Source organism: Cherax quadricarinatus, chromosome 42, assembly GCF_038502225.1.
Source record: "Cherax quadricarinatus isolate ZL_2023a chromosome 42, ASM3850222v1, whole genome shotgun sequence".
Classification (NCBI taxonomy): domain Eukaryota; kingdom Metazoa; phylum Arthropoda; class Malacostraca; order Decapoda; family Parastacidae; genus Cherax; species Cherax quadricarinatus.
In genome coordinates this window covers 32,686,112-32,758,200 of record NC_091333.1, presented here as the reverse complement: position 1 = coordinate 32,758,200, position 72,089 = coordinate 32,686,112, and positions in this window count along the sequence as shown.

The following is a 72,089-nucleotide window of genomic DNA, read 5'->3' as shown; positions in this document are numbered from 1 at the left end:
AAGGAAAATCCTGCTCCCACTTTATTACCATGGTAAAGATAGTGAACATTGTTGTCTGTGCTTAAGACAGCAAGAATCAAGCATTCTGCTTTGCTTCTTGGAGGAATTGGCAAGGAAGCAAAAGTACTAGGTCAGCTTTTCCTTTATGTGCTAGGGAGAGTGACGTTGTATGAGGCTGTGGCGTCTTCAGATTACTTTTGACTCTACTGAGAGTCACACTGATGCCAGGATAACCAACAAAGAACACTGATCTGTGCGTTAGTGTGAACAAAGTGTCTCACAAAACACAATAAACACTTAAGAGAAGTGTGATCAGCTTCTTCAGAGATAAGACTGTGAACAATAAAGACAAATCTTGTGGAACATAGTGTACCAGTGTGTGTATTCCTAGACTATGGAAGACGTGGACATCCAAGGACACATCAGCTTCTATCAAGTCACTGATACCTGTCAAAGGTGTGAAGAACACCATAGCTCACGCTACAAGAGCAAGGTGGGTTATAGATTTCTTGTAGTACGGGGGACAGCGCAGTTCTTGAGTCACAAGGAGTTTGTAATCAACCTATAGTCGGCAGTGAGGTGCGGACTTTTGAGTCCACCCAAGTACGTAAGTCAGCCATCAGTGAATGAAATATGCTGACATAACACCCCCTAGGGGTAATTTATAATCTTACAAAATATAATTCATTTCAACCCGTTGAGAAATGATCAAGACAGCTACTCAAGACCTCATCTGCAGGGGCGGCTGTGTGGACGAGAGCTGTCTTTCTAAGCTAAGTTTCACTATATTTAAACTATAAACTTAGCTGTTAAACCATTTCTCAATAACAGTGATACTTGTGTGATACACATATATAGATATTCCTAACTGCATTACAGTAAGAATCCCTTACTAGCCATGACGTCACTTCACTCCGTGAACCTGCGAGTCAGCCTAGAGGTCTCTGTCTCATTCCTTGGCTAGGCATAGAAGACAGTGGACGAGCAGGCCTGTGACCTCTCTTTCTCGAGTATCTGTAATATACGCCTTCAGAACGACCAATAACTGTTTCCTTTCCATCCATTTATCCCCACAACACTCACTGTAACACACACCTACACACACACACACACGTGGCGAGGTGTCAGAGTGGGCACCTGTGACCAGCGGGGTCCCACAGGGGTCAGTTCTAGGACCAGTGCTGTTTCTGGTATTTGTGAACGACATGACGAAAGTAATGGACTCCGAAGTGTCCCTGTTTGCAGATGACGTGAAGTTGATGAGAAGAATTCACTCGATCGAAGACCAGGCAGAACTACAAAGGGATCTGGACAGGCTGCAGACCTGGTCCAGCAATTGGCTCCTGGAATTCAACCCCACAAAGTGCAAAGCCATGAAGATTGGGGAAGGGCAAAGAAGACCGCAGACGGAGTACAGTCTAGGGGGCCAGAGACTACAAACCTCACTCAAGGAAAAAGATCTTGGTGTGTGTATAACACCAGGCACATCTCCTGAAGCGCACATCAACCAAATAACTGCTGCAGCATATGGGCGCCTAGCAAACCTCAGAACAGCATTCCGACATCTTAATAAGGAATCATTCAGGACCCTGTACACCGTGTACGTTAGGCCCATATTGGAGTATGCGGCACCAGTTTGGAACCCACACCTAGCCAAGCACGTAAAGAAACTAGAGAAAGTGCAAAGGTTTGCAACAAGACTAGTTCCAGAGCTCAGAGGTATGTCCTACGAGGAGAGGTTAAGGGAAATCAACCTGACGACACTGGAGGACAGTAGAGATAGGGGGACATGATAACGACATACAAAATACTGAGAGGAATTGACAAGGTGGACAAAGACAGGATGTTCCAGAGATGGGACACAGTAACAAGGGGACACAGTTGGAAGCTGAAGACACAGATGAATCACAGGGATGTTAGGAAGTATTTCTTCAGCCACAGAGTAGTCAGAAGTGGAATAGTTTGGGAAGTGATGTACTGGAGGCAGGATCCATACATAGCTTTCAGCAGAGGTATGATAAAGCTCACGGTTCAGGGAGAGTGACCTAGTAGCGACCAGTGAAGAGGCGGATCCAGGAGCTTGGACTCGGCCCCTGCAACCTTAACTAGGTGAGTACACACACACACACACACACACACACACACACACACACACACACACACACACACACACACACACACACACACACACACACACTCACACACACACACAGCAACTCGTGAAGAGGCATGAACAAGAACCGTGACTCGACCCCTGCAACCACATACGGGTGAGTAAACACACACATCTTACACACAACACAACAACAATAAAAAAAATCCAGAAACAAATCAATAACTAATAACAAAACTCAATAAACAATATCCAACCACAACAAAATCAACATTCAAAATAACAACAACAGCAGCAGCTACAATGACAACAATAACAAAAACAACAATAACAAAATAACAAAAACAAAAACAAACGAAAAAATCCTCACATTATGTTTAGTATTTTTTAAAGCCTTGAGGCTGCAGGTGGTGCGGGAGTCGTGCAGACGGAGATGTGTGTTGATTCTTCCTGAGCTGACAGAAAGACGCTGCATCTGGTGTTGCAGAAGTGCTGTGTGGCTCCTCATCTCCGCCAGACGTGTTGCTGCTTCCTGGTTGTCTTGCTGTAAGAGGTTCGCTCTACGTCTCTCTTTCTCTGTGTGAAGATTCACCTCAACTTCAACACTAACTATTGAAAAAAAAATGTATTACAGTCCCCTCCTTTCCATTTAACCTCTCTTAACCCACTGATAGCTTAAGATAAACTATTTTAAAAGCTAAGAGCCTACCTTCCTCAGCTAATTTAAAAGTTATTCCTAATATTAGCTATCTAGTGGCTATAAGTATAATTAATCTTCAACCCATATAACAATATAACATAGAAAAAACAAAATAATTTCTTCCAGTAATGAATGTTTTCTATCCAACATTGAAAGATCAATAATTAAAAGTGGCAGATTTAAGTACAAGTTCGCATTTTTTTTAACTACCGTGTAAGAATGACCAGAAAATAGAAGCAACACTTTGACCATTATTCACTCCATTACTGTCTCTGCAGAGGTGTTGCAACATTGCAGCTTAGATGCCCTTTCAAGCTGCAGGATCCCCACCCCTCCTTCAAGCTGCAGTATCCCCACCCCTCCTTCAAGCTTCAGTATCCCCTGTTGAGAAATGGGATTACCAGTTAAGCTTAAAGAGTTTGTACTTAACTTAGAAAGACAGCTCATCACCTGCACAGCCGCCCCTGCAGACGAGGTCTTGAGAAGCTGTCGAAGTCATCTGTCAACGGGCTGTAAATGAGTTATAATTTGTAAGATTATAAATTACCCCAAGGGGGTGTTATGTCAGCATATTTCATTCACTGATGGCTGACAAACTTACTTGTGTGAACTCAAAAGTCCGCCCCTTACTGCCGACTATAGGTTGATTACAAACTCCTTGCGACTCAAGAACTGTGCAGTCCCCTGATCTACAAGAAATTCGTAACCTACCTTGCTCTTGTAAAGTAAAAGGACACAAGTGCAACTTTACATATTGTCGGTAATTCTACCAACTTTATTACTACCTTGCTCTTGTAGCGTGAGCTATGGTGTTCTTCACACCTTCGACAGATATCGGTGACTTGATAGAAGCTGAAGTGTCCTTGGATGTCCACGTCTTCCATAGTCTAGGAAAACGCACACTGGTACACTATGTTCCACAAGATTTGTCTTTATTGTTCACAATCTTATCACTAAAGAAGCTGATCACACTTCTCTTAAGTGTTTATTGTGTTTTATGAGACACTTTGTTCACACTAACGCACAGATCGTTCTTTGCTGGTTATCCTGGCGTCAGTGTCACTCTCAGTAGAGTCAAAAGTAATCTGAAGACGCCACAGCGCCCCACGCCATCACTGCCCCTTGCACAAAAGAAAAGCTGACATAGTACTTTTGCTTCCTTGCCACTTCCTCGATGAAGCAAAGCAGAATGTTTGATTCTTGCTGTCTTAAGCATAGACAACAATGTCCACCATCTTTACTATGGTAATAAAGTGGGAGCAGGATTTTCCTTAATTGTCTTGCTAAGGTAAGAGATGAATTGTCTTTTATTAAGCTACACTTTGCAACACAGGACCGCACGGGGCGCCGAGGCACGTCACATACTGGTACTGCATCTGGGGTCAATTACTCGCTGTAGCAGTAAACAAGATATTTGCCCCTTCTGAGAAGGCTGGGCCCTTCAGGGCTGAAAGGGGCTGAAAGGGGCTGAAGGGGGCTGATACCCCCCTCCTGGAGAAAATTTCTCCACACTGGGGGGCGGCAGAGGTTCGCTGCAGGTGAACTATTCATCACTTAACATTAATTTAATTTTCTCACTCGCCACCACTGCTGCTTGTCTTTTCTGAACAGCTTTAGTCTGTGTGGTTTCTGGAGAATCACTAATTTTGTTTTCAACACTGTGTAATTCTAACGGCACTAGTTTATTTATTGTCCGCTTATTCACTACACCTTTGCTTAAAACATCAACTGTCCTGATGATTCCATTTGCATCAGGATATATGGTCACAATTTTTCCAAGTGGCCATTGGGACCTCGGACCATCATTGTCGATAATCACTATGCCACCAGGTCTTAAGGACTTATGATTTTCAGGAACACCAGCTCCATAGAAGTGTTCTCTCAATGAGGTGAGATAGTCTTCTCGCCAAATTTTCTCCCAACGTTCAATCACTTTATTAAGGTGTTTGAATTTACGTCTGAGTTGCTCAGGTTCGAAATAAGTAGGATCCTCTATGATTTCTTTATCATTCATGGGAGGAACAGGTTCGAGCCTTCTGCCATGGAGTAAATGAGATGGACTTAACTCTTCTAAATTGTCCAGATCATCGGTAACATAAGTTAGAGGTCTGTTGTTGACTCTATTTTCTATTTCAGTCACAACTGTACGAAATTCTTCTAAGTCTATTCTCTGACGATGAAGAGTCTTCCTTAAACAACGTTTTACAATGCCGATCATTCTTTCATAAAATCCGCCGTGCCATGGAGATTTAGGAGGAATGTATCTCCAACGACATCTGCGTTGATTCAGCATCTGTTGTACTTCTGGTTGATCAAAGATCTTGCTTATATAAGCAGCACCAGCAACAAAGTTCGTTGCATTATCTGAAATCATCAGTCTGGGACATGCCCTTCTGGCTGCAAACCTTCTGAATAATTTGATAAAGGTTTCAGCAGACATGTCAGTGGCTACTTCTAGATGTACTGCTCTAGTTGTAGCACAAGTGAACAAACAGATGTACACCTTGATGGGAAATTTGTCAACTGTTTTGGTTAAAATTATTGGTCCAGTGTAATCTACACCTGTCACCTGAAATGGAGTGACATGACAAACTCTTTCAGAGGGATATGAAGGTGGACCTGGATACTGACATACTCGCATATCGTAGTGACGACAAGTAATACAGTCCTTTATTTGTTTTTTCACACTTTGTCGACCTTGAGGTATCCAGTAGGATTGTCGTATATGACAAAGTGTGTCAGCTACCCCACCATGTAACACGTTACTGTGGGCGTTTTGCACAATCGGTTTTGTTAGCCAATGATTCTCGGGGATCAATATTGGATGTATGGCTTCTTCAGGTAGTGAAGAATTATGAATTCTTCCTCGACATCTTATAATCCTTTCTGAGTCGAGATAAAGTCCTAAAGAATTAATCATGACAGATTTCTTTGGGGATTTATCTTGTGTTTCCAGAAATTTATATTCTGTAGAGAAAACATCTTTCTGTATTAGTTTCACCCAGTATTTAATGGGTTCAAGACATTCATAATCAGGTTTTATTCCTTTAATGAATTTATGGACAAGAGCTGTAACTCTTAAGAGTTTACCCAAAGATGAGTATTTAGATCCATCAATGACTATTTCTGTTGTGTCTGCAGTATTTACACAACTTATTTCTGCTGTGTTCAAGCAGACTGTTTCTTTTGGCATAATGTGAGCTTTTTGCTGAGGCCAGTTATTTTCATTAGAGTGTCAGTGCGGTCCGTGGAGCCATAATTTATTATCCACAAATTTCTTGAGTGGGACACCACGTGACAACATGTCAGCTGGATTCACTTAGGTAGAGACTTGGAGAAAGAGATAATCTCACTCCATCTCTATTATTTCTGCTACTCTGTTCTGTACACAGACCAACTTACTCTTATTATTTCATAACCACTGGAGAACTGCTTCATTATCACTCCAGATCACGGTTTTCTGAATAGTGAGATGATCATGTACTATGTTGAAATAGACAGCTTATTTTGTACCTACATAGAGTGCTGACAGTTCCAATTGTGGTACTGTTCTGACCTTCAAGGGTGCTACCCTGGCCTTTGAAGTAATTAGTGTACTTCCTTCAGCATTACTCATGTAAGCTACAGCGCCATAACCTCTGGTTGACGCATCACAGAACACATGTAATGTGCAATTGTTTCCCTCTTGACCTATTTGTCTGGGAAATGTAATTTGATGATGTTGCTTAAACTCCTTGGATATTTCATCCCTTGCTTGACTCATTTCTAGAGGCAAGTTCTCATACCATCCAATTTTGAGCTTCCATGCATCTTGCATAAGGATTTTACCCTGTATGGTAATTGGTGAGACGAGTCCTAGAGGATCAAAACATTGTGATACCTCTGACAGTAAACTACGTTTAGTGAGTGTACTGCATGATTTATTGTTTATCCTTTTGAGACTCAAAGTATCTTCCTGTGTGTTGCAATTAAGTCCCAGCATATTGTTGCAATCAGGAATTTCAGCTTCAGCGAAATCTTCTTTGATAAGTTCCCTTAATTGCTTTGAATTTGTATTCCACATCCTTAGAGGCATATTTGCTTCTTTCATCTCCTTGTTTGCTTCTCTGTATAAGGATTTCAAATCCTCCTCTTTATTCACAGTACCTTGAAGATTGTCCACATAGAAACTTTTCTTTAAGATTTCTTTGAAGGGACTTTCAGATTTCTTCAAATGTATATTTAGAGTAGCTTCTAGTAAGAATGGAGAGGATGTTGCACCAAATAATACTGATTTGAAACAATCAGTTTTCACAGGACTTTGAGGATCATGTGGATTTTCAGGCCACAAGAATCGAGTATAATCTCTATCTATTTCTTGTAGTCCTACTCTTAAGAAAGCTTTGGAAATATCAGCCGTGTAGGCATATGTGTTTGTGCGAAATTTCATAAGCACGTCTCCAAGCTTCTCAGTTAGTGAGGGTCCGGTCATCAGACAGTCATTAAGACTTGCTACATCTTTATTTGCACGTGCGCTGCAATTATGTACAACACGTAGTGGAGTGGTTTCAGAATCTTTTCTGACTCCATGGTGCGGGAGATAATGAGTGTTTGTCTTCAACTTATCTTTGACTATTTCCTCAATGAATTTATTGTCCAACTGTTCTTGTATGATATTATCATAGACAGTCAGCAGCTCTGGATTCTTCCTGAGCTCATGTATTTGTGCTTTCATTTGTCCGAAAGCCATGCGATAATTGCTAGGCAGATGTGGTGGATTTAATTTCCATGGTAACCTAACCCAATTCTGTCCATCTTTATACTTGACAGTGTCCAAATATTGGCTATAAGTCTGAGACTCTTGTGGGCTTGGTTTATTTACATCAATACCTATCGCATCTAAATCCCACAACTTATCAACTGGTTCATTCATTTCTTCCAGTAATGATAATTTTTGTTGTGGTACATGATCAGCGGTTATTCTCGTAACTAGTACATTTTCCACTGAATCAATATCAGCTTCTTTCCCACTTTGAGAGGGAATGGGTCCACATATCATGTGGCCTCCTGCTGTTTTCAGCAAGTGAACATCATCTTTACTTACTATATTTTGCACAAAACAGTGATAATAATCACTTCCAATGATTAAATCGATTGGACTAATTGTGTCCGTCTGTATGTCAGGACAGGCTAACTTGATCTTAGCTGCTTTCAGTGCTGCAACTGTTTCTTTTAATCCCTGGATCTGCACAGACTTAGGCAAATCATCTACTACCACAGTTTCTACTGTCTTTTTCCTGTTTCCTAGACCAACAGTGATTCTGGCTAGGTCATATGTCTGTTTACCAGAATTATGGAAAAAACCAGCTATATCTAACTGTATTTTGGCATAGGGTTGTTTATTCAGTTTCTGCAACACTGTTCTTCTTATGAAGGATCTTTGTGAGCCTTGATCAAATAGTGTTAGCACATTGGTTTTGTGTAATTTATTAGATAACTCAACTCGAGCTATAGGGAGAGCAGTTGCTTTAAACTTATCTCTCACATTTAATGCTGTTGCTTGTTGACTTCCTGATTCTGTGGAAGTCTTCTGTTGTTCAGCAAAAGTATTTGGGCATAATGCTGTATGATGCATACCCTTGCATTTAAAACACTTCTTCAGTGAGCATTTTCCTCCCTTGTGTTCACCTAAACACTTGATGCACCTTTTCAGCTGATGAACACGTTGTTTACGTGCCTCCATTGATGTGTATTGAATACAATACTGTGCCCAATATGTTCCATCACAAAGTACACATTTTGGAGTACGTTTATGTATGACAGTCTGTTTACTGTTTGTTGTATTCACAGCTTGATAAATGCCTATATGGGATTTCCCATTCTGTGGTTTAGTGGGAGTAGGTATACTCTTTTTATACTGAGTTGAAGGTTTATTATCCACTGGATTTGTGGATTTTTCATCTTGTCTCGTTGCTTGCATGCATGAAACTATTGTTTGTAAACCATTGCTAATTTCCTCGCAAGTGAAATAGCGTTTATTGAACATAATATTTAATCGTTCAATAGTTTGTGGTGACAACTTATCTTGTACAATACCACTGATAAACCAATCACATTGTCTTAGGTCATATTTAGCATCTAGAGACCTGAGACTATTGTCTAATGTGATTCTAAATGCCTGTAAGTCTGAAAAACAATGTTTGGGTGGCTTCAAGCTTGATATTAAGACTGCATGTCTAACTCTAGCCTTGTCATCATCAAAGTAATTGTCTGCTAAGACACGTAAGGCTATTTGATAATTACCTTTAACCACCGGAAATGACTTAATCAGTTCATAGGGTTCTCCCTTCACAAGATATTTAAGATAATTAAACTTAGCAATCTCATCTATGTCAGTTCGTGAATTTACTATGGATTGAAAGCCACTAATGAATTCTTCATAATTATGACCTTGGAAAATAGGTAATGACAATGTAGGTAAGCTTGGTAATTGGACACGTGTTGTTGTTACAGGTGTAACAGGTGTTTGACCACTAGTTACAGTAGGTCTTTGTGACAGAGTTTTGCGGCAGATAGCCTGTACTCCTGTCCACCTTAATTGTTGATTACTAAAAGTATCCAAACATTTTTAATTTTATCCTCAGATGGATCTGATTCAAGAAATTTATTTTCATAATGTGTATAGTCTGAATTAATTATTTCCAGATGTTGTGTAAGTAATTCAAATTTGACCTCAAGATCATCAAAATCTATGTTTGTATCTTGAGTTAATCCTATACAGACTGAAATTAGATTTTCTAATTGTGTAATCTTAGTCTGTAAAGACTGAAACTGAGTTTTCAAACAAGCCATTTTAATGGTATATCGAAAATTCTAGCACCACACTTAGAGTGTTTAAAAAACACTGTACTTCTATAAACAGCTGAGTTTTTGTTATGCTTAAGTCAGCAATAATCGAGTCAGACACTACTGACCCACTAAGCTTAACCTCAGGGTCAATGACCATGAAGGGTACACCGTACATATGGCTGGTGTTTATGGCTTGAGTTTGCTGTGTCAACCTGACCACGATGATTAATCGTAAATAATGTTATACACTTCATTCACTATACACTATAAATGTCACTGTATAACTGTAAATCACACGTGAATATTACTTACACATATATAAATGTCACTGTTAATATGTATTTGAAAGCTTACACTGTATATATAAGTTCCTTTAATATAACAGGTATATCTATAAGAAACAAACTTTAACACAATCTTGTCTCTTAATTTCTGTCTATAAACATTATAAACACTATGTGTATATACACTCAGACCAACCGAACATCAGTTGGGTTGTTGTTGTCTTAGTCAGCGCTTCTTCGAGTTTGGAGCAGTGGATGCCGGGTGCCATCCCCCGTTCTCTTGTTGGGTGAGTCACCCAGCTCCCGTTTTCTTTGGGTGAACGCTGGGTGAGCGCCCGTTTTCTTTTGGCTGCCCATTCTCTGTGATTGAGTCTGGAGGGACTCATTTATACTGATTTAAATTGTAAAAACACTAGTTTTACAGCTTTTTTCGAAGGACCTTGGCTCGTAGGTTATTTGTACACTGTAGTACAACATATTTGGACCCCAGTGTGGCCTTTATCCGGTTCGAGCACGACCAATATGTTGAGAAATGGCATTACCAGCTAAGTTTAAAGAGTTTGTACTTAACTTAGAAAGACAGCTCATCGCCTGCACAGCCACCCCTGCAGACGAGGTCTTGAGAAGCTGTCGAAGTCATCTCTCAACGGGCTGTAAATGAGTTATAATTTGTAAGATTATAAATTACCCCTAGGGGGTGTTATGTCAGCATTTTTCATTCACTGATGGCTGACAAACTTACTTGTGTGGACTCAAAAGTCCGCCCCTTACTGCCGACTATAGGTTGATTACAAACTCCTTGCGACTCAAGAACTGCGCAGTCCCCCGATCTACAAGAAATTCGTAACCTACCTTGCTCTTGTAGCGTGACCTATGGTGTTCTTCACACCTTCGACAGATATTGGTGACTTGATAGAAGCTGAAGTGTCCTTGGATGTCCACGTCTTCCATAGTCTAGGGAAACGCACACTGGTACACTATGTTCCACAAGATTTGTCTTTATTGTTCACAATCTTATCACTAAAGAAGCTGATCACACTTCTCTTAAGTGTTTATTGTGTTTTATGAGACACTTTGTTCACACTAACGCACAGATCGTTCTTTGTTGGTTATCCTGGCGTCAGTGTCACTCTCAGTAGAGTCAAAAGTAATCTGAAGACGCCACAGCGCCCCACGCTGTCACTGCCCCTTGCACAAAAGAAAAGCTGACATAGTACTTTTGCTTCCTTGCCACTTCCTCGATGAAGCAAAGCAGAATGTTTGATTCTTGCTGTCTTAAGCATAGACAACAATGTCCACTATCTTTACTATGGTAATAAAGTGGGAGCAGGATTTTACTTAATTGTCTTGCTAAGGTAAGAGATGAACTGTCTTTCATTAAGCTACACTTTGCAACACAGGACCGCACGGAGCGTCGAGCCACGTATCCCCACCCCTCCTTCAAGCTTCAGTATCCCCACCCCCTTCTTCAAGCTGCAGTATCCCCACCCATCCTTCAAGCTTCAGTACCCCCATCCCTCCTTCAAGCTGCAGTATCCCCACCCCTCCTTCAAGCTGCAGTATTCCCACCCATCCTTCAAGCTGCAGCATCCCCACCCCTCCTTCAAGCTGCAGTATCCCCACCTCCCATTCAAGCTGCAGTATCCCCACCCCTCCTTCAACCGGCAGTATCCCCACCCCTCCTTCAAGCTGCAGTATCCCCACCCCATCTTCAAGCTGCAGTATCCCCACCCCTCCTTCAGGCTACAGTATCCCCACCCCTCCTTCAAGCTACAGTATCCCCATCCCTCCTTCAGGCTACAGTATCCCCACCCCTCCTTCAGGCTACAGTATCCCCACCCCTCCTTCAGGCTACAGTATCCCCACCCCTCCTTCAAGCTGCAGTATCCCCACTCCCCCTTCAAGATGCAGTATCCACACCCCTCCTTCAAGCTGCAGTATCCCCCACCCCTCCTTCAGGCTGCTGTATCCCCCACCCCTCCTTCAGGCTGCAGTATCCCCCACCCCTCCTTCAGGCTGCACTGTACTTCGTACCTCCAGAACTCAAGTCCGGCTTCATGCCATTATCCTGACTCCATAAGTTCCCGTGCTCAGAGTCTAACTGCACAAGTCAAGAAATCACTTGCCTCCTCTCACTCCTCTCCTATTGGATGCCCAAGCCCCTCGGATACAAAACCTCCTACATCCCCTTCCCTTCAACCATTCCGAGGATGATCCCTAACTTGCCTTCCCATCACTACAGTTTTCTTCTCCTTCGTAATTTTACTTTCCTTCACCCTCTCTAAATATCCACACTATCTCAACAACCCCTCTACAGTTCTCTGGATAATTAACCTTTAGTTGCCCCGGACCTACTGATCTTTAAACTATGAATTCTTTGTATAATATTTTCGCTAAACATTGCCGTCAACGTCACATCTCCAGAGCCTCCAAACATTGCCCTCAACGTCACATCTCCAGAGCCTCCAAACATTGCCCTCAACGTCACATCTCCAGAGCCTCCAAACATTGCCCTCAACGTCACATCTCCAGAGCCTCCAAACATTGCCCTCAACGTCACATCTCCAGAGCCTCCAAACATTGCCCTCAACGTCACATCTCCAGAGCCTCCAAACATTGCCCTCAACGTCACATCTCCAGAGCCTCCAAACATTGCCCTCAACATCACATCTCCAGAGCCTCCAAACATTGCCCTCAACGTCACATCTCCAGAGCCTCCAAACATTGCCCTCAACGTCACATCTCCAGAGCCTCCAAACATTGCCCTCAACGTCACATCTCCAGAGCCTCCAAACATTGCCCTCAACGTCACATCTCCAGAGCCTCCAAACATTGCCCTCAACGTCACATCTCCAGAGCCTCCAAACATTGCCCTCAACGTCACATCTCCAGAGCCTCCAAACATTGCCCTCAACGTCACATCTCCAGAGCCTCCAAACATTGCCCTCAACGTCACATCTCCAGAGCCTCCAAACATTGCCCTCAACGTCACATCTCCAGAGCCTCCAAACATTGCCCTCAACGTCACATCTCCAGAGCCTCCAAACATTGCCCTCAACGTCACATCTCCAGAGCCTCCAAACATTGCCGTCAACGTCTCATCTCCAGAGCCTCCAAACATTGCCCTCAACGTCACATCTCCAGAGCCTCCAAACATTGCCCTCAACGTCACATCTCCAGAGCCTTCAAACATTGCCGTCAACGTCTCATCTCCAGAGCCTCCAAACATTGCCCTCAACGTCACATCTCCAGAGCCTCCAAACATTGCCCTCAACGTCACATCTCCAGAGCCTCCAAACATTGCCGTCAACGTCTCATCTCCAGAGCCTCCAAACATTGCCCTCAACGTCACATCTCCAGAGCCTCCAAACATTGCCCTCAACGTCACATCTCCAGAGCCTCCAAACTCTCCTCGCTGCACCGTTTAAAACAAATGCCTTACTACTTTATCTAACATACTACTTTAAGCATCTTACTAACTGTTCCATACACTTGCAACATCCGCATCATTGCTTCCGTATCCACCCTATCATGTTCCTTTTTTAAATCCATATATGCAAAGAAAATTTCCTTAATTTTATCTAAATATTCTTTACTAATATGCTTCGATTTAAACACTTGGTTTACACGTCCTCAACTGTTTGTTAAACTTCCCTGTTCATTTACGATCTTGCACTCAGGTTTACCCTAAATTCTTTCAATAATAACTTGATCATTCACCTCTCCAGGTATACTTAATGGCTAATTTCCTCTCTCTACCAACTCATTCTACCAATCACTCCTCTTCCCTCCTGCACCCACCCACCTACATCCACTACCTTCTGCTGCACACTCTAACACTGTATTCTTAAATCTACCCAATACTACTTCCTCCTCCTCCTCCTCCTCCTCCTCCTCCTCCTCCTCCTCCTCCTCCTCCTCCTCCTCCTCCTCCTCCTCATCCTCCTCATCCATACTCTCTCTCTAGCACAATTTTCTCTTAGCTGCTTCTTCCTTTAAAGTATAAACTTTCACTTCTTACTCATTGCTAACATTCTCCTTCTACCACATCTGCCTCTTACTGTCACTGTAGCTGCAACTAAGTAATGGTTTGATATATCTGTTGTCCCTCTATGAACATTTACGTCCATGTCATATGTCAAGTATTTATTTAATTCTCTATACAAAGTTCATTTAAGTACCCATACTGTTATTTTCCCCTGGCACTCCAAACTTACATTCTTCACCTCTACAACACTGTTATTTTCCCCTGGCACTCCAAACTTACATTCTCCACCTCTACAACACTGTTATTTTCCCCTGGCACTCCAAACTTACATTCTTCACCACTACAACACTGTTATTTTCCCCTGGCACTCCAAACTTACATTCTCCACCTCTACAACACTGTTATTTTCCCCTGGCACTCCAAACTTACATTCTTCACCTCTACAATACTGACTGTTATTTTCCCCTGGAACTCCAAACTTACATTCTACACCTCTACAACACTGTTATTTTCCCCTGGCACTCCAAACTTACATTCTTCACCTCTACAACACTGTTATTTTCCCCTGGCACTCCAAACTTACATTCTCCACCTCTACAACACTGTTATTTTCCCCTGGCACTCCAAACTTACATTCTTCACCACTACAACACTGTTATTTTCCCCTGGCACTCCAAACTTACATTCTCCACCTCTACAACACTGTTATTTTCCCCTGGCACTCCAAACTTACATTCTTCACCTCTACAATACTGACTGTTATTTTCCCCTGGAACTCCAAACTTACATTCTACACCTCTACAACACTGTTATTTTCCCCTGGCACTCCAAACTTACATTCTCCACCTCTACAACACTGTTATTTTCCCCTGGCACTCCAAACTTACATTCTTCACCACTACAACACTGTTATTTTCCCCTGGCACTCCAAACTTACATTCTCCACCTCTACAACACTGTTATTTTCCCCTGGCACTCCAAACTTACATTCTTCACCTCTACAATACTGACTGTTATTTTCCCCTGGAACTCCAAACTTACATTCTACACCTCTACAACACTGTTATTTTCCCCTGGCACTCCAAACTTACATTCTCCACCTCTACAACACTGTTATTTTCCCCTGGCACTCCAAACTTACATTCTCCACCTCTACAACACTGTTATTTTGCCCTGGCACTCCAAACTTACATTCTCCACCTTTACAACACTGTTATTTTCCCATGGCACTTCAAACTTACATTCTCCACCTCTACGACACTGTTGTTTTAGGTAGATGTCGTTTTGATAAGGACCTGCCTCGTATGGGCCAGTAGGCCTTCTGCAGTGTTCCTACATTCTTATGTTCTTATGTTCTTATCTAATTTCCTTATATGGGATAAATGTCCTTTGGGCAGCATGTATTGTGTTAAGAAAGCTGTCATACTGATAGTTCTCTTCGTTACCCCAGACCACTGATGATAAATGTTCTCTAAGCCCATTGTAATCTGCTAAGCGAAAATCTGGGACCAGTACTGAATTATCCCTCCTATCATATTTCCATTCAATGCTAAAGGTAATTGATTTGTGATCGCTTGTGCCGAGTTCCTCTGTAATTTCTAAATTATATATAAGGGATTCATTTTTTGCCATAACTAATTCAAGCAGGTTATTTCCCCTTGTAGGCTCTGTCACAAACTGCTTCAAAAAACAATCCTGAACTACTTCTAAGAAGTCGTTTGATTCTAAATTCCCAGTCAAGAAATTCCAATCAATATGAATAAAGTTAATTAAAGTCTCCTAGAATTACTACATTATCGTGCCTTGTGGCCTTAACAATTTCCTCCCATAGTAGTCTCCCCTGGTCCCTATCTAAGTTTGGGGGACGGTATATCACTCCTAAAATCAATTTTTCATGTCCCTCTGAAAATTCTATCCTAACAGACTCTGTATGTGTTACTTCAGACTTAATACCTGTTTTTATGCAACAGTTCAAGCGATCTCGGACATACAATGCCACCCCACCCCCCTTCCCAATGCTTCTGTCCAGTTGAAACAATTTAAAACCCTGAATGTGACATTCAGCAGGCATGTCCCGATTTTTCATATTGAACTACGTCTCAGTTAAGGCAAATACATCAATGTTACCTGCACTAGCAACTAGTCTCAACTCGTCCATCTTATTCCTAGCACTGCGACTATTTGTGTAATATATATTTAAGGACCCTCCTTTCTCTTTACCCTTCCTGCTCCTTTCTGTTATTCCACTAAACCTATTACTGTCTTTGTCAATTACCTGGAGTTTACCTGGAGAGAGTTCCGGGGGTCAACGCCTCCGCGGCCCGGTCTGTGACCAGGCCTCCTGGTGGATCAGAGCCTGATCAACCAGGCTGTTACTGATGGCTGCACGCAAACCAACGTACGAGCCACAGCCCGGCTGGTCAGGTACCGACTTTAGGTGCTTGTCCAGTGCCAGCTTGAAGACTGCCAGGGGTCTATTGGTAATCCTCCTTATGTATGCTGGGAGGCAGTTGAACAGTCTCGGGCCCCTGACACTTATTGTATGGTCTCTTAACGTGCTAGTGACTCCCCTGCTTTTCATTGGGGGGGTGTTGCATCGTCTGCCAAGTCTTTTGCTTTCGTAGTGAGTGATTTTCGTGTGCAAGTTTGGTACTAGTCCCTCTAGGATTTTCCAGGTGTATATAATCATGTATCTCTCCCGCCTGCGTTCCAGGGAATACAGGTTCAGGAACCTCAAGCGCTCCCAGTAATTGAGGTGTTTTATCTCCGTTATGCGCGCCGTGGAGGTTCTATGTACATTTTCTAGGTCAGCAATTTCACCTGCCTTGAAAGGTGCTCTTAGTGTGCAGCAATATTCCAGCCTAGATAGAACAAGTGACCTGAAGAGTGTCATCATGGGCTTGGCATCCCTAGTTTTGAAGGTTCTCATTATCCATCCTGTCATTTTTCTAGCAGCTGCGATTGATACAATGTTATGGTGCTTGAAGGTGAGATCCTCCGACATGATCACTCCCAGGTCTTTGACGTTGCTGTTTCGCTCTATTTTGTGGCCAGAATTTGTTTTGTACTCTGATGAAGTTTTAATTTCCTCGTGTTTACCATATCTGAGTAATTGAAATTTCTCATAGTTGAACTTCATATTGTTTTCTGCAGCCCACTGAAAGATTTGGTTGATGATCACCTGGAGCCTTGCAGTGTATGCAGTAGAAGTGCCAGTGCCACTGGCTTTTCAATATCCACCTCATTTTGCCTATTACTAGTTCTTCTAGTACTCATATTACTACACTGCGACTTCACTGTTTCCCACCAAAACCCATACCGCTAACTATTCCTAGTTTAAAGACCTAACAGCTCCCTTCACTGCGTTGGCCAGTGCTCCCACCCCAGACCTAGATAAGTGAACCCCATCCCTGGCATACTTGTCATTTCTGCCATAGAAGAGGTCCCAGTTGTCAATGAATTTTACCGCATTTTCCTTACAGTATTTGTCCAGCCAGCAATTGATACCAATTGCTCTGGACAACCATTCATTTCCTACTCCTCTCCTTGGCTAAATACCACATATGACAGGGTTCCCTCCCTTCCTCCTAATTATCTCTATTGCTGACCTATACCTGCTAATCAGGTCTTCACTCCTACGTCTGCCAACATCGTTGCCTCCAGCACTGAGACAGATAATAGGATTGCTCCCATTACCTCTTATGATGACATCCAGACGGCTAACAATATCCTTCATCCCAGCCCCAGGAAAACACTCTCTGCCTCCTACTCCTATCCTTCAAACAGAATGCCCTATCCATGTACCTAATCTGGCTATCCCCAACAACAACAATGTTTTTACCTAACTAATCATTCAGTATTACTGCTTCCCTTTCCTTAGCTGTAATTCTCTTAGAAATAGCTGATCTAATTCCATTAATTTCTCCCCACAGAAAATCATCAGCTTCCTTCTGCTTTTCATTCATTATTATCCAGAGTCATCTCTTTCATATTTTCTGTACTACAACTATGCACAGTCCAACATCCCATCCTCAAAAATGGCTTTCGGAGGACGGAGTTTTCTCCACTTACCTATGGAGATAAAAAAAATAAAAGAATATAAACTATTGACAAAAGACAAGAGAACTCAGATGGGTATGACTACACACATGTGCCTGTGTGTGTAGCATGACACATGTGCCTGTGTGTGTAGCATGACACATGTGCCTGTGTGTGTAGCATGACACATGTGCCTGTGTGTGTAGCATGACACATGTGCCTGTGTAGGTAAAATGACACACGTGCCTGTGTGTGTAGCATGACACATGTGCCTGTGTGTGTAGCATGACACATGTGCCTGTGTGTGTAGAATGACACATGTGCCTGTGTGTGTAGCATGACACACACGCGTAGAATGACTAAATTAATACATAGCATTAGAAATCTTTCTTATGAAGAAAGATTGAAGACTCTTAAGTTACATTCACTTGTTAGACGAAGAATGAGGGGAGACCTGATCGAAGTGTATAAGTGGAAGATAGGTATTAATAAAGGGGATATTAACAAGGTCTTGAGGATATCTCTCCAAGAGAGAACCCGCAGTAATGGATTTAAATTAGACAAGTTTAGATTTAGAAAAGACATAGCAAAGTATTGGTTTGGAAACAGGGTAGTTGATGAGTGGAACAGTCTACCTAGTTGGGTTATTGAGGCTAGGACTTTATGTAGCTTCAAATTTAGGTTGGATAAATATATGAGTGAGAGGGGTTGGATTTGAGTGGGATTTGCAAATGAGTGGATAGAGTTATCATAGCTTATTTATTGGGTAGCATTGAAAATTAGGTTGGGCAAATGTTTTGTTAGTGGGATGGATTGTAAAGGACCTGCCTAGTATGGGCCAACAGGCCTGCTGCAGTGATCCTCCTTTTTTTTGTTCTTATGTTCTTATGTGTATGTAGCATGACACATGTGCCTGTGTCTGTAGCATGACACATGTGCCTGTGTGTGTAGCATGACGCATGTGCCTGTGTGTGTAGCACGACACATGTGCCTGTGTGTGTAGCATGACACATGTGCTTGTGTGTGTAGCATGACACATTTGCCTGTGTGTGTAGCATGACAACTGCAACTCAAATATAGTAAACAGAAAAGTAAAAATTATTTATATGAATGAAATAATGCACCTTGTAACTATACCTGGAGTATACCTGGAGAGGGTTTCGGGGGTCAACGCTCTCGCGGCCCGGTCTGTGACCAGGCCTCATGGTGGATCAGGGTCTGTTACTGTTACTGTTGGCCGCACACAAACCGACATGCGAACTACAGCCCGGCTGGTCAGGTACCGACTTTAGGTGTTTGTCCAGTGCCAGCTTGAAGACTGCCAGGGGTCTATTGGTAATCCCCCTTAAGTATGCTGGGAGGCAATTGAACAATCTCGGGCCCCTGACACTAATTGTGTTGTCTCTTAACGTGCTAGTGACACCCCTGCTTTTCATTGCGGGGATGTTGCATCGTCTGCCAAATCTTTTGCTTTCATAGGGAGTGATTTTCGTGTGCAAATTTGGTTCTAATCAGTCTAGGATTTTGCAGGTGTATATAATCATGTATCTCTCCCGCCTGCGTTCCAGGGAATACAAGTTCAGGAACTTCAAGCGCTCCCAGTAACTGAGGTGTTTTATCTCCGTTATGCTCGCCGTTAAGGTTCTCTGTACATTTTCTAGGTCAGCAATTTCACCTGCCTTGAAAGGTGCTGTTAGTGTACAGCAATATTCCAGCCTAGATAGAACAAGCGACCTGAAGAGTGTCATCATGGGCTTGGCCTCCCTAGTTTTGAAGGTTCTCATTATCTATCCTGTCATTTTTCTAGAAGAAGCGATTTATGCAATGTTGTGGTCTTTTAAAGAGATATCCTCTGATAATTATCACTCCCAGGTCTTTCACATTAGTTTTTCGCTCTATGTGTTGTTGGAATGTGTTTTTACTCCGATATAGTTTTAATTTTCTCAAGTTTTCCATATCGGAGCAGTTCAAATTTCTAACATTGAACTTCATATTGTTTTCTGCAGCCCAATTAAATGTTTGGTTCATGTCCGCCTTTAGTCTTGCAGTGTATTCAGTGGAAGACACTGTCATGCAGATTCAGATGTCGTCTACAAAGGAAGACACGGTGCTGTTGCTTACATCCTTGGGTATGTCAGATATGAGGAACAAGATGGGAGCGAGTACTGTGCCTTGTGGAACAGAGCTTTTTACTGTAGCTGCCTCAAACTTTACTCTGTTTGCTACTGTTCTTTGTGTTCTATTTGTCAGGAAGTTATAGATCCAACTACCGACTTTTTCTGTTATTCCTTTATCATGCATTTTATGAGCTATTACACCATGGTCACACTTGTCGAAGGCTTTTGCAAAGTCTGTGTATACTACATCTGTTTCTTTTTTTTGTCTTCTATAGCATCCAGGACCTTGTAATAGTGATCCAGTAGTTGGGACAGACATGAGTGACCTGCTCTAAACCCGTGTTGCCCAGGGCTGCGTAATTGATGGGTATCTAGATGGGCGGCGATTTTGCTTCTTAGGACCCTTTCAAAGATTTTTATGATATGGGATGTTAGTGCTATTTGTCTGTAGTTCTTTGCTGTTGCTTTACTGCCCCCTTTGTGGAGTGGGGCTATGTCTGTTGTTTTTAGCAACTGTGGGACGACCCCTGTGTCCATGCTCCCTCTCCATAGGATGGTAAAAGCTCGTGATAGGGGCTTCTTGCAGTTCTTGATGAACACGGATCCCCATGAGTCTGGCCCTGGGGCAGAGTGCATGGGTATGTCATTTATCGCCTGTTCGAAGTCATTTGGCGTCAGGATAGCATCAGATAGACTTGTGTTAACCAAATTCTGTGGCTCTCATAAAAAATTCATTTAGATCTTCGACTTTCAGTCTGGTTAGCGGCTTGCTAAACACTGAGTCATGTTGGGACTTGAGTAGCTCACTCATTTCCATGCTGTCATCTGCGTAGGACCCATCTTGTTTAAGTAGGTGCCCAATACTGGATGTTGTTCTCGACTTCGATTTGGCATAGGAAAAGAAATACTTTGGGTTTCTTTCAATTTCATGTACGAGTTTCAATTCTTCCCAAGTTTCTTGACTCCTGTAAGTTTCCTTTATCTGAAGTTCGATGATGGTGATAAAGGTGACAAAATTTGTTGGAAAACTAATAATGGTATATAATGCCGACAAATTGAAAATTATATATATATATATATATATGTATATATATATATATATTATTTATATATACATATATATATATATATACATATATATACATATATATATATATATACATATATATATATATATAAACAGCTATTGGAGGATAGATGGGCTAATGAGAGCATAGGCAATGGGGTCGAAGAGGTATGGGGTAGGTTTAAAAATGTAGTGTTAGAGTGTTCGGCAGAAGTTTGTGGTTACAGGAAAGTGGGTGCGGGAGGGAAGAGGAGCGATTGGTGGAATGATGATGTAAAGAGAGTAGTAAGGGAGAAAAAGTTAGCATATGAGAAGTTTTTACAAAGTAGAAGTGATGCAAGGAGGGAAGAGTATATGGAGAAAAAGATAGAGGTTAAGAGAGTGGTGAAGCAATGTAAAAAGAGAACAAATGAGAGAGTGGGTGAGATGTTATCAACAAATTTTGTTGAAAATAAGAAAAAGTTTTGGAGTGAGATAAACAAGTTAAGAAAGCCTAGAGAACAAATGGATTTGTCAGTTAAAAATAGGAGAGGAGAGTTATTAAATGGAGAGTTAGAGGTATTGGGAAGATGGAGGGAATATTTTGAGGAATTGTTAAATGTTGATGAAGATAGGGAAGCTGTGATTTCGTGTATAGGACAAGGAGGAATAACATCTTGTAGGAGTGAGGAAGAGCCAGTTGTGAGTGTGGGGGAAGTTCGTGAGGCAGTAGGTAAAATGAAAGGGGGTAAGGCAGCCGGGATTGATGGGATAAAGATAGAAATGTTAAATGCAGGTGGGGATATAGTTTTGGAGTGGTTGGTGCAATTATTTAATAAATGTATGGAAGAGGGTAAGGTACCTAGGGATTGGCAGAGAGCATGCATAGTTCCTTTGTATAAAGGCAAAGGGGATAAAAGAGAATGCAAAAATTATAGGGGGATAAGTCTGCTGAGTATACCTGGTAAACTGTATGGTAGAGTTATTATTGAAAGAATTAAGAGTAAGACGGAGAATAGGATAGCAGATGAACAAGGAGGCTTTAGGAAAGGTAGGGGGTGTGTGGACCAGGTGTTTACAGTGAAACATATAAGTGAACAGTGTTTAGATAAGGCTAAAGAGGTCTTTGTGGCATTTATGGATTTGGAAAAGGCGTATGACAGGGTGGATAGGGGGGCAATGTGGCAGATGTTGCAAGTGTATGGTGTAGGAGGTAGGTTACTGAAAGCAGTGAAGAGTTTTTACGAGGATAGTGAGGCTCAAGTTAGAGTATGTAGGAAAGAGGGAAATTATTTCCCAGTAAAAGTAGGCCTTAGACAAGGATGTGTGATGTCACCGTGGTTGTTTAATATATTTATAGATGGGGTTGTAAGAGAAGTAAATGCGAGGGTCTTGGCAAAAGGCGTGGAGTTAAAAGATAAAGGATCACACACAAAGTGGGAGTTGTCACAGCTGCTCTTTGCTGATGACACTGTGCTCTTTGGAGATTCTGAAGAGAAGTTGCAGAGAATTAAAGGTGAATACAGGAAAGAGTAAGGTTATGAGGATAACAAAAAGATTAGGTGATGAAAGATTGAATATCAGATAGGAGGGAGAGAGTATGGAGGAGGTGAATGTATTCAGATATTTGGGAGTGGACGTGTCAGCGGATGGATCTATGAAAGATGAGGTGAATCATAGAACTGATGAGGGGAAAAGAGTGAGTGGTGCACTTAGGAGTCTGTGGAGACAAAGAACTTTGTCCTTGGAGGCAAAGAGGGGAATGTATGAGAGTATAGTTTTACCAACGCTCTTATATGGGTGTGATGCATGGGTGATGAATGTTGCAGCGAGGAGAAGGCTGGAGGCAGTGGAGAAGTCATGTCTGAGGGCAATGTGTGGTGTGAATATAATGCAGAGAATTCGTAGTTTGGAAGTTAGGAGAAGGTGCGGGATTACCAAAACTGTTGTCCAGAGGGCTGAGGAAGGGTTGTTGAGGTGGTTCGGACATGTAGAGAGAATGCAGCAAAACAGAATGACTTCAAGAGTGTATCAGTCTGTAGTGGAAGGAAGGCGGGGTAGGGGTCGGCCTAGGAAAGGTTGGAGAGAGGGGGTAAAGGAGGTTTTGTGTGCGAGGGGCTTGGACTTCCAGCAGGCATGCGTGAGCGTGTTTGATAGGAGTGAATGGAGACAAATGCTTTTTAATACTTGACGTGCTGTTGGAGTGTGAGCAAAGTAACATTTATGAAGGGGTTCAGGGAAACTGGCAGGCCGGACTTGAGTCCTGGAGATGGGAAGTACAGTGCCTGCACTCTGAAGGAGGGGTGTTAATGTTGCAGTTTAAAAACTGTAGTGTAAAGCACCCTTCTGGCAAGACAGTGATGGAGTGAATGATGGTGAAAGTTTTTCTTTTTCGGGCCACCCTGCCTTGGTGGGAATCGGCCAGTTTGATAATATATATATATAGATATATATATATATATATATATATATATATATATATATATATATATATATATATATATATATATATATATATATATATATATATATATATATATATATTTTATATATTTTATTTTTTTATTATCACACTGGCCGATTCCCACCAAGGCAGGGTGGCCCGAAAAAGAAAAACTTTCACCATCATTCACTCCATCACTGTCTTGCCAGAAGGGTGCTTTACACTACAGTTTTTAAACTGCAACATTAACACCCCTCCTTCAGAGTGCAGGCACTGTACTTCCCATCTCCAGGACTCAAGTCCGGCCTGCCGGTTTCCCTGAACCCCTTCATAAATGTTACTTTGCTCACACTCCAACAGCACGTCAAGTATTAAAAACCATTTGTCTCCATTCACTCCTATCAAACACGCTCACGCATGCCTGCTGGAAGTCCAAGCCCCTCGCACACAAAACCTCCTTTACCCCCTCTCTCCAACCTTTCCTAGGCCGACCCCTACCCCGCCTTCCTTCCACTACAGACTGATACACTCTTGAAGTCATTCTGTTTCGCTCCATTCTCTCCACATGTCCGAACCACCTCAACAACCCTTCCTCAGCCCTCTGGACAACAGTTTTGGTAATTCCGCACCTCCTCCTAACTTCCAAACTACGAATTCTCTGCATTATATTCACACCACACATTGCCCACAGACATGACATCTCTACTGCCTCCAGCCTTCTCCTCGCTGCAACATTCATCACCCATGCTTCACACCCATATAAGAGCGTTGGTAAAACTATACTCTCATACATTCCCCTCTTTGCCTCCAAGGACAAAGTTCTTTGTCTCCACAGACTCCTAAGTGCACCACTCACTCTTTTCCCCTCATCAATTCTATGATTCACCTCATCTTTCATAGACCCATCCGCTGACACGTCCACTCCCAAATATCTGAATACATTCACCTCCTCCATACTCTCTCCCTCCAATCTGATATTCAATCTTTCATCACCTAATCTTTTTGTTATCCTCATAACCTTACTCTTTCCTGTATTCACCTTTAATTTTCTTCTTTTGCACACCCTTCCAAATTCATCCACCAATCTCTGCAACGTCTCTTCAGAATCTCCCAAGAGCACAGTGTCATCAACAAAGAGCAGCTGTGACAACTCCCACTTTGTGTGTGATTCTTTATCTTTTAACTCCACGCCACTTGCCAAGACCCTCGCATTTACTTCTCTTACAACCCCATCTATAAATATATTAAACAACCACGGTGACATCACACATCCTTGTCTAAGGCCTACTTTTACTGGGAAATAATTTCCCTCTTTCCTACATACTCTAACTTGAGCCTCACTATCCTCGTAAAAACTCTTCACTGCTTTCAGTAACCTACCTCCTACACCATACACTTGCAACATCTGCCACATTGCCCCCCTATCCACTCTGTCATGCGGCAGATGTTGCAAGTGTATGGTGTAGGAGGTAGGTTACTGAAAGCAGTGAAGAGTTTTTACGAGGATAGTGAGGCTCAAGTTAGAGTATGTAGGAAAGAGGGAAATATATATATATATATATATATATATATATATATATATATATATATATATATATATATATATATATATATATATATATATATATATATATCTATCTATCTATCTATATATATATATATATATATATATATATATATATATATATATATATATTTATATATATATATATATATATATATATATATATATATATATATATATATATATATATATATATATATATATATATATATATATATATATATATATATATATATATATATATATATATATATATATACATATACATATACGTATATATATATATATATATATATATATATATATATATATATATATATATATATATATATATATGTATATATATATATATATATATATATATATATATATATATATATATATATATATATGTATATATATATATATGTATATATATATATATATATATATATATATATATATATATATATATATATATATATATATATATATATATATATATATATATATATATATATATATATATATATATATATATATATATATATATATATATATATATATATATATATATATATATATATATATATATATATATGTATATATATATATGCATCCAAATGTGAAATCATCTCAGTCAGTCAACAAGTGATAAATGCAGTGAGATCAAAACTACCAGGAGCAGCAGTCATTGCCCCCACAAATAGTGTCTTGCTAGGAGCACCTCTGGGAAGCAATGCCATTGACACAATTCTCAGGAAGAAATTGGAAGAGTTAAGGAGAATGGAACAACGAATAGGCAATCTGGACACCCACGATGCCTTGTACCTTCTCACAAAGTGCTTGAGTCTGCCCAGGTTGACATATTTCCTAAGATGTGCACCTTCATATGATAACCCTATACTGCACGAATATGACAGTATTCTGAGGCAGATTTTTACGAAAGTACTTAACCTTACTCTAGAAGACGGGCAGTGGAACCAAGCTACACTTCCAGTCAGACTAGGAGGCATTGGTGTCCGCAAGTCATCACAGATTGCGTTACCTGCTTTTCTGTCCTCGTGTATTGCATCCAGAGAGCTTGTAGCAGCGATTCTCCCTGAACATCTTAGGGACAAGACTGGAGTCCAGGACCAAAAATTCATTGACGGAGCAATGATCTGGGATAATCTAACGGGCTTTGGAGCCAGACCTGCTACCCCCAACAACTACAAACAATCGCACTGGGATGGTCCAATAGTGGAAAATATTGCCTCAACAATGCTTCAGAGTGTGTCAGGGAAGGATAGAGCCCGCCTCCTGGCAGTGAGAGCCCCTCATGCTGGGGACTTTCTGTTGGCTGTTCCCAACTCCAGCCTTGGCACACGTCTCGACCCACAGACCATCCGCATCGGTGTTGCCCTTCGACTTGCCGCCCCTATTCTCGCTGAACACAGGTGTATTTGTGGCAGTGAAGCAGCAGACCGATTCGGGTACCATGGTCTTGTGTGCCGTAAATCCGAGGGAAAGATTGCAAGACATGAGGAGGTTAATAACATTATCAAGAGGAGCCTCACAACAGCTGGATGCCCAGCAGTAAGGGAGCCACCCCAACTATGCAGATCTGATGGCAGCGAGAAGCGTCCAGATGGTATCACCCTTCAAGCCTGGACAGATGGGAAGCAGGTGGTGTGGGACTATACATGTGCATCTACCTTGGCTGATACCTATCTCCAATACACCAGGGAGGAAGGAGGGGCAGCTGCCAGCTTCAGGGAGTCCCAAAAGTCTAGAAAATATGGAGAACTTGCCCATCATTATATGTTTGTTCCCATAGGCTCAGAGACCCTTGGCTCATGGGGAAAGAATGCATCTAAATTCCTTAAGGAGCTGGGAAAAAGACTCATCAGGGTAACTAGGGATCTCAGGGCAGCTAGTTGTCTGTTCCAGCGGCTCAGTGCGGCTGTTCAAAGGGGTAATGCCTGCTGTATTTTGGGCACACGCCCCAGCTCTGAGGAGCTGGATGAGATTTTCGCCTTATAATCGGTGATACACACGTAACAACATGTACCGTATATGCCACCTTTATATCAACAATGTATCTCTTAAATCTTCTGTACCATATTATGTAATAATATATATATATATATATATATATATATATATATATATATATATATATATATATATATATATATATATATATATAAAATGAAGTGAATATCTTTGTTCGGTCTATAGGTAAGAAAGATATGCTTCAGTCTAGTACAGAGGAGGCAGAAGAGATGTAAAGACCATGTAATCAGTCCATCAGCCTTGAGGGCGTAGTTCTGAGGTGGTCAGTCCCTCAGCCACCAGAAGAGTTTTACTACATAGTCTGGAACAATGTAAATATAAAGCAGCAATATGGAGACTTATATACTGTCTAAGATGAGATGCAGATAATGTTGACGACACAAGAGGCGGAGTTCACTAGTAGAAGTAAGAATGTAATCACCACCACAGAAGTACGTCTTCAAGGGTGATGGACTGATTACATACTGTTTACATCTCTACTGCCTCATCTGTACTCGACTGAAGAAGTCTACTGTGTAGGCGAAACATTTTGGAATAAAGATACCTTTTTTTTTTTTTTTTTTTTTTTTCAACAAGTCGGCCGTCTCCCACCGAGGCAGGGTGACCCAAAAAAGAAAGAAAATCCCCAAAAAGAAAATACTTTCATCATCATTCAACACTTTCACCACACTCACACATTATCACTGCTTTTACAGAGGTGCTCAGAATACAACAGTTTAGAAGTATATACGTATAAAGATACACAACATATCCCTCCAAACTGCCAATATCCCAAACCCCTCCTTTAAAGTGCAGGCATTGTACTTCCCATTTCAAGGACTCAAGTCCGACTATATGAAAATAACCGGTTTCCCTGAATCCCTTCACTAAATATTACCATGCTCACACTCCAACAGATCGTCAGGTCCCAAGTATCATTCGCCTCCATTCACTGCTATCTAATACGCTCATGCACGCTTGCTGGAAGTCCAAGCCCCTAGCCCACAAAACCTCCTTTACCCCCTCTTTCCAACCCTTTCGAGGACGACCCCTACCCCTCCTTCCTTCCCCTATAGATTTATATGCTTTCCATGTCATTCTACTTTGATCCATTCTCTCTAAATGACCAAACCACCTCAACAACCCCTCTTCTGCCCTCTGACTAATGCTTTTATTAACTCCACACCTTCTCCTAATTTCCACACTCCGAATTTTCTGCATAATATTTACACCACACATTGCCCTTAGACAGGACATCTCCACTGCCTCCAACCGTCTCCTCGCTGCTGCATTTACCACCCAAGCTTATGTCTTACTTATCAACTTGTCGGTATTGTAAACCTTTATCATATCTATTCTTGTCAAGTAAAGGACTCCAATGGAAATAAGTCACTTAGTCTGACTTATTCTGGGTTATCCCAGGTTCTCTACACATATGATAATCTATGTAACTGTATTTGTGTATACCTGAATAAACTTACTAAGTCAGTCCTTGACCACGGACTGTCAGGTTTTGGAACCCAAACATTCTGAAGTCAATTTCATTTTTGTGTCAGCCATTTAGAAAAGGCCCATTTTTGTACTTCTTCCGTTTTCCGAAAGGCTCATTTGTTGAGGTTCCCATTATGGTCAGTGACAGAGTGGGATACCAAGTCTTATTCTTAGCAATAGCAGCTACCTAGGAATAGTGCCGAACCTTGCCTTTACTAAAGGCTTATCCCTCAACTCTCTCTCTCTCCCTCCCTCTCTCTCTCTCTCTCTCTCTCTCTCTCTCTCTCTCTCTCTCTCTCTCTCTCTCTCTCTCTCTCTCTCTCTCTCTCTCTCTCTCTCTCTCTCTCTCTCTCTCTCTCTCTCTCTCTCTCTCTCTCTCTCTCTCTCTTTAACGTTCCTTAGACTTACCCAGGTGCCGAAGGAGACGGGAGAGTTTTTGTTTATTGGAGTCAACTCGGGACTTGGCTTCATTGTGCTCCAGCTGCTTCTTCAGGAAATTTATCTGTCAGAGGAGAGGTTAGTGAGAGGAGGAAGATGAATGAAAGATGGCGGGAGGAAAGGTAAGTGAGAGGAATAGTGTGAACTAGAGAGATGCGATAGGTCAAGTGACTGAGTGTGTGATGCAGACACACGTGAAGATAAAGGAGGTCAGATAAAGGAGGTCAGACAAAGGAGAGGGGAAAATAGTAAAGAATTGGGAGACCCACCACTAACAGCTGCCTTCTAGATACCAGGTGCAATTATTGCTACAAAACTGGACATCAGGAGGAAACAGTGTTGTAGAAAAGGAACTTGACAGACAGAATCACCAGTTCTTTAGATATTTATTCACGGAACAAATCAGGAAGATTTAAAAAATAAACTCACTTAACACGTCACTCACCAAGATATTCTTATCTTGGCTCAGCAGGTGGTTTTGTGACTTAAGCAAGACCACAGTGGCTGCCCCAGTATCTTTCCTCTCTCAAGGACGGGCAACTTACACACCCATCAACTCAAACTGAAAGCAGTCATGAGGAACCAATCTTTCAGTATCCTGTCGGCCAACATAAGAGGCTTCAGTACTAATATTGGAAAACTCACGTACATTTTCATAATCACTCGACGTCCCGAAATGATCGCCGTTGTTGAGAAATTTTTGAACAACAGGACTTCGGAAATTTTTTGCTAGAATTGCTGGCTACATCTGATGGATGAGAAGAGACAGGCAAGAATAAGATAATGTTGCCGCGCGCTTCTCTAAAAGTGTACATGTCCAGCCCATTGGTGCTGCCATCCTTAATCACCTAGAAATAGTGTTCTTCAAGTTATGCATGAACACAATTAGCTCTGTACTAGCCTTGTACAGACCTCAGTGGCAACATGCAGACCCCTTCAACATGCAGATCCTCATTAATTTCATGATGGAAAATGTGGACTCCTTTCTGTTTCAACATAAATGTCAACGCATTGAAATTCTTGGTGTCCTCAACCAACATTTTATACAGAGGGAATACGATGAGCTTCTTGCAGTGTTTGACATGAGAACATTTGATGACCTCCGAACTCACATCTCTGGCTCCTCCCTCGACCCAGTAGGGAGCGATCTACCAGATGGCATAGACACTTGGCACTGTTGGATCATCTGACCACAAGACTGTCTGTACGACTTTAGCCACCAGGCACGGTGGCCTGGTGGCTAAAGCTCCCGCTTCACACACGGAGGGCCCGGGTTCGATTCCCGGCGGGTGGAAACATTTCCACACGTTTCCTTACACCTGTTGTCCTGTTCACCTAGCAGCAAATAGGTACCTGGGTGTTAGTCGACTGGTGTGGGTCGCATCCTGGGGGACAAGATTAAGGACCCCAATGGAAATAAGTTAGACAGTCCTCGATGACGCACTGACTTTCTTGGGTTATCCTGGGTGGCTAACCCTCCGGGGTTAAAAATCCGAACGAAATCTTATCTTATCTTATCTTGACACTAAAGATTCCAACAGAAGGAGGTGAAGAATGTACAAGCAGAGCGTGACTGTGGGAAAGAAGAACTGGCTGGCCCTTTCCTCTGAGCTCGCCACCTTGCTCTGGAATATACTTCTCCAATGTGATTTCATAGTATTGATTCTTGTGTTGTTTCTGAGTGAAATCTGTACATATTAGGACAGGTAGATGATACAAATAGTTAGAGTATAATGTCCTGTAGAGCCTGGTTGAGTTATTAGTAATTATTGAAGTGATTTGTAAACTTTAGTGCTGTTTGCTACTCTGTTGTGGATCCACAATAATATTTACATTGTATGTAGCGTTTTCAGACTCCAGAACGACAGGTCAACCAGCAATGAAATTAATACCTCTTGGTAGGTGAGACACATAGGCAACAGTTAGGAAACTTTATTCCGAAACGTTTCGCCTACACAGTTGTGTACAGAAAGTAGGCAGGAGATGTGAAGACGATGTGATCAGTCCATCACCCTTGACTTGAGGTTATCAGTCCCTCAGCCTAGAGAAGAGTTTCTGTTTCGGTACTCGGCTGAAGAAGCCTACTGTGTAGGCGAAACGTTTCGGAATAAAGTTGCCTTACCTACCAATCTGTCGGTATTGTATACCATTTTAATATTCACTCTGTTAATACGTTTCGATGAAGGCAGCTGCAACAGAGACATTTAAGAACCGTGTAGTGATAGATTTGGCATAATCAAAGAGGAAAAATAAAACGTTATAGATCTGATGTTCGGAAACAGTATCAGAAGTTGGGTCAAAATATTATCACATCCACACAAAATACTGACAAAAACCTGATCACAGTGAAGACAAAAACTTTGTACCATAAAACTTTGTACCATAAAACTTTGTACCATAAAACTTTGTACCATAAAACTTTGTACCATAAAACTTGACGACAATAAATGTGCTATTTCTATAAATAAAAAGCGTTGTAGGTTATTTTTAGCAAGTTGAAACTGATTCTAAATTAAGAATTTACCCATCATGTAAAATATTTACAACGACTGAGGTTCCATATGAATCCTAGACATCATGTCTACTTGTTAAGAAGAGTCAGACAATATCATGTCTACTTGTTAAGAAGAGTCAGACAATATCATGTCTACTTGTTAAGAAGAGTCAGACAATATCATGTCTACTTGTTAAGAAGAGTCAGACAATATCATGTCTACTTGTTAAGAAGAGTCAGACAATATCATGTCTACTTGTTAAGAAGAGTCAGACAATATCATGTCCACTTGTTAAGAAGAGTCAGACAATATCATGTCTACTTGTTAAGAAGAGTCAGACAGTATCATGTCTACTTGTTAAGAAGAGTCAGACAATATCATGTCCACTTGTTAAGAAGAGTCAGACAATATTATGTCTACTTGTTAAGAAGAGTCAGACAATATCATGTCTACTTGTTAAGAAGAGTCAGACAATATCATGTCTACTTGTTAAGAAGAGTCAGACAGTATCATGTCTACTTGTTAAGAAGAGTCAGACAATATCATGTCTACTTGTTAAGAAGAGTCAGACAATATCATGTCTACTTGTTAAGAAGAGTCAGACAATATCATGTCTACTTGTTAAGAAGAGTCAGACAGTATCATGTGCACTTGTTAAGAAGAGTCAGACAATATCATGTCTACTTGTTAAGAAGAGTCAGACAGTATCATGTGCACTTGTTAAGAAGAGTCAGACAATATCATGTCTACTTGTTAAGAAGAGTCAGACAATATCAGTTGTCCTCTGACTGTCACAGTCTTCAGACATATTTTCAGAACGTTATAATTCATTGTCTGTTGATTGCAATTGTCTTCTACATATACATATTGCCATTAGATATCTATTGCTTTGTTTTATAAATCTATATTATAAATAGAACCAGACGAGAATACTTAGACAGTACAGACAGCTCTTAAACAGTACAGACAGCTGTTAAACAGTACAGACAGCTGTTAGTGCAGATAGCACACAAGGTCCTACTTGGGTTACAAGACAAGTAATTAAGGTGAAATATCAGTTCCACACACATACCGTGAAAATGCAAGAGAACTAAATTTCTGTCAACTGTGAATTCATGTGTGTGTTTTCTGATGAATTTACGACTTCCTACTGTATATGTGAATCAAGCTTCTTTTTATCTTTAAATCTTTATAATAACTCTGCTTGTATCCCTTCACTGACACGGTAGATGAACGGGTAACGTACATCAGTGCCATCTGCAACACCCGAGCATAACAACTATAAAGATACTTAACAACTATTGTGACATCACACATCTTTGTCTAAGATTTATTTTTACCGGTAAATAATTTCCTTGTCTACTGCATACTTTAACCTGAGCCTCGTTATCCTCGTAGAAGATCTTCACAGCTTTCAGTAACCTATCACTGTTTTCAAACATTGCAACATCTGCCACATTGACCTCCTATTCACCCTGTCATATGCCTTTTCACTGTATATTAATGTGTGTGTGTGTGTTTGTGTGTGTGTGTGTGTGTGTGTGTGTGTGTGTGTGTGTGTGTGTGTGTGTGTGTGTGTGTTTGTGTGTGTGTGTGTGTGTGTGTGTGTGTGTGTGTGTGTGTGTGTGTGTGTGTGTGTGTGTGTGTGTGTGTGTGTGTGTACTCATCTAATTGTGGTTGCAGGGGTCGAGACTCAGCTCCTGGCCCCGCCTCTTCACTGATCGCTACTGGATCCTCTCTCTCTCTGCTTCCTGAGCTTTGTCATACCTCTTCTTAAAACTATGTATGGTTCCTGCCTCCACTACTTCACTTGCTAGGCTGTTCCACTTGCTGACAACTCTATGACTGAAGAAATACTTCCTAACGTCCCTGTGACTCGTCTGAGTCTTCAGCTTCCAGTTGTGACCCCTTGTCCCTGTGTCCCCTCTCTGGAACATCCTATCTCTGTCCACCTTGTCTATTCCACACAGTATTTTGTATGTCGTTATCATGTCTCCCCTAACCCTCCTGTCCTCCAGTGTCGTCAGGCCCATTTCCCTAAAACTTTCTTCGTAGGTTTCCCCTTAGCTCTGGAACTAACCTTGTCGCAAACCTTTGCACTTTCTCTAATTTCTTGACGTGCTTGATCAAGTGTGGGTTTCAAACTGGTGCTGCATACTCCAGCATGGGCCTGACGTACACGGTGTACAGTGTCTTGAACGTTTCCTTACTAAGGTATCGGAACGCTATTTTCAGGTTTGCCAGGCGCCCATATGCTGCAGCAGTTATCAGGTTGATGTGTCCTTCCGGAAACGTGCTCGGTGTTATACTCACCCCAAGCTCTTTCTCCTTGAGCGAGGTTTGCAGTCTTTGGCCACCTAGCCTATACTCCGTCTGCGGTTTTCTGTGCCCTTCTCCGATCTTCATGACTTTGCATTTGGCAGGGTTAAATTCGAGAAACCAGTTACTGGACCAGGTGTCCAGCCAGTCTGGTCTCTTTGAAGTCCTGCCTGATCCTCATCTGATTTAATTCTACTCATTTACTTCACATCATCTGCGAACAGGGACACATCTGAGTCTATCCCTTCCATCATGTCATTCACATATACATAGCACTGGTCCCAGGACCGACCCTTGTGGGACCCCGATCGTCACAGGTGCCCACTGTGATACCTCATCACGTACCATGACTCGTTGTTGCCTCCCTGTCAAGTATTCTCGGATCCATTGTAGTGCCCTTCCTGTTATACGCATCTGATCCTCCAGCTTCTGCACTAATCTCATGTGAGGAACTGTGTCGAAGGCCTTCCTGCAGTCCAGGAAAATGCAATCAACCCTCCCCTGTCTCACATGTCTTATTTCTGTTACTTTGTCATAAAACTCCAGAAGACTCACGAAATCATAATGACACGATTGCAAACAAATCATTCCACGGGTGAGGTTTGAACCTGCGGCCAGAGAGTCTCAAAACTCCAGATCGTCGCGTTAGTTACTGGACCAGCTAGCCACAATAAGATTCATCCAACTAGGTATATTTCTACACCATAGGAAGGTGAGCATAGGCACCATCGAGACCACAAATGCAAGTTTTTACAGACGAATCTCCCGCTAGCATGGCAGTGACGAACTCTAGCTCAAGTCTCCTCAAAGCCGTCAACATAACTCATGAAGCTAGCTGGTCCAGTGGCTAAGGCGACGGTCTAGAGTTTTGAGACTCTCTGAACGCGGGTTCAAACCCCACCCGTGGTATGGTTTGTTTCCAATCGTGTCATTACGATTTCTTGAGTCATGTTGACGGCTTTGAGGGGACTTAAGCTAGAGTTCGTCACGGCCACGCTAGCGGGAGATTCGTCTGTAAAAACTTGCATTTGTGGTCACAGTGGTGCCTATGCTAACCTTTCTATGGTATAGAAATATACCTAGTTGGACGAATCTTATTGTGGCTAGCTGGTCCAGTGGCTAACGCGACGGTCTGGAGTTTTGAGACTCTCTGGCAGCGGGTTCAAATCCAGCCCGTGGTATGGTTTAACTCCAGAAGGTTTGTGACACAGGATTTGCCTTCCACGAATCCGTGCTGGATGGCGTTTAAAATCTTGTTCGTTCCAGGTGCTCCACCACTTTCCTCCTGATAATCTTCTTCATGACTTTGCACACTATACACGTCAGTGACACTGGTCTGTAGTTTAGTGCCTCTTTTCTGTCTCCTTTCTTAAAAATGGGAACTACATTTTCTGTGTAGTATGTGTGTGTGTGTGTGTGTGTGTGTGTACTCACCTAATTGTACTCACCTAATTGTGGTTGCAGGGGTCGAGACTCAGCTCCTGGCCCCGCCTCTTCACTGATCGCTACTGGATCCTCTCTCTCTCTGCTTCCTGAGCTTTGTCATACCTCTTCTTAAAACTATGTATGGTTCCTGCCTCCACTACTTCACTTGCTAGGCTGTTCCACTTGCTGACAACTCTATGACTGAAGAAATACTTCCTAACGTCCCTGTGACTCGTCTGAGTCTTCAGCTTCCAGTTGTGACCCCTTGTCCCTGTGTCCCCTCTCTGGAACATCCTATCTCTGTCCACCTTGTCTATTCCCCGCAGTATCTTGTATGTCGTTATCATGTCTCCCCTGACCCTTCTGTCCTCCAGTGTCGTCAGTCCGATTTCCCTGTGTGTGTGTGTGTGTGTGTGTGTGTGTGTGTGTGTGTGTGTGTGTGTGTGTGTGTGTGTGTGTGTGTGTGTATGTGTGTGTACTCACCTATTTGTACTCACCTATTTGTGGTTGCAGGGGTCGAGTCACAGCTCCTGGCCCCGCCTCTTCGCTGATTGCTACTAGGTCCTCTCTCTCCCTGCCCCATGAGCTCTATCATACCTCGCCTTAAAACTATGTATGGTTCCTGCCTCCACCACATCACTTTCTAGGCTATTCCATGGCCTGACTACTCTATGACTGAAGAAATACTTCCTAACATCCCTTTGATTCATCTGAGTCTTCAACTTCCAATTGTGACCTCTTGTGTCTGTGTCCCATCTCTGGAACATCCCGTCTTTGTCCACCTCGTCTATTCCGCGCAGTATTTTATATGTCGTTATCATATCTCCCCTGACCCTCCTGGCCTCCAGTGTCGTCAGGCCGATTTCCCTCAACCTTTCTTCATAGGACAATCCCCGTAGCTCTGGGACTAGTCTTGTTGCAAACCTTTGCACTTTCTCTAATTTCTTGACGTGCTTGACTAGGTGTGGATTCCAAACTGGTGCTGCATACTCCAGTATGGGCCTGACGTAGATGGTGTACAGAGTCTTAAACGAATCCTTACTGAGGTATCGGAACGCTATCCGTAGGTTTGCCAGGCGCCCGTATGCTGCAGCAGTTATCTGATTGATGTGCGCCTCAGGAGATATGCTCGGTGTTATACTCACCCCCAGATCTTTTTCCTTTAGTGAGGTTTGCAGTCTTTGGCCATCTAAACTATATTGTGTCTGCGGTCTTCTTTGCCCTTCCCCAATCTTCATGACTTTGCATTTGGCAGGGTTAAATTCAAGGAGCCAGTTGCTGGACCAGGCTTGTAGCCTGTCCAGATCTCTTTGTAGTCCTGCCTGATCCTCGTCCGATTCGATTCTTCTCATTAACTTCACATCGTCTGCAAACAAGGACACTTCTGAGTCTATCCCTTCCGTTATGTCGTTCACGTATACCAAGAACAGCACAGGTCCTAGGACTGACCCCTGTGGAACCCCGCTTGTCACAGGCGCCCACTCTGACACCTCGTCGCGTACCATGACTCGTTGTTGCCTCCCCGTCAGATATTCTCTGATCCATTGCAGTGCCTTTCCTGTTATGTGTGCCTGGTCCTCTAGCTTTTGCAGTAACCTCTTGTGAGGAACTGTGTCGAAAGCCTTCTTGCAGTCCAAAAATACGCAGTGTGTGTGTGTGTGTATATGTGTGTGTGTGTGTGTGTGTGTGTGTGTGTGTGTGTGTGTGTGTGTGTGTGTGTGTGTGTGTGTGTGTGTGTGTGTGTGTGTGTGTGTGTGTGTGTGTGTGTGTGTGTGTGTGTGTGTGTGTGTGTCTGTCTGTCTGTCTGTCTGCGTGCATGTGTATATGCAAACAACCACTGTGAGAAAATAGCTAAATTCCAAGTGCTTTCGTGATTTCTCACATTATCAAGGAACTGTAAAAACATAAGGTCAACAGGAAGGCACCTAAGAAGGAGACTACACTTCGTGGTCACACTACAACACCTGAACTTTCTATAATGATGTAAGTAGGTAGTCAAGGACCAAACATCTCATATTCTGCACACACTTTAACAATTTAAATTTTCTAATATATTTTAAATTCATTCCAAATTTTATTAATTATAAATGAATCCAATATATATAATCCAAAAACAATATTCATATTATTTTCGAAACTATTTTTTTTGAAACTTGATTCTATTATACTTTCTCTGGAAGATGAACTTGCAAGATATAATTTTCTAAACTTTTTGAAAATCAATTGGATGGTTAAAATCTCTCACATAATAAAAACTACATTAGAATCTTGTCCACTTTTAATGCTATATTTATGTTTTAATCACATTTTACCGTAATAAACTTTATCACATATTGTACAAGGAATCTTGTAAATACATCCGTCGCCATTCTGGGGGAATGTTAAACTTTCTAAATTCTCATCAATATTTTTGAGAGTTTGGCAGCCCAGAGTTTACTGATAAAGAAATTTTAAAGATTTATGAAACAGCCAGTGATCTAAAATACCCAAAAAACTTAAGTGATAAATCGTTTAAAAATCCTAGAAGAACTTTTTACAATTAAAAAAAAATGAGAAGCAACTTTATTCAACTAATAATATATTTGTTCTATTTTACCGTGAAAACTTCGTTAATATTCCACCTCTTCCCAAGAATTATAAGATCAAAGTTGTATTATAAAATCTTGATGCATTAAAATCTTTTGATTAAAAATTCCCACAAAAATGCTGAGGCCTGACCAGACAAAATTCCTTGTGAAAAATGTGATTATGTTTATTACTGAAAAACTGGAAAACCTTGAACTATGATCAACAAGTTGAAATTATCAAATTTGGTCAGAATATAGAGTATGTTTGAGAGGTGGCGCCATCATAACACAGACGGTGAGGTGACGTACTTGAGAGGTGGCGCCATCATAACACAGACGGTGAGGTGACGTACTTGAGAGGTGGCGCCATCATAACACAGACGGTGAGGTGACGTACTTGAGAGGTGGCGCCATCATAACACAGACGGTGAGGTGACGTACTTGAGAGGTGGCGCCATCATAACACAGACGGTGAGGTGACGTACTTGAGAGGTGGCGCCATCATAACACAGACGGTGAGGTGACGTACTTGAGAGGTGGCGCCATCATAACACAGACGGTGAGGTGACGTACTTGATTGTAAGGTTAATGGGGCCCTTTATGTCTACTGTTATATTGCTTATATCACTCACACTGACCTGGGAGGTGGGTTGTGCCCACCATCACACTGACCTGGGAGGTGGGTTGTGCCTGTCCTCACACTGACCTGGGAGGTGGGTTGTGCCCACCATCACACTGACCTGGGAGGTGGGTTGTGCCTGTCCTCACACTGACCTGGGAGGTGGGTTGTGCCTGTCCTCACACTGACCTGGGAGGTGGGTTGTGCCTGTCCTCACACTGACCTGGGAGGTGAGATGCACCCACCATCACACTGACCTGGGAGGTGGGTTGTGCCTGTCCTCACACTGACCTGGGAGGTGGGTTGTGCCTGTCCTCACACTGACCTGGGAGGTGGGTTGTGCCTGTCCTCACACTGACCTGGGAGGTGGGTTGTGCCTGTCTTCACACTGACCTGGGAGGTGGGTTGTGCCTGTCCTCACACTGACCTGGGAGGTGAGATGCACCCACCATCACACTGACCTGGGAGGTGGGTTGTGCCCACCATCACACTGACCTGGGAGGTGGGTTGTGCCTGTCCTCACACTGACCTGGGAGGTGGGTTGTGCCTGTCCTCACACTGACCAGGGAGGTGGGTTGTGCCTGTCCTCACACTGACCTGGGAGGTGGGTTGTGCCTGTCCTCACACTGACCTGGGAGGTGGGTTGTGCCTGTCCTCACACTGACCTGGAAGGTGGGTTGTGCCTGTCCTCACACTGACCTGGGAGGTGGGTTGTGCCTGTCCTCACACTGACCTGGGAGGTGAGATGCACCCACCATCACACTGACCTGGGAGGTGGGTTGTGCTTGTCCTCACACTGACCTGGGAGGTGGGTTGTGCCTGTTCTCACACTGACCTGGGAGGTGAGATGCGCCCACCATCACAATGACCTGGGAGGTGGGATATGCCTGTCCTCACACTGACCTGGGAGGTGGGTTGTGCCTGTCCTCACACTGACCTGGGAGGTGGGTTGTGCCCACCATCACACTGACCTGGGAGGTGGGTTGTGCCTGTCCTCACACTGACCTGGGAGGTGGGTTGTGCCCACCATCACACTGACCTGGGAGGTGGGTTGTGCCTGTCCTCACACTGACCGGGGAGGTGGGTTGTGCCTGTCCTCACACTGACCTGGGAGGTGGGTTGTGCCTGTCCTCACACTGACCTGGGAGGTGGGTTGTGCCTGTCCTCACACTGACCAGGGAGGTGGGTTGTGCCTGTCCTCACACTGACCAGGGAGGTGGGTTGTGCCTGTCCTCACACTGACTTGGGAGGTGGGTTGTGCCTGTTCTCACACTGACCTGGGAGGTGGGTTGTGCCTGTCCTCACACTGACCTGGGAGGTGGGTTGTGCCTGTTCTCACACTGACCTGGGAGGTGGGTTGTGCCTGTCCTCACACTGACCTGGGAGGTGAGATGCGCCCACTATCACACTGACCTGGGAGGTGGGTTGTGCCTGTCCTCACACTGACCTGGGAGGTGAGATGCACCCACCATCACACTGACCTGGGAGGTGGGTTGTGCCTGTCCTCACACTGACCTGGGAGGTGGGTTGTGCCTGTTCTCACACTGACCTGGGAGGTGAGATGCGCCCACCATCACAGTGACCTGGGAGGTGGGATATGCCTGTCCTCACACTGACCTGGGAGGTGGGTTGTGCCTGTCCTCACACTGACCTGGGAGGTGGGTTGTGCCCACCATCACACTGACCTGGGAGGTGGGTTGTGCCTCTCCTCACACTGACCTGGAAGGTGAGTTGTGCCCACCATCACACTGACCTGGGAGGTGGGTTGTGCATGTCCTCACACTGACCTGGGAGGTGGGTTGTCCCTGTCCTCACACTGACCTGGGAGGTGGGTTGTGCCTGTCCTCACACTGACCTGGGAGGTGGGTTGTGCCTGTCCTCACACTGACCTGGGAGGTGGGTTGTGCCTGTCCTCACACTGACCTGGGAGGTGGGTTGTGCCTTTCCTCACATTGACCTGGGAGGTGGGTTGTGCCTGTCCTCACACTGACCTGGGAGGTGGGTTGTGCCCACCATGACACTGGCCTGGGAGGTGGGTTGTGCCTGTCCTCACACTGACCTGGGAGGTGGGTTGTGCCTGTCCTCACACTGACCTGGGAGGTGGGTTGTGCCTCTCCTCACACTGACCTGGGACGTGGGTTGTGCCTGTCCTCACGCTGACCTGGGACGTGGGTTGTGCCTGTCCTCACGCTGACCTGGGACGTGGGTTGTGCCTCTCCTCACACTGACCTGGGAGGAGGGTTGTGCCCACCATCACACTGACCTGGGAGGTGGGTTGTGCCTGTCCTCACACTGACCTGGGAGGAGGTTTGTGCCCACCATCACACTGACCTGGGAGGTGGGTTGTGCCCACCATCACACTGACCTGGGAGGATGGTTGTGCCTGTCCTCACACTGACCTGGGAGGTGGGTTGTGTCCACCATCACACTGACCTGGGAGGTGGGTTGTGTCCACCATCACACTGACCTGGGAGGTGGGTTGTGCCCACCATCACACTGACCTGGGAGGTGGGTTGTGCCTGTCCTCACACTGACCTGGAAGGTGAGTTGTGCCCACCATCACACTGACCTGGGAGGTGAGTTGTGCCTGTCCTCACACTGACCTGGGAGGTGGGTTGTGCCTGTCCTCACACTGACCTGGGAGGTGAGTTGTGCCTGTCCTCACACTGACCTGGGAGGTGAGTTGTGCCTGTCCTCACACTGATCTGGGAGGTGGGTTGTGCCTGTCCTCACACTGACCTGGAAGGTGAGTTGTGCCCACCATCACACTGACCTGGGAGGTGGGTTGTGCCTGTCCTCACACTGACCTGGGAGGTGGGTTGTGCCTGTCCTCACACTGACCTGGGAGGTGGGTTGTGCCTGTCCTCACACTGACCTGGGAGGTGGGTTGTGCCTGTCCTCACACTGACCTGGAAGGTGAGTTGTGCCCACCATCACACTGACCTGGGAGGTGGGTTGTGCCTGTCCTCACACTGACCTGGGAGGTGGGTTGTCCCTGTCCTCACACTGACCTGGGAGGTGGGTTGTGCATGTCCTCACACTGACCTGGGAGGTGGGTTGTGCCTGTCCTCACACTGACGTGGGAGGTGGGTTGTGCCTGTCCTCACACTGACCTGGGAGGTGGGTTGTGCCTGTCCTCACACTGACCTGGGAGGTGGGTTGTGCATGTCCTCACACTGACCTGGGAGGTGGGTTGTGCCTGTCCTCACACTGACCTGGGAGGTGGGTTGTGCCCACCATCACACTGACCTGGGAGGTGGGTTGTGCCTGTCCTCACACTGACCTGGGAGGTGGGTTGTGCCTGTCCTCACACTGACCTGGGAGGTGGGTTGTGCCTGTCCTCACACTGACCTGGGAGGTGGGTTGTGCCTGTCCTCACACTGACCTGGGAGGTGGGTTGTGCCTCTCCTCACACTGACCTGGGAGGTGGGTTGTGCCTGTCCTCACACTGACCTGGGAGGTGGGTTGTGCCTGTCCTCACACTGACCTGGGAGGTGGGTTGTGCCTGTCCTCACACTGACCTGGGAGGTGGGTTGTGCCTGTCCTCACACTGACCTGGGAGGTGGGTTGTGCCTGTCCTCACACTGACCTGGGAGGTGGGTTGTGCCTGTCCTCACACTGACCTGGGAGGTGGGTTGTGCCTCTCCTCACACTGACCTGGGAGGTGGGTTGTGCCTGTCCTCATACTCATCTGGGAGGTGGGTTGTGCCCACCATCACACTGGCCTGGGAGGTGGGTTGTGCCTGTCCTCACACTGGCCTGGGAGGTGGGTTGTGCCTGTCCTCACACTGACCTAGGAGGTGGGTTGTGCCTGTCCTCACACTGACCTAGGAGGTGGGTTGTGCCTGTCCTCACACTGACCTAGGAGGTGGGCTCTGCCTGTCCTCACACTGACCTAGGAGGTGGGTTGTGCCTGTCCTCACACTGACCAGGGAGGTGGGTTGTGCCTGTCCTCACACTGACCTGGGAGGTGGGTTGTGCCTGTCCTCACACTGACCTGGGAGGTGGGTTGTGCCTGTCCTCACACTGACCTGGGAGGAGGGTTGTGCCCACCATCACACTGACCTGGGAGGTGGGTTGTGCCCACCATCACACTGACCTGGAAGGAGGGTTGTGCCTGTCCTCACACTGACCTGGGAGGTGGGTTGTGCCCACCATCACACTGACCTGGGAGGAGGGTTGTGCCCACTATTACACTGACCTGGGAGGTGGGTTGTGCCTGTCCTCATACTGACCTGGGAGGATGGTTGTGCCCACCATCACACTGACCTAAGAGGTGGGTTGTGCCTGTCCTCACACTGACCTGGGAGGTGGGTTGTGCCCACCATCACACTGACCTAGGAGGTGGGTTGTGCCTGTCCTCACACTGACCTGGGAGGTGGGTTGTGCCCACCATCACACTGACCTGGGAGGTGTGTTGTGCCTGTCCTCATACTGACCTGGGAGGATGGTTGTGCCCACCATCACACTGACCTGGGAGGTGGGTTGTGCCTGTCCTCACACTGACCTGGGAGGTGGGTTGTGCCCACCATCACACTGACCTGGGAGGTGGGTTGTGCCCACCGTCACACTGACCTGGGAGGTGTGTTGTGCCCACCATCACACTGACCTGGGAGGTGGGTTGTGCCCACCAGCACACTGACCTGGGAGGTGTGTTGTGCCCACCATCACACTGACTTGGGAGGTGGGTTGTGCCCACCAACACACTGACCTGGGAGGTGGGTTGTGTGTCTGGGTCAGCATCTGTAGCGTCGTTACCATGCTCCAGACGGTTCTTCAGCTTGGTCAGTTGTGTCTTCAGCAGCGACACTTCCACCCATATCTGCGACACTTGTCGTAAACGTCTCGGTATCTGCTCTTCCATCACCCTGCATAACACGTTTTTGGGGGGATGACAAGTTTATAGCTGAGGAAAGTTAAATCTTTAGTTTTTATATTTATTTTTATATTTATATTTATATATAATATTTATATATGTAATGTGCCAGAGCGCTGTGTAACAGGATGCCGCTGCGTCACACTTAACGCTGCTTCCCTCCCCCTTTTTTTTTCTGTTGCGCCAAGATCAAAGTTTCATTAAATAATCTTGATTCAATAAAAAATTTCCCCCAAAATGCTGATGGATGTGTGTATAACATTCCTTGTAAAATATGTGATAAAGTTTATTACGGTCAAACTAATAAATGACTTTAACTAAGATTGAAAGAAAATAAATATATCATTAGAACTGGACAAGATTCTAATGCTACGTTCATTCACGTGAGAGATTTTAACCATCCAATTGATTTTCAAAAGTCTGATCAAGTTCTCTCCAGAAAATCGATGGTAAAGAGGAATATAATTGAATCATGTTTCATAAAAAGCAGTTTTGAAAATAATATGATCATTTCTTTTGGTTTATATAAACTGGGCTCTTTTATAATTAATAAAAGTTGGGAAGAATTTAATGATACATTAGACAAGTAAAAATTCCTAATGCTTGGGAAAAGTATCAGGTGTGCTTCACAGAGTCAGGTGTTGTCACTCGTCTGTGAGGTGTAGTCTTGTTGTTGTGACTTGACTGTGAGGTGTAGTCTTGTGGTTGTGACTTGACTGTGAGGTGTAGTCTTGTGGTTGTGACTTGACTGTGAGGTGTAGTCTTGTTGTTGTGACTTGACTGTGAGGTGTAGTCTTGTTGTTGTGACTTGACTGTGAGGTGTAGTCTTGTTGTTGTGACTTGACTGTGAGGTGTAGTCTTGTTGTTGTGACTTGACTGTGAGGTGTAGTCTTGTTGTTGTGACTTGACTGTGAGGTAGAGTTTTGGTGTTGTGACTTGACTGTGAGGTGTAGTCTTGTTGTTGTGACTTGACTGTGAGGTGTAGTCTTGTTGTTGTGACTTGACTGTGAGGTGCAGTCTTGTTGTTGTGACTTGACTGTGAGGTGTAGTCTTATCATGAGTTGACTGTGAGGTGTAGTCTTGTAGTTGTGACTTGACTGTGAGGTGTAGTCTTGTTGTCATAACTTGACTGTGAGGTGTAGTATTGTTGTCCTGACTTGACTGTGAGGTGTAGTCTCGTTGTCGTGACTTGACTGTGAGGTGTAGTCTTGTTGTCGTCACTTGACTGTGAGGTGTAATATTGTTGTTCTGACTTGACTGTGAGGTGTAGTTTTGTTGTCGTCACTTGATTGTGAGGTATAGTCTTGTTGTCATGACTTGATTGTGAGGTGTAGTAATGTTGTCCTGACTTGACTGTGAGGTGTAGTCTTGCTGTTGTCGCTTGACTGTGAGGTGTAGTATTGTTGTCCTGACTTGTCTGTGAGGTGTAGTCTCGTTGTCGTGACTTGACTGTGAGGTGTAGTCTTGTTGTCGTGACTTGACTGTGAGGTGTAGCATTGTTGTCCTGACTTGACTGTGAGGTGTAGTCTTGTTGTCGTCACTTGACTGTGAGGTGTAGTATTGTTGTCGTGACTTGACTGTGAGGTGTAGTATTGTTGTCCTGACTTGTCTGTGAGGTGTAGTCTCGTTGTCGTGACTTGACTGTGAGGTGTAGTCTCGTTGTCGTGACTTGACTGTGAGGTGTAGTATTGTTGTCCTGACTTGACTATGAGGTGTAGTCTTGTTGTCCTGACTTGACTGTGAGGTGTAGTCTTGTTGTCGTGACTTTAGTGTGAGGTGTAGTCTTGTTGTCGTGACCTGACTGTGAGGAGTAATATTGTTGCCCTGACTTGACTGTGAGGTATATACTTGTTGTCGTGACTTGACTGTGAGATATAGTACTGTTGTCCTGACATGACTGTGAGGCGTAGTCTTGTTGTTGTGACTTGACTGTGAGGTATAGTCTTGTTGTCATGACTTGACTGTGAGGTGTAGTATTGTTGTCCTGACTTGGCTGTGACGTGTAGTATTGATGTCATGATTGACTGTGAGGTGTAGTCTTGTTGTCGTGACTTGACTGTGAGGTGTAGTATTGTTGTCCTGACTTAACTGTGAGGTGTAGTCTTGTTGTTGTGACTTGACTGTGAGGTGTAGTCTTGTTGTTGTGACTTGACTGTGAGGTGTAGTATTGTTGTCCTGAGTTGACTGGGAGGTGTAGTCTTGTTGTTTTGACTTGACTGTGAGGTGTAGTCTTGTTGTTGTGACTTGACTGTGAGGTGTAGTATTTTTGTCCTGACTTGACTCTGAGGTGTAGTATTGTTGTCGTGACTTGACTGCGTGGTGTAGTCTTCTTGTCATGACTTGACTATGAGGTGTAGCCTTGTTGTCGTGACATGACTGTGAGGTGTAGTCTTGTTGTTGTGACTTGACTGTCAGGTGTAGCCTTGTTGTTGTGACTTGACTGTGAGGTGTAGTCTTGTTGTCGTGACTTGACTGTGAGGAGCAGTCTTGTTTTTGTGACTTGACTGTGAGGTGTAGCCTTGTTGTTGTGACTTGACTGTGAGGTGTAGTCTTGTTGTTGTGACTTGACTGTGAGGTGTAGTCTTGTTGCCATGACTTGACTGTGAGGTGTAGCCTTGTTGTCATGACTTGACTGTTAGGTGTAGTTTTGTTGTCGTGACTTGACTGTGAGGTGTAGCCTTGTTGTTGAGACTTGACTGTGAGGTGTAGTCTTGTTGTTGTGACTTGACTGTGAGGGGTAGTCTTGTTGTTGCGACTTGACTGTGAGGTGTAGTCTTGTTGTTGTAACTTGACTGTGAGGTGTAGTCTTGTTGTTGTAACTTGACTCTGAGGTGTAGTCTTGTTTTTGTGACTTGAGTGTGAAGTGCAGTGTGGTTGTCATGACTTGACTGTGAGGTGTAGTCTTGTTGTCATGACTTCACTGTGAGGTGTAGTCTTGTTTTCATGACTTGACTGTGAGGTGTAGTCTTGTTGTCCTGACTTGACTGTGAGGTGTAGCCTTGTTGTCGTAACATGACTCTGATGTGCAGTCTAGTTGTCATGACTTGACTGTGAGATGTAGTCTTGTTGTCGTGACTTGACTGTGAGGTGCAGTCTTGTTTCTGTGAGTTGACTGTGAAGTGTAGTATTGTTGTCCTGACTTGACTGTGAGGTGTAGTATTGTTGTCGTGACTTGACTGCGAGGTGTAGTGTTGTTGTCGTGACTTGACTATGAGGTGTAGCCTTGTTGTCGTGACATGACTGTGAGGTGAAGTCTTGTTGTTGTGACTTGACTAAGAGGAGTAGCCTTGTTGTCATGACTTGACTGTGAGGTGTAGTCTCGTTGTCGTGACATGACTGTGAGGTGAAGTCTTGTTGTTGTGACTTGACTGTGAGGTGTAGCCTTGTTGTTGTGAGTTGACTGTGAGGTGTAGTCTTGTTGTCGTGACTTGCCTGCGAGCTGCAGTCTTGTTTCTGTGACTTGATTGTGAGGTTTAGTATTGTTGTCCTGACTTGACTGTGAGGTGTAGCCTTGTTGTCGTGACATGACTGTGAGGTGAAGTCTTGTTGTCGTGACATGACTGTGAGGTGTAGCCTCGTTGTCGTGACATGACTGTGAGGTGAAGTCTTGTTGTTGTGACTTGACTATTAGGTGTAGCCTTGTTGTCGTGACATGACTGTGAGGTGTAGTCTTGTTGTCGTGACTTGACTGTGAGGTGTAGTCTTGTTGCCATGACTTGACTGTGAGGTGTAGTCTTGTTGTCATGACTTGACTTTGAGGTGTAGTCTTGTTGTCGTGACTTGACTGTGAGGTGTAGCCTTGTTATTGTGACTTGACTGTGAGGTGTAGTCTTGTTGTCGTGACTTGACTGTGAGGTGTAGTCTTGTTGTTGTGACTTGACTGTGAGGTGTAGTCTTGTTGTTGTGACTTGACTGTGAGGTGTAGTATTGTTGTCCTGACTTGACTGGGAGGTGTAGTCTTGTTGTTTTGACTTGACTGTGAGGTGTAGTCTTGTTGTTGTGACTTGACTGTGAGGTGTAGCCTTGTTGTTGTGACTTGACTGTGAGGTGTAGTCTTGTTGTCGTGACTTGACTGTGAGGTGCAGTCTTGTTTCTGTGGCTTGACTGTGAGGTGTAGCCTTGTTGTTGTGACTTGACTGTGAGGTGTAGTCTTGTTGTCGTGACTTTACTGTGAGGTGTAGTCTTGTTGCTGTGATTTGATTGTGAGATGTAGTATTGTAGTCCTGACTTGACTGTGAGGTGTAGTCTTGTTGTCGTGACTTGATTGTGAGGTGTAGTCTTGTTGTCGTGACTTGATTGTGAGGTGTAGTCTCTTTGTCATGACTTAAATATGAGGTGTAGTCTTGTTGTCGTAACATGACTGTGAGGTGTAGTCTTGTTGTTTTGACTTGACTGTGAGGTGTAGTCTTGTTGTTGTGACTTGACTGTGAGGTGTAGTCTTGTTGTTGAGAGTTGACTGTGAGGTGTAGTCTTGTTGTTGTGACTTAACTGTGAGGTGCAGTCGTTGTTGTGACTTGACTGTGAGATGTAGTCTTGTTTTTGTGACTTGAGTGTGAGGTATAGTTTTGTTGTCGTGACTTGACTAAGAGGTGTAGCCTTGTTGTTGTGACTTGACTGTGAGGTGTAGTCTTGTTGTCGTGACTTGACTGTGAGGTGTAGTCTTGTTGTCATGACTTGACTGTGAGGTGTAGTCTTGTTGTCGTGACTTGACTGTGATGTGTAGTCTTGTTGTTGTGACTTGACTGTGAGGTGTAGTCTTGTTGTTGTGACTTGACTGTCAGGTGTAGTCTTGTTGTCGTGACTTGAGTGTGAGGTGTACTCTTGTTGTTGTTTCTTGACTGTGAGATGCAGTCTTGTTGTTGTGACTTGACTGTTAGGTGTCGTCTTGTAGCCGTGACTTGAGTGTGAGGTGTAGTCTTGTTGTCATGACTTGAGAGTGAGGTTTAGTCTTGTTGTCATGACTTGAGTGTGAGGTGTAGTCTTGTTGCCGTGACTTGACAGTGAGGTGTAGTCTTGTTGTCGTGACTTGAGTGTGAGGTGTAGTCTTGTTGTTGTGTCTTGACTGCGAGGTGTAGTCTTGTTGTCGTGACTTGACTTTGAGGTGTAGTCTTGTTGTTGTGACTTAACTGTGAGGTGTAGTCTTGTTGTTGTGACTTGACTCTTAGGTGTAGTCTTGTTGCCGTGACTTGACTGTGAGGTGTAGTCTTGTTTTTGTGACTTGACTGTGAGGTGTAGTTTTGCTTCTTTATATGGTTTCCTGTTGATGTTTCTTTATAGTTCCTTGATAATGTGATTTGTCACGAAAACGGTTGAAATTTCACTATGTCTTTAGGCTAATTTCATTCTAGTCCCTGTTTAGTGTACTAGTACAACGAGGAGTATTTTATATTATTGTAACCGCGAACGAGTGGTATTTATCAATAACAACTCTGCACTAGCCAAGGACTCGAACCCATGCTGCTTTGGCCTGCCTCATGGTGGGCGAAAATGCATGACACCTTAATCCACTTAACCATACGATCCTTAAAAGTAGCATATCCAGTGGAACTGGATGTAGTACTCGCTACCCACGGACACACGATGTTGTGGATGACTCTAGGCTAATTTCATTATAGTTCATTTTTGGTGTACTAGTATACCGAGCAGTATTTTATATTATTGTAACCACTAACAAGTGGTATTGATCAATAACAACACTGCACTATTATCGTAACCACTCGTTCCTAGTTGCAATATATATATATATATATATATATATATATATATATATATATATATATATATATATATATATATATATATATATATATATATATATATATGTAGTGCCGAAAAGGCAAAAACTCGTTTATAATTTTGTCCTTTTTAAATATTGCTCTTATACGTTTACAATTTTTTTTTTCATTTATGTTATAGTAAAAATTAATAATTTTCGACCAAAAGAGCATTAGGAAATTGATCTTACCTTATTATAAGAGCTCAGTTTAATTTAGCCTAATCCAACTAAATATATTTTAGATAAGTCAACAATAATATAATAATAAACACATTAAAATATACTTTTTGATAGGTTCAGAATAATTTATGCAAAATTATTGGATACACAAATTTTCGCATTATTCAGCAAGAAGAGCGTTGCTATTTAAGCCAAAATCGCAAGATTTACGTATTCGGCTTTATAATCAGTACGGGTTTAGCACGCATGATGATAATAATAGTAAGGTCATTTAGAGACGACAGTGTCGTGCAGAATCAGCCAAACTGGCCATTTAGGCCTGAAAAATAAGAGGCTTTTCTCCCGAATAAGCTGAGTGAAAAATTCTTTTATTTAAGAGTTTTGCGAAAATCAATCAAACCTTAATGAAAAAGAATACTTATCATTAATTTCTAGTAATATTAAATAAATATAATGTGGCTAAATATATTTACTAAAATTTTGTTGAAAAAAGTATAATTTTGAATGGAGTTTTATCAAATTAATCAATTGGGCTTGGTAGGCCGACCAGTAAGTTAACCTATAATTGTCATAGGTACTATGTTCGTGGCTACACACTCACTTATATTATCATCCAGTAAAATCACAAACTGCATTAATATACTTTATGAAGGAAATAGCACAGCAAGTTAATTGCGGAGATGAAAAAACCAACTCATATACTCTGAAAATGTTAGTGTTGTCATCCAGGAGTCCCGCCTGTGTCGTAGGCTCTGTTGAGTAATGCCTCTCATCGCTATTGTCAGTTCAGTTGATCAATAAAACAGAGAAAGAAGGAAAAAAGACACACGTCTATAGGCTGGAGGCTGGCACCAGGAAGAGTTGGCACCAGGAAGAGTTGGCACCAGGAAGAGTTGGCACCAAAACTGTGATGTTTGGCCAGGGACACACAAGGTTATTCACCTGATGAAACTATTCCTGCTAAAACTGACAGGCTGGGACTGCTTCTACTAGCAATCAGGAAAGAGGTGACCTTGGTGAGTACTGCAAAGTCCCTGATCCAGTAAGGGAACTTCTTATGCTAGCCACAAGAACTGTGTCAAGGTTGTCAATAGTGACAATAAAGCAGGATGAAATATATTTCCTTCCTAAATCCCTGGACCTAGAAAAGGCTATGGATCTGGGTAAGGTGAGTACAAGACTGCTGAGTACAAGTGGAAATAAGCTAGCATCACCTCTAACTCGCATCTATCAGCATTGCCAGCACACTGTAAATAACCTCCACTGCAGAAAGAGATAAAAGTAGTATCTGTTCAGAAAAAAAGCAGAACGGAAATTAGCAATTACAGACCAGTGTCATTCCTGTCATTCAGTGGTAAGACTCTTAAGACCTCACGGCAGATGACAGCGTTTCTAGACTTTCTCTAACTTCTTTGAGACCATCAATATGGCTTTACAGAAGGTCGTTCTGCTGCTGTTCCACTAGTAAACCTCTACACAGTGTGGCACAGTCGTTGGATGAATCCAGGATGAGGAATGTAGCAGCACTGGATGTTGCTGGTGCTTTCGACCTAGTCAGGCACTACGGGCTCTAGGTAAAACTGCAAGCACCAAGAGTCTTTGGATCTGCACTATATATCTCTAGTGATTATCATTAAGGTAGATCTCTAAGAGGGACAGAATCTACTTCAAAGACCTTCAACACATCTGAGAATCCTCTGCTTATGCAGACGACTGTACTACGGCGTTTACTTAGCCAAGAGAAGAAATGCCAGCTGTTCTCAGTCACATCAATCACCAGCTTACAGCTACATCAGTCTGACGGAAACGACAGCAAGTTACATGTGATTCTGAGAAAGCATAGATGATGATGGTCTCTAAGTACCATGATGGTAATGCCGGAGCTGTTGTAAGAATGACTTGTAGAGTGATAAAAACCACGCATGAGGTGATAAAAACCACGCATGAGGTGATAAAAACCACGCATGAGGTGATAAAAACCACGCATGAGGTGATAAAAACCACGCATGAGGTGATAAAAACCACGCATGAGGTGATAAAAACCACGCATGAGGTGGATATCCTCGGTGTGATATTTTATTGCAAGCTATTTGTTAAAAACATAAACTAACATCACTGAGAGGCATCTCGCATGTGCTCGTATGTCCTGGACTGTACGAGGCACATGTCCTCATACCTTGATTATACCTGGAGTATACCTGGAGAGGGCTCCGGGGGTCAACGCCGCCGCTGCCCGGTCTGTGACCAGGCCTCATGGTGGATTCATTATGCATTGGTTCGTGGACTGTATATCCGGCGTCTCATCCACGACTTCTTAACTGACTAGAGAACAGAACAAGATGACTTATCTCTCACCTGGACACGGCGTTGATGGATCTGTCATTTCAGCAGAGCCTTCAACACCGGAGAATGTGTGGCCTTACTGTTATGTACAAGACCAACACTGTCAAAGTACCACACTTGGTACCACTCCGAGAACAGTGAGAAGTAAGCGTCTACACAACAAGACGGGCAGCAAGCAGTAACTTCACTGTAACCTTCTCAAGAGCATCGCTACACCTGAGATCATTTATTCCCAGGATGACCCGAGTCTCCAACATGTTCGTACAGCATAATGATATCAACAAAATAAAGTCAGTTGATCACATGAAATTGCTGGCCAACAGATGGCTCCAACTTCATCCTGTCCCAATTTTGTAAGTTTCATATTAATAAAAAGACTTTAATTGAGTTAATGAAGGTTACAATTGTTAACTTTGGAATAAAGGATTAATTATCCTAACCTAGTAAAATTCTGCATAAGAGAGAGAGAGAGAGAGAGAGAGAGAGAGAGAGAGAGGGAGGGAGGGACAGTAGGGGTTGCAAGATTCTGTACGAGGCACAAGTACGCTCACACCTTGAGTATGCTCCACTTTCTTGGTTTGCCTGCCCCCCCCCCCCTCTCATCTGCGACTGCTTGACAGAGTAGAGAACAGAGCAAGACGTCTCATCTCTCGCCTGGACCCATCCTGGATAAATCTGTCATTTCAGCAGAGCCTTCAACATAGGAGGGATGTGGGTGGCCTTACTGTTATGTACAAGGCCAATATTGTCAAAGTACCACACTTGGATCCACTTCGAGGACAGCGTGAAACAAGCTTTTATGCCACAAGACGGGCAGAAAGCAGCAACTACACTCAGGCTGTATCCTTCTGTAGAACATCACTCCATCTGAGATCATATATACCCAGGATGACTCGAGTATGGAACACATTCGTACAGCATAATGATGTCAACGAGATAAAGTCAGTTGATCAAATGAAAATGCTGGCCCACAGATGGCTCCAACTTCATCCTGTCCCGTACTTGTATGTCTCATAACAATAAAAATGCTTTCAAATGAGCTGATGTAGGTAACAGCTCTGAGCTTGCCAATAAAGTTAGGAATCCTTAACCTGCAAATAGCTTGTTAATAAAGCTAGGGATCCTTAACCTTGTCAAACCGTGTGTAAAAGAGAGAGAGAGAGAGAGAGAGAGAGAGAGAGAGAGAGAGAGAGAGAGAGAGAGAGAGAGAGAGAGAGAGAGAGAGAGAGAGAGAGAGAGAGAGAGAGAGAAAGAGAAAGAGAAAGAGAGAGAGAGAGAGAGAGAGAGAGAGAGAGAGAGAGAGTGAGAGAGAGAGAGAGAGAGAGAGAGAGAGAGAGAGAGAGAGAGAGAGGTAAACGACTGGTGGAATTCTGTCATCGCTAAGGTCCCACAGACTGACAGAGTTCAAAACACTACCTTTGGGAATTCTAACACAATTCCTCTGACCACCACAGAGGGAACAAATCCTCTTCCCAGCAACGTGGGAAGCCTTGGATCTGTTAATTCTCCTACACCTGACATCTCTGCTTCAGCCACTGCCAGTATACTTGACAGTGCACATACCATCTCTGATCCTACACCTGTCAGCACACCTGCCGATTCTATTCTAGAATCTGGTAGTAGTGCTTCGACAGCAAGTTCTGAGCCAGGAGCTTCTCCACCAGAGAACGGTGCAGTTAGTGATCAGGGAACTATCACTGCACCTGATCACCTACTGCGCCGAAGTACGAACAGCAGGGACACATCTGTCAGAACTGGTAGAGGACGTGGAGGAGGACGTGGAGGAGGAAGACATCTACAGCCGTCTCACCCTCCACTAACACAGTTCCAGCGGCAGAATCTGAGGACAAATCTGCGAAACACAGGAGGTGCAACAAATCCTAGTCCACCCTCCCAGGCACCTAGGCTGTGCTCTCGCTGTCACCGGAAGGGGCACTCTGCCAACAACTGCCTGCGAGATACCAGGTGTAATTACTGCTACAAGAAAGGACATAAGGAGGACCAGTGTCGGAAGAAAAAGGAACTTGACAGACAGGGCCACCTGTTTAGAGACCTGTTCTCAGAACAAACCAGCAGGATCTCTGAATTGGTAAACACTCTCACACGTCACCCACTTAGCTACTCCTATCCCAGCCCAGCAGGTGGGATTGGGCCTTATACACGACCACAGACCTACATCCCTGCAGCTGCCTCAGTACCCTACCTCTCTCAAGGGCAGGCACCTTACATTCCCTACACACCCACCACCTCAAGCTGACCACTTCATCATGAGGAGCCAGTCTATCAGCATCCTGTCGGCCAACATTAGAGGTTTCATTACTAATGTTGGAGAGCTCACACATAGCTTTGTGAACACTCGACGTCCCGACATGATAGCTGTTGTTGAAACATTTTTGGATGACAGGACTCCAGAAAATTTTGCAAGAATTGCTGGCTACACCTCATGGATGAGAAGAGACAGGCAAGGGCAAGGAGGTGGTGTTGCTGTGTGCTTCTCTAAAAGTGTTCATGCCCAGCACATAGATGTTGCCACCCCTACACATCTTGAAATGATGTTCTTCAAGCTCTGTATAAACACTAGTACCTCTGTACTAGCATGTGCAATGTACAGACCTCAGTGGCAACACGCAGACCCTATCAACTTCCTAATGGAAAATATTGACTCCCTTCTGCTACAACACAACTGTCAACATATTATAATTGTTGGTGACCTCAACCAGCACCTTATACAGAGGGACTTTGATGACCTTCTTGCAGTGTTTGACATGAGAAACTTTGTTGATTACCCTACTCATATCTCTGGCTCCTCCCTTGACCCAGTAGTGAGTGATCTGGCAGAAGGCATAGTCACTTGTCAACCCCTCGGCTACGTTGGATCGTCTGACCACAAGGCTGTTTTTACGACACTTAAGATCCCAACAGAACGAGGTGAGGAGTCCACACGCACAACCTGGCTATGGGAAAGAGGTAATTGGCCAGCCCTTTGCTTTGAGCTCGCCACCACCGACTGGAATGCTCTTCTCCAGGGGGATGTTGACAACCAAGTGAAAGCCTTCACTGGACACATCCTTAATCTGCAACAAGAACACATTCCTCACCGGCAATATGTGACAAAGCCTACAGATCAGCCTTGGTTTGGCTTTCGTTGTAGAGAGGCTGCTACTGCTAAGTACAAAGCATGGCGAAGGTATAAGAGACATCCTACCACCTATAACAGGAACTTGCACATGCAAGCCTGTAGGCATATGGGTGATGTTCAAAAGTGGGCCATTGCTAAATGGGAGGTGGACACTAAAAGAAAGTTAGCATCAGGTAGGGTAGGCTCCAAAACCTGGTGGTCCCTGGTCAAGGACAGACAAGGTTATCTGCCTGATGAACTTATTCCACCTCTAAATCGACAGGATGGGACCACCTCTACTAGTAGTCAAGAGAAGGCGGACCTCTTTGCTGAACACTTTGCTACCAAAATGCAAGTTCCTGATCCAGCAAGGAACCCTCCTTGGCTAGCTGCAAGAACTGTGTCAAAACTGTCAGTGGTGACAATAAGGCAGGAGGAGGTGCATTTCCTTCTTAAATCACTTGACCAAGAAAAGGCTGTGGGCCCAGACAAGTTGAGCCCAAGATTGTTGAGAAGATGTACAGACCAGCTAGCAGCACCTCTAACTCGCATCTTTCAGCACTGCCTAGTACAGTGTAAATGGCCCTCTCCATGGAAAGAGGCAAATGTAGTCCCTGTTCACAAAAAGAAGAGCAGAGCAGAAATTAGCAACTACAGACCAGTGTCACTCCTGTCAATCACTGGTAAGATCCTTGAGACAATAATCTCAAGACAAATGACAGATTTTTTTGACTACCACTCACTACTTTGTGATCGTCAATATGGCTTCAGGAAAGGTTACTCTGCTGCTGATCTGTTGTTAAACCTCTCCACTAAGTGGCACCAGTCACTGGATGAATCCAAAGTCAGCTGTGTGGTAGCACTGGACATTGCTGGCGCTTTCGACCGGGTGTGGCACCAGGGCCTCTTAGCAAAACTTCAAGCACTGGGAATTGCAGGCTCTACGCTATGTCTCCTCAGTGATTACCTTCATGGTAGATCTCTAAGTGTAGTCCTCAATGGAACGGAATCAGCAAGGCATCCTATTGGGGCAAGCGTTCCACAAGGAAGCGTGCTGGGTCCACTGTTATGGAATGTCTACTTCAACGACCTTCTTCATCTCATCCCAGAATCACATGCATATGCAGACGACTGTACATTGACATTCACTTATCCAAGAGAAGAAATGCCAGCTGCTCTAAGCTACATCAATCACCAGCTGAGAGCTATATCAGCTTGGGGAAATAGATGGCAAGTAACATTTGCACCTGAGAAAACGCAAATGATGATCGTCTCTAGGCACCATGATGGTAATGCTGGTGCAGTAGTAAGGATGAATGGGACGATGTTGGCACCTGGAGAAGAAGTTGATATCCTTGGGGTGAAATTTGACTCCAAACTAATCATGAAGAACCATGTTGTAAATCTTGCAAACAAGGCAGCCAGGAAGCTTACAGCACTTCGCCGTATCTCGCATCTGCTTGACAGTAGGGGTTGCAAGATCCTGTACGAGGCACAAGTACGCTCACACCTTGAGTATGCTCCACTTTCTTGGTTTGCCTGCCCCCCCTCTCATCTGCGATTGCTTGACAGAGTAGAGAACAGAGCAAGACGTCTCATCTCTCGCCTGGACCCATCCTGGATAGATCTGTCATTTCAGCAGAGCCTTCAACATAGGAGGGATGTGGGTGGCCTTACTGTTATGTACAAGGCCAATATTGTCAAAATACCACACTTGGATCCACTTCGAGGACAGCGTGAAACAAGCTTTTATGCCACAAGACGGGCAGAAAGCAGCAACTTCACTCTGGCTGTACCCTTCTCCAGAACATCACTCCATCTGAGATCATACATACCCAGGATGACTCGAGTATGGAACACATTCGTACAGCATAATGATGTCAACGAGATAAAGTCAGTTGATCAAATGAAAATGCTGGCCCACAGATGGCTCCAACTTCATCCTGTCCCGTACTTGTATGTCTCATAACAATAAAAATGCTTTCAAATGAGCTGATGTAGGTAACAGCTCTTAGCTTGCCAATAAAATTAGGAATCCTTAACCTGTAATATAGCTGTCAATAAAGCTAGGGATCCTTAACCTTGTCAAACCCTGTGTAACAAAAAAAAAAAAAAAAAAAAAAAAAAAAAAAAAAAAAAAAAAGAGAGAGAGAGAGGGGGACCAACTGCACGTTATGAATAACAAAAAGGCACAATACCGTGACTGGAACGATACACAAATAACCCGCACATAAAAGACAGAAGCTTACGACGACGTTTCGGTCCGACTTGGACCATTGTCAATGGTCCAAGTCGGACCGAAACGTCGTCGTAAGCTTCTGTCTTTTATGTGCGGGTTATTTGTGCACGTTATGTACTACATTATGTACTACATACATTATGTACTACATTATGTACTACATTATGTACTACATACATTATGTACTACATACATTATGTACTACATTATGTACTACATTATGTACTACATACATTATGTACTACATTATGTACTACATACATTATGTACTACATGTTGTACAACATACATTATGTACTACATTATGTACTATATGTTGTACAACATACATTATGTACTACATTATGTACTACATGTTGTACAACATACATTATGTACTACATGTTGTACAACATACATTATGTACTACATGTTGTACAACATACATTATGTACTACATGTTGTACAACATACATTATGTACTACATTATGTACTACATACATTATGTACTACATGTTGTACAACATACATTATGTACTACATGTTGTACAACATACATTATGTACTACATGTTGTACAACATACATTATGTACTACATGTTGTACAACATACATTATGTACTACATTATGTACTACATGTTGTACAACATACATTATGTACTACATGTTGTACTACATGTTGTACAACATAGATTATGTACTACATGTTGTACTACATACATTATCATTAATCCGTCTAACAAGCACAATGTTCAATAATAATTATCACGTCTACCTCGTGCAGTTAGACTGCCCACCTGTGAAGCTGCTGGAAAGTGGGTCTACTCCGAGGTGCCGGGGAGACTATGTTGTCTGGTCCTCCACACGCCAGCCTACTCAGCTCTTGCTGCGCCTGCACCATCTCCGACAACCTTGCCTCCGCCTCCAGCACCACCACCTGCAACACAAACACTTGACAACACTGATGTGTGTAAGGTTTTGGTGATCATATCTTAGGTACTGGTGGTGGACATGTCTTAGTTGGAGCTGATCATGTCTTAAGTGATCATGTCATAAGTGTTTATGTCTTAGATTTTGGTTGTCATGTCTTAGGGGGCCGTGTGTCAAAAAATTTTAGCTCTTTTGTTTACCGTCCGATTTTCTCCAGTTTTGGTGCACAAGACAAAGTGTTTTCACTCTTTCTTGAAAATATTTATCAAAAATATACCTCAAACAACAACTGAGAAAAGACTGAAAAAGGACTGATTTACTGAAAATGCCCTTGTGTCCAAATTTATTCCTATATGGGACGACGTATGGTTGTTTGGACACTTGGTGCCGAGACAACAATGTTAATACGAATTCCTCATGGATTAGTTTCCTCTAAATATCTTATTTTTATTTCACAAAAAATAAAGTTTGTTAGTTCTTGGAATGTTGCAAAAAATCTGCCCTTTACTCCCACATATATCCCAAAATAATTGGAATATTTCCCAAAATATTCCACCAGTAAATTGAGAAATTATTATTTTACAGTTTCTGTGAATATTATTCCATTTAATTAAGTAATAAAGGAAGAATTTTGGCCATTAGGTGAATAAGTTACTTCCGAGATATTGGCCTGGAGCGCCGGCCGGACCCCCGTCTCAAAAAAAAATAAAATTTTTTCGCGAAAATCGCGTTTGTTTGGGTGTATTTCTTAGTAAATTGATGTTTTAGTGCAGTTATCCTCTTCAAAACACCGTTTTCTCTTAGTCAGAGACCAAAGAATACGACATGAGAGGATTCACTCATTTATATCGTAATATTCCCGATGGTCTCTCGCCATATTATGGCTTATTTTATTCAGTCTGGAGTATATAACATGTTTGTATGTTATTTATAGTGTTTATTATATCATATTAGATCAATTCTGATAGATAAATAAACCGTAGAGTTGATATATAAGCTGATATAAGAGTAACAATGAAGTAATTTCTCCTGGCACTCTCTGGAGCGGGAACACTGCCGAGTGTTCCCATATGGTGCCTGGTTGGCTCTAAGTCTACGGATAAGCTCTGCCTACTGTTTTATGATGCCAAATAGTCAGTTATTATATTAGAAAGAATAATGCAAGAAAAAGAGATTAAAAACAAGGAAAAAATTCAAAAATATATGAGCTGAGAGCAGACGCGCTACCCACATCGCCGTCACCATACCTGATATAAATGACTATAATTTCTTGTAGAAACGTCGTAGAACATTGATTCTGGTACCATTGTATTGCCAAAGAGTTAAGCTATTTTTCGGTATAAATAACTCAATTTCCATAATTTTTCGATTTTTTTTTGACAGCGCGCGGAAACATGGATCAAGGCCCCCTTAGTTTTTGTGTTCATGTTGTAAATATTGGCGAATGAGTAAACTTTTGTTTTGAGTTTGTAGTTTGGTGGTTGAAATGTAATTTCAGTTAATGAAATGTATGATTGAGAATGTAATTTGGTTGTTGAGTTTGAGATGTTAAAGATGGAGTTGGATGTAGAGTTGCATGTATGATAAGAGACTTCGTCTGTTGGAGGGATGTCTCTGAGAGACACTTGCAAGAAGATACAGGGGAATTTCTATGAAAATGTGGGGCATTACTATTAAAATCTGATGAAAAATGAGTAAGTTGATGTTGATCCGGGTTTAATATTGTATATGAGTTGAGTGTGAGAGGATGTTCTTAATTCGAGGATATGGAGTTAGATGTTAGTGTGTTTGTAGTATATTAAGGGTCCTTAAAAACTAGCAGTAGGAGTTGGGTTATTTATGTCTTATGTGGATGATGTTTTGAAGACTTGTGTATAAATGGGGAAGTGGAACAAAATTCTTCCTCCGTGAGCCATGTGTGCTGTAAGAGGCGACTAAAATGGCGGGAGCAAGCGGCTAGTAACACCTTCTCTATACATAACCAAATTTAAAAGGGGAACTTTTGTCTTTCCTTCTGGGCCACCAGTAGTAACAGCCTGGTTGATCAGACCCTGATCCACCACGAGGCTTGGTCTCAGACCGAGCCGCGGGGGCGTTAACTCCCAAAACCCTCTCCAGGTATACTCCAGGTATACCCTACCTGGGTGGGATATGACCGGTTTATTGGAAGAAGTATATAAATGATAGTGTAAGTGTTTAAAATGAGTGTGTATAGGTGTGAATAAGTGTATTTGAGAGCTTGAGTGTACTCACCTATTTATGGTTTAAGGGGTTGAGCCATACCTCCTGGCCCAACCTCTTCACTCATAGCTACTGGGTTCTCTCTCCCTACTCCATGAGCTTTATCGTACCTCGTTTTAAAACTATGCATGGTTCCTGCCTTCACTACATCACTCCTTGACAACTCTTTGGCTAAAGAAATACTTCCTAACAGCCCTTTGTCTCATACGAGTCTTTGATTTCCAATTGTGGCCCCTTGTTTCAATGTCTCATTACTGGAAAATCCTGTCTCTGTCCACCATGTTAATTCCTCGCAGTATTTTGTATGTCATTATCATGTCTCCCCTAATTCTCCTGTCCTCCATTGTCGTCAAGTCGATTTCCTTTAACCTTCCTTTGTAGGATATTCCCCTTACTTCTGGAACTAGTCTTGTTGCAAACCTTTGCACTTTCTCTAATTTCTTCACGAGCTTGACCAGGTGTGGGTTCCAAACTGACGTACACGGTGTATAGAGTCTTGAACGATTCCTTACTAAAGTATCAGAACGCTATTCTCAAGTTTGCCAGGTGCCTATATGCTGAAGCAGTTATCTGGTAGATGTGCACCTCACGAGACGTGCCCGGTATTATTCACCCGAAGATCATTTCCCTTGAGTGAGGTTTGCAGCCTTTGGGCACCTAGACTATACTCTGTCTGTGGTCTTCTTTGCCTTCCCGGATCTTCATTACCTTGCATTTGGCGGGATAAAACTCAAGGAGCCAATTGCTGGACCAGAATTCCAGCCTTTCAAAGCTTCGTTGTAGTCCTGCCTGATCCTCATCTGATTAAATTCTCCTCATTAACTTCATATCATCTGCAAACAGGGACACTTCAGAGTCTATCTCTTCTGTCATGTCATTCACATATACCAAAAACAGCACTGGTCCTAGGTCTGACCCCTGTGGAACTCTGACACCTGGTCACATACCATGACTCATTGTTGCCTCCCTGTCAGGTATTCTTTGGTCCATTTCAGTGCTCTTGTTGTTATGTGTGCCTGATCCTCTAGCTTTTGCACTAATCTCTTGTGAGGAACTATCGAAGGAATTCTCGCAATCCAAGAAAATGCAATTTACCCACCCCTCTCTTTCGTGTCTTACCTCCGTTATTTGTCATAAAATTCCAAAAGGCTTGTGACACAAGATTTTCCTTCCCTGAATCCATGCTAGTTTTCGTTTATAAGCTGTTCTGCTCTAGACTTTCCATACTATACATGTCAGTGACACTGGTCTGTAGTTCAGTGCCTCCTGTCTGTCTACTTTCTTAAAAATGGGGACTACATTTGCCGTCTTCCGTACCTCAGGTAGTTGCCCAGTATCAATGATGTGTTGAAAAATGTTGTTAGTGACACACACACAGCATCTCCGCGCCCTCTCTAATGACCCACGGAGAGATAATGTCTGGTCCCACCACTTTTGAGGTATCAAGTTCACTTAGCAGCTTCTTCACCTCCTCTTCGGTCGTGTGTATTTTATCCAGCACTTATTGGAATATCCCTGGCTGGTCAACCCCACCATTCTGCCTTCCCAGAGCCCTTTCTGTCTCCATTGTAAATACTTCCTTAAATCTCAAGTTGAACTCCTCACATACTTCTTCGTCATTTCTTGTGAGCTCCCCAACTTCTTCACTCAGCCTGATATCTGGTCCTTGTCTATTGTCTTCCTGATGTGGCTATACAACAGCTTCGGATCAGATTTGGTTCTCGATGCTATGTCGTTTTCGTATTGTCGCTGAGCCTCCCTCCTTAGCTATGTATATTCGTTTTGGCTCTCCGACTAATCTCTTTATTTTCCTGGGACCTTTTTCTTCTGTACCTTTTCCATTTACTAGCACACTTAGTTTTTACCTCCCTACACCTTTGGGAAAACCAGGGGCTCGTTCTGGTCTACCCATTATTTGTGTTATCCTTGGAAACAAACCTGTCCTCTGCCTCCTTGCATTTTGATGTCACATAGTCCATCATTTCGTACAGGAAAAGTTGGTAGATGGATCTATAATTTCCTGACAAACAGAACACAAAGAGTAGTAGTCAACAGAGTAAAGTCTGAGGTGGCTACGGTGAAAAGCTCTGTTCCACAAGGCACAGTACTCGCTCCCATCTTGTTTCTCATCCTCATATCTGACATAGACAAGGATGTCAGCCACAGCACCGTGTCTTCCTTTGCAGATGACACCTGAATTTGCATGACAGTGTCTTCCATTGCAGACACTACAAGACTCCAGGTGGATATCAACCAAATCTTTAATTGGGCTGCAGAAAACAATGTGAAGTTCAACGATGAGAAATTTCAATTACTCCGATATGGTAAACATGACGAAATTAAAATTTTATCGGAGTATAAAACAAATTCCAGCCTCACAATAGAGCGAGAAACTAACGTCAAAGACCTGGGAGCGATCATGTTGGAGGATCTCGTCTTCAAGGACCATAACATTGTATCAATCACATCTGCTAGAAAAATGACAGGATGGATAATGAGAACCTTCAAAACTAGGGATGCCAAGCCCATGATGAAACACTTCAGGTAGTTTGCTTTATATAGGCTGGAATATTGCTGCACACTAACAGCACCTTTCAAGGCAGGTGAAATTGCTGACCTAGAAAATGTACAGAGAACCTTCACGGCGCGCATAACGGAGATAAAACACCTCAATTACTGGGAGTGCTTAAAGTTCCTGAACCTGTATTCCCTGGAACTCAGGCGGAAGAGATACATGATTATATACACTTGGAAAATCCTAGAGGGAAAATCACTCTCAACGAAAGCAAATGACTCTGCAGACGATGCAACATCCCCACAATGAAAAGCAGGGGTGTCACTAGCACGTTAAGAGACAACACAGTTAGTGTCACGGTCCCAAGACTGTTCAACTGCCTCCCAGCATACATTAGAGAGATTACCAATAGATTCCTGGCTGTCTTCAAGCAGGCACTAGACAAGCACCTAAAGTCGGTACCTGACCAGCCGGGTTGTGGTTTGTACGTTAGATTGCGTGTGGCCAGCAGTAACAGCCTGGTTAATCAGGCCCTGATCCACCATGAGGCCTGGTCACTGATCGGGCCGCAGGGGCATTGATCCCCGGAACTTTCTCCAGGTAAACTCCAGGTAAACTGTTTTTCCTATCAATTCTCTTTCCCACTGAACCTTCTGCAAAAAAATCCTCATGCCTGTGTAGTACCCCCTTTTTTGTTTGGCTTTTCCCATCTTACTCCCATTACCCTCTCCACTTGTAACTCTGTATAAAAAGCTCAAAACCACGTGATCACTAGCTCCGAGGGGCCTTTCATGAGTGATGACCTCGATGTCCAAGCTACTCAGGGTGAATAAGAGGTCCAGTCTTGCTGGTTTACCCTCCCCTCTCTCTCTCTCTTAGTGTCCTTTACATGTTGATGCATGAGGTTTTCCAGTACCACATCCATCACCTTGGCTCTCCATGTTTCGGTACCCATACGGGGCTCCAGGTTTTCACAGTCAATCCTCCTTGTGGTTGAAATCACCCATTACTAGTAACTTTGCTTTACCCGTGTGAGCTCTTCTGGTCACCTCAGCTAGTGTGTCCACCATTGCTCTGTTGCTCTTTTCATATTTTTCTCTTGGCCTCCTGCAGTTCTGTGGCGGCTTGTACATCACTTTAATGACTACCTTATCTCACGAAGTCGTAATGACACGATTGCAAACAAACCATACCAAGGGTGGTATTAGAACCCGTGATCAGAGAGTCTCAAAACTTTAGACCGTCGCATTAGCCATAGAGCCAGCTAGCTTCAATAAGATTCATCCAACTAGGTATATTTCTACACCTGGTGGCTAAAGCTCCTGCTTCACACACGGAGGGCCCGGGTTCGATTCCCGGCGGGTGGAAACATTTCGACACGTTTCCTTACACCTGTTGTCCTGTTCACCTAGCAGCAAATAGGTACCTGGGTGTTAGTCGACTGGTGTGGGTCGCATCCTGGGGGACAAGATTAAGGATCCCAATGGAAATAAGTTAGACAGTCCTCGATGACGCACTGACTTTCTTGGGTTATCCTGGGTGGCTAACCCCCCGGGGTTAAAAATCCGAACGAAATCTTATCTCTTATCTTAACCACTGTGACCACAAATGCAAGATTTTTTGCAGGCGAATCTCCCGCTAGCATGGACTGACGATCTCTAGCTCTAGACCCCTCAAAGCCGTCAACATGACTCACGAAATCGTAATGACACGACTGCAAACAAACCATACCACGGGGTGGTATGAGACTCTCTGATCGCGGGTTCTAACCCCATCCGTGGTATGGTTTTGTTATGACTGCCTTATGTTTCCCAGATTGAATTGTACTTACTTTGTAGTTCTTTCGCCCACTTCGTCGTTTCCTTCCATTTCCTCAAGTGCAATGCCTCCTTAAGATACAATGTCTGGGTGAGAAGATTGCATCTGTTATGATCCCGGTGAGTTTTGTTTATGTGAGTGTTGCGATGTCTGGGGACGTATTCTTGAGTCTTTCATGCCCCTTCTCACATTTTTATTGTTACTCCATCTGCATTGGTATACCAAACCTTCAACTTCTTTTCTAAACTGTGGTCTGGGGAGAACATTGGGGGTTGGGGGAGTGGGAGACATGGCGAGAAGCTTCGGGGTGTAGCTGTGTGAGTGGAGTTTGTGATGAGGGGGGTGGGGGCAGTGAGTACAGTGTGTGGGTTTTGGATTAGATTGTTTGGTTGCATTGGGGTTGTTGTGGTTGAGGTTCTTCTGTAGGTGGTTCTGAGGGAGGTTGTATTTGCTCTTCCTCCTTAGTCTGAGTTCTCCAGCTCATCTCTCTCTTTGCCTCTCTTTCCTCCTTTCATCTTTGTACCATCTCTTTCAGTTCATGTGTTCTTGTCTTCTGTTGCAGTCGAGGTACACCCTCCAGTTCGTCAGTATGTGCCTTAGTCGTGCTTTTCCCAGAAGGATCCTGTTTCAAGCTGATTCTGTCTTGAATGTCACTTTGACTGGACGGTTTTTTCCCTCTTGCAAACCATCCTATTCTCAGAAAATTTGTCAAATGGGTCATGTCGTTGTCTCCTTTTGCTTTCAAAATACTTTGAATCGTTTTTTTTTCTCCTCCTGTCTTCTTGTTTCATAAGCTTCCCCTTCAACTTCCTGGGGCCTGTAAGCAAAAAACTGACCTCTCTCTTTCGTCCTCCCACTGCATTTCCCGTTGCATCCCCTGAGTTAATTTAGTTGCCTCCATTGCAGCATTCCTTCCTTCAATCTCTTCTCTGTCTGATGTCCCTATGCTCAATGGTCTGTCAGTTTATACTGGGCACTGCTGGTGTTTGTTAGGGCCTCTGTATTTAGCTTAGCTCCTTCACTTTCTTCAGTGTATAATATATTGCCCTTTGGTGATCGATGATCCCTGTTTACATTCTTCGTCCTGTCTGCTCTATGTATGCTTAGTTGCAGTCTTTACATGGTATATGGTAAACTCCTGATGTGTCTATAGTGGTTGACTGTGTTTCTTTGAAAAGAGATTCCATATTTTGTTTGAACAGAACGTGTTTATATTGGTCACTTTGCTGAGACGATTGAATGTGCCTTGGTGGTAGGGTACCATGAGTTGAGATTTACTGGCTAGAACTGAGTTTTTATGAACCGAGGTTTTGTAACAGTCGACATTAGCATTCTTTTCTCTTTGCCAGAGTATTCTAATTTGGAGAACTGTGTTCTAAGGAATTACATAAACAGACGTAAGAACCACAGCCCGACTGATCAGGTACTGACTTTAGGTGCTTGTCCAGCTCCTTCTTGAAGACAGTCAAGAGTCTATTGGTAATCCCCCTTATGTATGCTGGAAGGCAGCTGAAGTCTTGGGCCCCTGACACTTATTGTGTTGTCTCATAGTGTACACATAGCATTCCTGCTTTTCATTGGGGAAATGTTGCATCTCCTGCCGAGTCTTTTGCTTTCATAGAGAGTGATTTTCATGTGCAAGTTTGGTATTAATCCCTCTAGGATTTTCCAAGTGTATATTATCATGTATCTTTCTCGCCTGTGTTCCAGAAAATACAAATCAAGGAACTTCAACTGTTCCCAGTAATATAGGTGCTTTGTTGTACTTATATGTGCCATGAAAGTTCTCTGTACACTCTCCAGGTCAGCAAGTTCACCTGCCTTGAAGGGGCAGTTAGTGTACAGCAATATTCCAGCCTAGATAGAGCAAGCGACCTGAAGTGTGTCATCATTGGCTTGGTCTCCCTAGTTCTGAAGGTTCTCATTATCCATCCCATCATTTTCCTAGAAGATTAAGTAGATAAATTGTTGTTGTCTTTGAAGGTGAGGTCCACTGACATTATCACTCCAGGCCCTTCACATTAGTTTCTCGCTCTATTGTGTGGTTGGAATTTGTTGTATACCCTGATGCATTTTTCATTTTCTCAAGTTTTCCATATCTAAATAGTTGAAATTTCTGTTCATTGAACTTCATATTGTTTTCTGCAACCTTTGCTCTTCAAAACATCATGTCACCTGTACAAAAATAAATACTGCATCCAAAAACAACATCCATCTAGAAAAGTGTTTCTGGATCTACATTAATGGACAGATATCAGGAAAGCACTCTGGAGGTTAATAAACAAGCATGAAAACAAAGAGTAATAATTGGCCCAAAAATAAACAGATACCTACTGGAAAAAAAACACAGGAAACAAAAGAATCAGCTAGCTCGGTCCCCAGCCCTAGGGCTGACCCTGACCCAGCCCCCAGCAATAGCGAAAATCTGGATTCGGTTAAAGACTCTTCTACAACCACCACAACCATAGCCCCTAGTACAGATGTAGTAGAGGAGTCATCTTCCAGGGAAAATGTTGGCCTCATGACAACAGATGGTTGTGTCTCTGGTTTGGCTATGGTGGACTGTAGTGCAGTTCTAGGATCTGTACAGATTAGGAATACATCCAGTATTCCGAACTAAAAGATTAGGATGTATTCTTAACTACAGATTAGGAATACATCCAGTATTCCGAACTGAAAGCAAAATTGTGCAAATTCTGTGCTTTGGGCATCTGTAAGCATGGAATATCAGGTAAAACAAATGGGACATGCAACTTTGAGCATCCCAAAAAATGCTGCGACCTCCTGTCTAAAAGAGAATGTTCTTCTACCTCTTGCATTCTTCCACTCTGAGTTGTGTCATTCTTCAGTCCTTTAAAAAGAATGTTACAATACCAACTGCCCCACATACCACCTAAAAGGGACCAGGAGACACACACCCAGTAAAACAAAACTTTATAGTTATGGTAGTAATGACAACACCCCAAATGATATTTTAGTGGTAGGAAACGAAGAAAGAAAATGGAAAGAGATAACCAAAATAGTCCACCACCTTGGAGCCTTGTCGGACTGGAGGCGCAGCCAGTGGCGCCTCCGGGCACACAGCTACTGATGCCAACAACAAAATCCCCCCAACAAACATGCAACACAACCTCATTTACATTTGATAATATACAGGGCCTTAATTAAGCCATCCACCACCACAAAATACCTTTCATAAGTGGACTTCTAGAAAAGTCAAATGCAATGTTTACAGCCTTCACAGAGACCCACACAAAAGATTACGTTGACAGTGATATATGGATACTTGTGTGCAACCTTTTCTGATGCAACAGAAAGAACAAGCAACAAGGGGGGGTTGGCCTGTTTGTCAAAGAGTCACTCATTTGCATGGAGATACTGAACACCACAAATGATGTAGTTGAAGTTCCAACAATAAAAATTGAGAACCAAAACTTAGTCATAGTACTTGTACATAAGCCACCAGATGCAACTTCTCAACACTTCAAGGAATCTCTAACAAAAATTGACTCCTGTCTGGAAAACCTTCCAGCCCCATCCCCAAACATTTGCTGCTTGGTGACTTTAATCTAAGATATACAAAATGGAAGAATACAGTAAACAATGTTGTAGCAGAAATAATCCCTGGAGGCAGCTCAGATGAAAAGTCACACATACATGAGCTGCTGAATCTCTGCAATAAACACACCCTAAGTCAGCAGATAGTGGAACCAACAAGACTAGAGAACACACTAGACCTTTTCACAAATAATGAGGACCTGGTAAGAAACATAACATTATAAAAAACAACAAATTCTGATTACAATCTAATCGAATTCCAAACGTACATGCACAGGAATCCTGATCAGCAAAATGTACACAGCTATGAGGGTACCTTTACCAAATACAACTTCAACAACAAAAACATCAACTGGGACCAGGTAAACTATGTCGTAAATGAAACATGTTGGGAAGATATCTTAAATAACATGGACCCTAACCAGTGCCTTGAGAAGATCAACTTCCTGGTTGCTGAATTATGTTCAAGGCATATTCCCCTAAGAAAAAAGAAGAGAAGTAAACTGGAGAGAAAGAGAGAGAGAGAGAGAGAGAGAGAGAGAGAGAGAGAGAGAGAGAGAGAGACGCTCCCTCTACAGGAAAAGGCGAAGAATTACTGAGCTCCTCAAGAATGCCAGATTATCTGATACGCGGAAGTGCTAACCAGGAAAGTGGAAAATACTGAGCTAAAGTTAAAGGACTCATACAGCATCCAGGAGAGACAAGAGGAGCTAAAATCAATTAGTGAAATTGAAAGAAATTCGAAATATTTCTTTTCATATGGTAAAAGCAAGGCAAAAGAAATGAGTGAGATACTGAAATCTCAATATGACTCTGTATTCAGTGAGCCACTAATCAGTCTAAAGACAGACAATCCGAACAATTTTTTCATAAATGAGCCTCAAAACCCTGCCAATGTATGCCAAATTTCTGACATAACCCTAACTCCACTAGACTTTGAGAAACCCATCGACGACATGCCCATGCACTCAGCCCCAGGCCCAGACTCATGAAACTCTGTGTTTATTAAAAACTGCAAGAAACCTCTCTCACGGGCCCTAAGTATGCTATAGAGAAGGAGCATAGACACAGGTGAGATTTCAGAGTCACTGAACACAACGGATATAGCCCCACTCCATATAGGTGGCAGCAAAGCAATAGCTAAGAACTATAGACCAACAGCTGAAACGTTCCGCATCACAAACTCTTTGAAAGTGTTATAAGAACCAGGATTGCTCACCTCTTGGACTCTCCAAAATTGCACAATCCAGGACAACATGGTTTCAGAGCAGGTCGCTACTGCCTCTAGCAACTAGATGCAGTGCAACTTAGATGCACTGGAAAACAAAAGGAATGCAGATGTAGTATGCACCGATTTTGCAAAAGCCTTTGACAAATGCGATCATGGTGTAACTGGGATAACTGGCAAAGTAGGCAGATGGATCTTCAACTTTCTAACCAATCGAACACAAAGAGTAGTGGTAAACAGAGTTAATCAGCAAGCTGCCATAGTGAAGAGCTCTGTTCCACAAAGCACAGTATTCGCCCCTATTCTGTTCCTCATTCTCATATCAGACATAGAGATGTAAACCATAGCACCACATCATCCTTTGCAGACTATACTAGGATCTACATGAGAGTGTTATCCATTGAGGACACGGCAAATCTCCAAGAACATATATAAACCAAGTTTTCCAGTGGGCAACGGAAAACAATATGATGTTCAGTGAAGACAAATTCCAACTATTCCGTTATGGAAAACTGGAGGAAATAATAACTAGGACTGAGTATACTACAAACTCCAATCACACAATAGAGCGGAAAAGTAATGTGAAGGACCTGGGTGTGGTAATGTCCGAAGACTTCACCTTCAAGGACCACAACAATGCCACTATCACGTCTGCGAAGAAACTGATAAGATGGATAAAGAGAACATTCAAGACAAGAAATGCCAAGCCAATGATGACACTGCTGTACATTAACATCCCCATTCAAGGCAGGTGAAATTGCAGACCTAGAGAATGTACAGAGAACCTATACTGCACGTATAAGTTCCATCAAACACCTTAACTACTGGGAGCGCCTGGAAGCACTTGACTTGTACTCACTCGAGTGCAGGCGAGAGAGATATATCATAATCTACACCTGGAAAATTCTGAAGGGACTGGTCCCTAACCTGCTCACAAAAATCACTCCCTACGAAAGCAAAAGATTTGGCAGGCGATGTAACATACCCCCAGTGAAAAGTAGAGGAGCCACTGGTACACTAAGAGAAAACACAGTAAGTGTCCGGGGCCCAAAACTGTTCAACAGCCTCCCACCAGCCATAAGGGGAATAACCAAGAGACCCCTGGTTGTCTTCAAGAGGGAGCTGGACAGATACCTAAAATCAGTGCCAGATCAGCCGGGTTCGTATGCTGGACTACGTGTGGCCTGCAGTAACAGCTTCGTTGATCAGGCCCTGATCCACAAAGAGGCCTGGTAATGGACCGGGCTGCGGGGGCGTTGATCCCCGGAAATGCCCTCTAGGTAGACTCCAGGTATGTCTGTTTGGAGTTGTGCCGTGTCTTCGATGCAGGTCAGTGTCATGTCAGTTCGGGAGTCATCCACAAAGGAAAACTCGGAGTTATGACTAATGTCTCTGTCTATGTCAGATATGAGGAAGAGGAACAGGATGGGAGCAAACACTGTACCTAGAGGAACAGGATGGGAGCAAACACTGTACCTAGAGGAACACAGATTTTTCACTGTAGCTGCCTCAGACTTTATCCTGTTTACTATTACTCTGTGTGTTCTATTTGTTAGGAAGTTATAGATCCATCTTCCAACTTTTCCTTTTATTCTTTTATCACGCATTTTGTTCGCTGTTACACCGTAGTCGCATTTGTCGAAGGCTTTCGCAGTCTGTGTATAGTACACCTGTATTTTGTTTATGCTCCAAAGCAGGAGCGACCTGCTCTTAACCCGTGTTGCCCTGAGTTATGTAATTGACGGGTATCTAGGTGGTTAGCAACCTTACCTCTTAGAATTCTTTCAAAAATTTTTGTGATATGGGACGTTAGCGCTATCAGTCTGCAGTTTTTTGCAATTGTTTTACTGCCACCTTTGTGGAGTGGGGCTATGTCTATGTCTATGTCCATGTCTGTCTGTTCTTGACTGTGGAATGACCGCTGTGTCCCTGCTCCTTCTTCATAAAATTCTGAAGGCATGTGACGGGAGCTTCTTGCAGTTCTTGTTGAACACGGAGCTTCACGAGTCAGGGCCTGGGGTAGAGTGCATGGGCGTGTTATTAATTGCTTTTTCGAAGTCTTGTGGTTTTAGGATAATATCAGAGATTTTTGGAATGACCAAATTTTGGGTCTTGGTCATGAAAAGAAATAATTTAGAATGCCGACTCTGAACACTGAGTCGTACTGGGACTTCAGTATCTCATCTAAACAGGGGTCCAATACTGGATGTTGTTTTTCCATTAGATTTGGCAAAAAGAGAAGTATTTTGGGTTTCTTTCATTTTCCTTTCCAGCTTTAAGTTTTTCCTGAAAATCTTGTCTCTTGTATGATTTCTTAAGCTTAAGTTCTATATTTTCTATTTCTCTGAACAGTGCCTCCTTACGTATTTCAAATATACTGGTCCCTCTCAGTAGCTCTGTGATTCTTTGCTTTCGCGTGTATAGAGATCATCTCTCCCTTTTTAGTTTACATTTTCTCTTTCTCTTTCTTAATAGAATGTGCCTTGAGCAGACCTCAAGTGCCACAGAGTTTATTTTTTCTAGGCAAATGCTCAGATCTGTGTTGTTTAGGATATCTTCCCAGTTTGTTTAATTTAGGACATTGTTGACTTGTTCCCTTGGTATGTTTTTGTTATTGAAGTAGAATTTTGTGAAGGCATCCTTATAAATGATCACATTTTGCTGGTCAGGAGTTCTGTACCTCTATTATGTTGTGATCAGAGTGTATTGTCTTTGATACAGTTGTATAACGTATCAGATCGTCATTGTTAGTGAAGATGAGGTCCAGCATAATTTTTTAGTCCTGTTGGCTTTATT